At 45.9% G+C, this 72,089-nt stretch overlaps 1 protein-coding gene across 1 annotated transcript; it reads right to left on the minus strand.

Annotated features, from left to right (window-relative positions):
• Nucleotides 1-5,072: 5,072 nt before the first annotated feature.
• On the minus strand, nt 5,073-44,346 carry LOC119379454 (uncharacterized). Its single transcript, XM_049412109.1, has 10 exons — nt 44,337-44,346; nt 43,226-43,279; nt 42,785-43,018; nt 41,835-42,719; nt 39,272-39,384; nt 36,748-37,025; nt 21,797-22,105; nt 17,758-18,109; nt 13,316-13,719; nt 5,073-7,853 (listed from the first exon to the last, which is right to left on the minus strand). Exons 1-10 carry the CDS (start codon nt 44,344-44,346, stop codon nt 7,604-7,606), a joined length of 2,889 nt encoding a protein of 962 aa, XP_049268066.1. The 3' UTR covers nt 5,073-7,603.
• Between the last annotated feature and the right edge of the window lie 27,743 nt (nt 44,347-72,089).

The raw sequence follows: 72,089 nt of genomic DNA on the forward strand, positions 1-72,089 counted from the left end.
CAACGTGGGTATTACCAACACCAGAAGCGGTAAGATGAAGCGCTTATACTTTTCCCTTATGATGGAGAACGTACACACGTTTCACGAGCCCGTGTGCATGTGTGGAAGAGGTTCTTGACAGCTCTTGAAGAAGGTCGTCATCATCGTGATGAGTGAGCACCAGCAGCTGGTCACGACTGGTTATCGGATCTGGTCGCCATCGCAGTGACGAGGGGTCCATGTGTAGTGAAGTATGAGGTATAGCACAGCTGTTGGGAAATCGAGGATGCCTCGGTCACTTCGTCGGCAAAAAAAATATATATATAGAGCCGGCGACATGTCGGAACCTGAAGTAACCTTCGAATTGGTGAGGTATAGGCCGTCGAGGCTGTTGATAGTCCTGGATAGTGCTACGTAGACCAACGTCAGTGGATAGCGCTTGTCGTATTCGCCTACATAGCCTAGTCGACAAAGCGGCTGTGAATCAATCTGTCATCCTCGGTCAGCATGAGGCCATCGCCCAGCCTCGTAAGAAATGAAGAGGACACTGCGTCGTTCTGGCGGACTAAGTGCACTTTACGATGCGATGATGTGAATATCACACGTAACTTTCGTTAATATATTCCTCCGGGGTCGAGTAATGCTTCAATACAGCTTGCTGAATCATAGGAATACAAATGTAATGTTTATTAGACTGCTATAAAAGCGGAGCTAATGATACTCGATGTGTCGTGTGCCTGACTTTTAACGCCGATCAAAGCACACACTCATCAAAGGGTGTTTCTCTTGCGCCTGTAATAAAAATTACTCTTACCATCAATATACCGCATGACTTTTCCTTAACGCGAGAGAAAGTGAACGCGGGCGCGTAACGCGAGAGCAGCAACGCTGCTGCGTTTCTCAAAGTTAAACTGTGAGCCACATTTCTTCTTCCCGCTATTTTCTTTAAATTACTTGGCGATTCGGTGCACTCACTGCCTCTCTGTGGCCTTCCTTAAGCAAATTTCAATTCCCCATTGAGGTAGCATTTTTTTTTTCAGCTTTCTGTATGAAAACACGGTTGACAGATTTAAAAACCTCGATGTTGTGACAAGTTATGGGACTGTGAGTGGTCTATCCTACATTTAACAATCCTCTGGTGCCGCTGTATAAGTACACCTCATAGAGTACGTCACACCGTTTTTTTTTTTTTTCTCTCGCTTCGTATTAGAGACAGAGAGAGGGAATAAACTTTAATTCTGAGCACGTGCGAGCCCGAAGTGGGCCGCGTCATAATTCCAGGTAGCCGTGGGCCATGGTCATCTCTGGTGCCCTTTCAATGAGGGTAAGCTGATTCTTGGATATTGATTTGTATTTTAATTGAGCTAAAGTGCCACATTAACAACCAGGATATGTAGCAAACGAGAGCGCTAAGGCAAGACGAAGAACAAAGTAAGCGAAACTGCTTTTTTTCCTGCTTTATCGCACTAACGTTACGTATATTTATTAAAAGGGCCAAGCCAGATACGAGACTAGAGCCATCAGCAATTCAGAACATGACGATGATGATGATTAGTGGGTTTTTGTGGCGCAAGGGCCAGGGTTGGCCAAAGAGCGCTAAAGAGAGTCAGAACATGTAATTTGCTTAATTATGCACTATATTTGCCTGATGTAGGGATAACGGGAGTATCCTTAGGTCTACTTCTATCAGCTCTTTGCTTATTAAACCTACAAGTTTCAAGTTACCTGTCTATAGGTACATATATTGGTTGTATTGAGACAATATTAAAAGTACGAATACGGCGATATATTATAATGTTCTTAATAACTGGTAATGTACATCTCGTAGTTCGGGTTTTCGCCTCCGAGCACGTGGTAGTATAGGTTTCGTTTCCATCTCGCGGCGGCTGCAGTCCCAGCGAGCCGGGCCGAATTGCAACAGCACTCGCGTGCCGTGACTTATAGGTGCAACTTTAAGAACACCACACTGGTGTTCTCAAGGGCTGTTTTCGGCGTTTACCATTTAGCGTAACATTTCTTGCGTTCTTCTCAGACGCCTCAAAGTTCTTTAATGTTTTAAATATCTATTTATTTATTTATTAAAGCGGTGACATCTGTACGGATGCCATCAACTGTATGTTACCGGCAGCCTCCTGGATTCGGTAGACTCAAGACGTCACATTCCTTTGTATGTGACGCGCTAATAACCTTCGTTTATTTCATTTATCTCCTTATTTAAAGGGATGTACCCGCAACATCACCAGCAGTATTTTTTACAGTCGCCTGAACAACTTAAATGGACGCATTCTCTCTATAAGAAGTTCCCTCCCCTCCCCTCCCCCCACCCCCAAAAAAGAGAACAGAAATTTGTTCTAGAAGCTTCGCAGGAGCTTCTCTTAAGGGGGCCCTGCAGTACTTTTTCAACATGGCCCGAAAACGCCGCCGACCGGTAGTCAGGTTCCTGAGAACACGCGAGGCAAGCATTATAGCGCAGCGCGCGGCGTGGAATTTTCGAGTAATTCTCAAACTCAGCTAGAAATCATTCCCTCTTATCTCGACAAATGATGCCATATACCCAAATGACCGCGCCATATACCCAAATTCACGGCCATTCGCGATTTGAGCATCGTCAGCTCATACTAACCGCGACCGCTGCGGGAGGCCGCCACGTGGCCGCGCGCGCGCTCACGATCGCACTGAAAGTAAGCCACGCGTTCAAAAAAAAAAAAAAAAAAGAGAGAGAACGCCAGGCCTGCGCTGAAACCGCAGCACAGACACAGCGAAAGCTGGAAGAGCGGCGTTTCTAGAGCCCGTTGTAAGCTCTCTTGGGGCTACAATACAAGTACACTAGAAGGGTACCTACTACGCCATAAATCACAAGTTTTGTGAAGTTGGTAAGCACCTACTATGCCATTATTCGTCATTCTGCGGAGAAGCGAGGAACCAGCTACACGTCTCTAAGGGATTATGTGCACTTTGTTGACGCGGCCACTGGTGACGATGAAGAATTTATGGTTCATCCCTTTGTAATGGGTTGGAAGCTTTAAACGGCCCACCAGTTACGTAATTTGCACTAGGTGACGCCCGGTCGCTATGTCCCTCTCCCGTCATGCTGTATAACATACGTTGACATGGGAGAGAGAGAGAGGGGGGGGGGCGAAGAACATCACTGAGACCCCGAGGAAATGGATCATGCGCTTATGGGCTTCCTTGGCAACCAATACAAGTGCACTTGCGAGGAACGCACTACGCTATAAATCATTGTAATTTTTGAGAAGTAGGGCAGCAGGCACTGTGCCATTTTTCGTCATTCTACGGAGAGCCGTGGTACCTGCTAAACGCATGTAAGGCATTATGCGCACTTTGTTGATGCTGTGCCTGATGGCGATGAAGAATTATGGCAGATCCCTTTGTAATGGGTTGGAAGCATTCAACAACCTACTCGTTGCGCAATTCGCATTGTGTGACGCCTGGTTACAGAATTCGCGTTGTGCGACGCTTGATGCTTATTTTACTCTTCTACCACACTATATTGCATATGCTAATGTGGTTCCTTCCCGACATGAAGCCTGTATAGGACCTTTTTGCAAAGCAATTTCAAGCACAGGGATGGCTCAGAGGTTGAATACTGGGCTCCCACGCAGAGGGACCAGGTTCGAACCTCGTTCCATTCTCGGAATTTTTTTTTCTTATTTCGTTTTTTTTTTCTTATTTCGAGCGATACTGGTTACGGACACCGGCGGCGGCGGCGGCGGCGGCGGCGGCGGCGGACAACTACGGCGCCATAAACGGCCGGTGAAATGATCTCATAACAGCTTTTGCCGTAAAATTCACACCATATCCACGGGTGAATGATGAAGAGCTTGGGCGAAGCTCCTGAAGCAATCATGGTTACACCGTGAAATCTTCAGTGGTTTCGCCCAGCAGTAATCAAAGCGATAGCCCAATACATCATCAAAGACGTCACAAACACTGTATATATTTATACAAGAAATTTTAATAATCGTAAGTGGTAGCTTCCGTTACCCCTTCATTATAACGGCTTTATGGTCGGTGAAGTGATGGATCGGTGATGGGTCGTAGTGGGATGTTTGCAAAGACGAAGTAGTGGGCAGTTTGCAAAGGTGGCTTCCGTTCCCCCTTCATTATAACGGCTTTATGGTCGGTGAAGTAATGGATCGGTGATGGATCAAAGTGGGATGTTTGCAAAGACGAAGTAGTGAGGCAGTTTGCAAAGGATCGGTGATGGGAGATACTGTTCGGGAGATACTGCCGGTTACGCCTTACGCGGTTACGCCTTACGCGGGACAAGGTTAGACTAAGAGGAGCTTCGCCCCTAAAAAAAAAGGAGAAAAAAAGTGCTCAAGGTCATGACGCGCGCGTGACGTGACTTCTTTCCCCCGTGTCATCCCTCCCTGCTTAGCTTCCAGTGCATCTCGTCGGGACGATAGTAGAGAGAAAGCAGTTACAGCGTGCGACAAATCTCTGTAACTCCGCTCGTACTTGACGAATTCTAAAAAAATTGCGGCGGTCGATTCGTGAGGCAATAAACTCCTTTAGTGATGCCATTCGATGGTTGCTCGGAAAAGTGTTGCAGGGCTCCTTTAAACAATAACTTGACAGATTCCATATGGAATGCAGTTTATATGTATTTCAATAACCTTGTTTTTTTTTTCTTCTATTATTTTCTCGTGGTTCACGCACCTGCTGGTCCGCTGTTTTGCTATTTTGTATATTCATTATTTTTCCTTTCCTTCCTTTTGCTGTTTTACTAAGCCATAAATTTGGCATAGCTGCTGCTTGTGTGGCCGAATATTCCGTGTTCCACATCTAGTAAAGACGAAAACGAAACACTCAAACCATCGAGAAGCTGCCACAATGTGCCGCCCATTGCCAATTCATCATCATGCGCATTACCACAATTGATCATCAACGTCGTCGTCACCAATGACTACAGAGGGTCTTCCACAGAGCTGCTTTTGAAGATTCCGCATCCTGAATCACAGGTCGCAGCAAGAGTGGAAACCTCGGCGGAGACCCCGAAGCCCATCGCGATTTTGGCATGAGATATGAGAGCCACCATCATGCCAGCACAAACAGCACAGACAACTCACTTCTTGCGCATACGCTGAGTACTTCTTTATTAGCAACAGCATATACATATCCTTCTTTGTGTATGTGAACTGGTTTAAAAATGAAATACAACAATGCCTGCTACAGTCTTGCGATTAGCGACACGATCACATGAAAGAAGGACAGAGCGCCTATGGTACAACAATAAATAATGTGCAAACGCGAGCTTGCGACGTAGCAAAATCGATGGCAGTAGTGGCGAACCAGGAACTACTGTACAGAAAGGCACACAGCACGACTATTCACACAGCACAACACTCACGAAAAAAAAAAGTAAAGGAAAAGGGAAGGAGGAAAAAGGGCTTCGGAGTAAAAGCAACACCTCTGCGACGGCTTAGCGGAAAGCGTAGCATTCAACTTTTTTTTTTTTTGTTTGCAGCTCAGTGAATCATATAAAAAATCAAGCCTTCCAAGAACAAGGCAAATTAAATTCTTATTGATACTTGCTGCTCGCCGCTCTAAAATGCGTTGCTTACTCAAAAATGCCGTATACTTAGGGATCGCGAACACTCAGTGGTTAGTAAGCTTTGGTTTTGTGTATATCCTGCAATACCAACAGTACAAAAAAAAAAAAAGATGTTTCTTTTATAAGCACACAGAACAGTAGCACGAACCTTCGCCTTATATTTCGTAACCTATGCTTAACTTTGTTTCGCTCGACGGACTTCCACGTACAGTTTTCTGTTCAGCAACTATATTTCACTTTTCAAGAAAGAAGTCACTTGATTTTAGTACAAAGATACGTTAGGGTGTTAACACATATTGAGACAAAAATCTGTTGCAAGACAAAATAATGTTTCAAACATTTGTGTAGGCTTGCGGTGCATGTAAATTAAATCATTTTGGCCGGTATTCGCGCAAACACAAACACACACACACACAAAAGAAAGAAAACAAAACTCCTTGCGCCATAATTGCTCATAAGAGCAAACGCGAGCCAATCCTGCCGCATGGTTATAATATTAGACGACATTACCGGCCAACCCAAAGAGGACAAATAAAAGCTTTGTAATTTTGGATCCGTGGCCCATATTCAGAAAAACTGTTATCGTAAAATTATATGTAAGAAAAAAAATTGAGCCAATCACACTGCTGGGCGTTGCCGTAGCGTTCACCCGACTGGCCAATGGCAATCAGCGCTTACAAAAGAGAAACTTCGCAAAATTCGGTCCCTGGTTTTTACACAAGCCACGAACAAATAGTAACACCAGACATACAGAGACATCTAAACCTCTACTGAGAGGAAATACCGCGACTCGTTAGCTGGTCGCAAAGATATCGAACACAAGAAAATGCTTGCACTTGTGTACAGAACGACTTCACAGGCAACACACCCAGAGCCCGTGTTACCTTAAACCTCTTGCGCTCAATTTCTTGGCAAGAGAACATTCCGGCCATGCGTGATACTGCACATATCGTTAGCGAAGACGACCGGCCAAAGACAAAGGGCACTCGCGAACGAAGAGCATCGTTCATTCCGCCCCAAACTGGCTCTGGAAGACGTAGCATAGACAGCGAGCTTTCACGCCACATGGAGAGGGGAGTAATTGCAGTTGTAATGTTTGGTGAAAACAGCTATAATAATAACACAACTAGCACGTGAATGTTGGAAGCTTCGTCCTAAGAGGCAAGTATTACCTTGCTTATTCCCCAAGCATAGCGCCGCATGAAAAAGCTTGAATTAAACAATGCTTTACAATCTAAGTGCAACGTGAAATGTGTATCGTTGAGCCTACCTGGAGAAGGACATTTGAATTATTGGCAGGCCGAAGCGTTGACTACCTTTTCGGTTAGTCGAGCAGCCTTCTCCATAATAACCTTGAATACACAAATGCTTACATTGCATGATCAAATGCTTAGGTATGGTGAGAGGTTCCAGATTAGCAGCGTCGATTTTACCATTCTTCTTTTTTATCTTGTTTTGTCTCTTGTTTTTCCTCCTTGGAGCCCACACGTTTTTTGTAAATTACAGCAAGGGAACAGAGAAATAAAAAAAATGGAAACACCATTACTCTGAGAACCTCTCGTTAAACGTGGACTTACGAATTTATGGACGCCTTCGTGCATAGAAAGCCGGCGACGTATTTAACGAATAGGCGCCTTTCTGCAATCACATGGTTCACAGTTATTTTACTCCCGCACTGTGCTCAATTTTCCATCATGGAGCACGGTTTTGACCATTGTACAACGATTAGGCTTTTTTTTTTTCAGGCTGCTACTCTTATAAATTTTACTGGGCACTATTTATCTCGTACATTAACGCGAGCTTGACATAAGACAAACACCGGGGCGTCAGGTCGTATGAACTGGGTGGCTTTGAAGCAACCTGCGTCGTGGCCGGCCTTGAAGCGCTGTACGGCGGGTCCATTTCTTGGAGCCTTGCCGCTTCTGAGGAGGTCCACCTTGACTACAGTTACTGCGTCGATAAGCCGCATTCGTGTGAGCAAACACAGAGAAACAAAAGAGGCAAGCATGACATCGAAAGGGATGAAAAGGATTGCTCGCACGGCGGCTATCTTGTGATGTAGTCGATGATGGGATGGTAGGAGAAGTTTATCTTCTTCGCCACGTCTCTGGTCGTGGACGGCTCGGTGGTGGTGACGACTTGAAAGCGCTTGCCGTACGGCCTCTGGCGCACGGGCTCCACGAGCAGCACGTCGCCCCGCGGCGCCGCGGTCGGCCCGTGGGCCAGCCGCACGTCCGCCGAGCCCTGCGACGCCTGGCCGACGTGCGGGTGCCGCTCTCGCGCCGGTTCGTGGTACCTGCGCGACAGCGGCTCTATCTGCCTGAGCACGACGAACGTCGTGCCTCCGCTGCTTCTTCGGGGTTGAAGGTCGGTGTTAGAGGAAGAGCAGAGCGTGCCAGGAGAGAAGAGAAGACAGGAGTCAGTCAGGTCAGTGAGGAGTTATTGGGGGCTGAACTAAAAAAAAGGTCGGAAACATTTTGCCAAGTTGCATTAGGGGTTAGACTTATTTAGCGTGACCATTTCCTACGGGCAATTGACATTGTTGCGTGGAGTGGACAGAATCGAACCTAAAACGTTCCTGCGCGAGATAAATGCTCATGCTGTCCTTATGGAGCGAGATGAACAAACGGGCTAGCTGACTGCTATTAATCGTGAGAACTTTTAGAAGCAGAACGAAGAAAACAATGTGCGGTAATTTCTTTGTCTTCCAGTTTTCGCTCGGTGTGTTTCAGAAAGGTCTCTGTAGTGGCGTCACAGGTCCGCGAGATGAATCCGTGTTACGCCTGATTGTCAGTTGTGCTGACAGAATGGAAAAGTTGTTACTGGATCTTGAAGACTAACAAAAAGAAAAACAAAGTGCTTTACGTAGACACCGAAATCTTTAACAGGCAGCTGCCCAATGCGAGCTTAATATGCATTGTTACCTCACTGGTGGGAAGATATAGGTTAAACATGTGAAGGGTTAAGCTGTGGCCACTTGAGCTTTCCTTTGACAGACCTCACCCTCTGTATTTGCCTCACCATTTATTTTTCTTTCTACTCCAAAATGCATTCTTCCAGCAGCAGCAGGTCATGCTTGGGCAGTGCGGTCAGTCTTTGCAACTGTACTCTTCCCTTTTTCGTTCCTTTTTTTTCTTTTTTCTGAGAAAGTACTTTCCTTGTCACAGTAACGTGTGAACCATAGGTTGCGACGTGGTTGCACTTTCCCAAAGGTCACAGCTAAAAGTACTGATTAAAATATTTTGGTGGGTATCGGCGACGTCCCAAGAGATGAAAGTGAAACGATTAGTCTTTGTTCAAAGTTTTTTTGTTACTTCATTTTACAGTGAGTTAGAATAAGATAGATGGGTTGAAATGTGCAAAGGTGTAGGAAAAAAAGATACATGGAAATATTAGAAGTTGTGTTTGATAGTGCATTTTGTGAAGTAGACAAAAAAGTTTAAATTGAAGAGAGTTTAGAATAAGCTTGAGGATTTGGCTGAGAAACATCTGTCTTGAAAATGACGGTACATTTCAAAATGCGCTATCAATATAAAAGGGGTGAATTTCAGTTGACAAGTGAGTGTCATTGAAATCACATGCCTCGCTTTCTCTAACGTAAGTGTGAGCAGACCGTGTATATTTTGCGATGCGTGTCTGAAAGCTTCCATTTAAAGAAGAGCCTAAACTGTTTTCCGCTACAAAAGCTTTTGGTTTACATGACAATAATGCTACAGTACAATGCCAGATGCTAACAAAGCAATTCATAGCAAAGCATGGGCTAAAAACATTATCTATATGACACTAATGTTGAAGCAGCAGAGAATGACCTACAAACAAACGATCCTCATCTTTAGTTGCATTAGTCAACCCCATCACGTTCTGTTAATACTTAATATAACGAATCTCGAAACATTCAACTTATACACACACATTTTTGGCTCGTCATCGGCAAAATACACCTGAAGAAAAATCCAAATATTACGAATCATGATAAAGCGAATTATTTATCTCCCGTGCCTCACTTTTTTCATTGCAAATATATTCAAAGCATAAAGCAAAACATCTGTACCGGATCACTTCATTCTGCCCCTTCAGGAGACTTACTTAAATATAAGGGCATGCGAGTGCTTTCAGTAAGAACGCCACCGTTAATCCGACTTATTGGTAAAGTTTCTTTAATCTGCCGATTATGCATAATGGCTAAAAACAAACGCTATGCCGACAAACGTTTAAACATAAGTACGATACCTTTTGACGCTCCGCGTAAAGGCCTCATTCAGAAATACAAAACTACTCAAGTGGTTCGCCTAAATAGGCTAACACGCGATGCAGGCAGCATTAGATAGACTGTTCAGCGCGTGCAAAGCAGTCTAGAGTCAGCCACTTCAGAGAAATGCGCCGTCATAGTGGCAATAACACTTCTCTTCCCACTGTCGATATCATGTGCCTCTGGGATGCCGAATGCTTGGTAAAAGTGCTAGACTGCACATATTCTTTCCTTAATTATTCCTCATAGAAGACATTCAAATTTCGAAATTGAAGTGCTGCTGTAGAGGAGTCGCATATATTTGGCAACCGAAAATTTTACTAGTCAACTTCTTTGACTTCCTTATTGTCTTCCTCCACACCCTCTTAATCCCCGAAAGCACAAGTTGTTAAATGTAAGAACTAAGCCGGCTGCAAATACATTGGAGTTTCAAGAAATATATTCTAGTTCGCATTGTCCTTAGCTTGCGCCAAGAGGTATCCGCGGGGAAGACTTGTTTGATGTCACGGCAATCTGCGAATGCATGCGCGTATTTTTGCATGTTTCAAGGTGACGGTACGTGAATGTGGTTGTGCTTCCGAAAGTCACATGTGGTGATTGACGGCTTTTGTCGTGAACATTCTGCACCTGTAAAATTATATTAACGCTCTTAAGTAGTGTCACATTCAGGGGGCCCTATATTTGAGAATAGCGGAGGAACGATGGCGTGTTTGAACAGGCGTTTAATGCAACGATTGCCTTGAATGTTTATCACAGGAGCCAGGGCCCTCGTTCACGAAAAGCTCTTGCGCTAGAATTCTTAGTAAGATGAGATTTCAGCCAATCGCAATGCTGGACATAACATTGGAGAAGGCGACTGGCTGAGGAAAAATATAACTTACGAAAGAAAAGCTTCCTAAATTCGGTCCCATTGTCGCTGTTATACCGTCTTTGTGCATCACGACGAAAACGCATAATGGCTTCGCTAAATAAACTAAAGGTACTATAACCGGGTACAACCTATGAATAAATACAAGCTCCAGCCACTGCCATCAGTGTCCCACCCAGAGAGAATTTGCATAGACGTTCCATCCAATCACATTTGCTTATTTCCATGACGTCAAGCACTATAAACGTATTTCAGATAGTTGGTTTACCCATGAGACACATTTTCGTGTCGCTGGTTTTCGTCGAAAGCTTGACCAACCTGGCAAATTTCATCAAAGATCCTGGCATCACTGTTTAGCCAAAGGTCCTATTTTAGTAAGAAAGACAAACCTTTAGTTTCCTATATGCGTGGTATTTACATTAGGACAGAAAAAGTACCTACGGTTCGAAAGGAAACCACCTTGAACGGCTGTCTTAGGTAGGTGATTGACAAGCGCACCGCGGTTTTGCGGGTGGAGCTTGTATTTATTCGTAGGTTGTAACCTACTATAGATCTACGCAGTAACCTGTCGCCGTTCAGCGTATCGTCGTAGTACATCTTGACTATGTGTTGTTCCCTCTCGTGACACCGAGCCATTTCATCGCGATAGCAATTATATGGACACTCTCGGCGGGTTTTTGCCGTCGCCGTCGCCGTAATGTTTCGTATAAAGTCAAAATCGATAACAACGCTCAGCGCATCGTATGGTCTACCGGCGAGTAAAAGTGCGCGAGCGCTGGCGACGAACGCAGCTGAAGTAGACATGAAACGAGCCGGACATCTCCGCCGCACGGAAGGCACATGCGATAACATCAGTCCGCGTGCGAGGCCTGCCGTCGATTGCTCAAGCAGAGAGGAAACGCCCCGCCCGTCTTTCGCAAGGAGCATGAAGGGACTCCAGGGGAGGGGGTGGGGGAGCTGCAGCGTCGCTCGAGCAGCAACTGCGAACTTTGGTTATAAGGGCGCGGTCGCGAGCATTGGCGCGCGCGCTATCTCGGTAGACATCAGCAAAAGGCTCGTATGCGTATGCCCTCTACGTCCTGTGCTCTCACCGTTTCGCGTTGAGGCGACACACTGCACGAAAGCCACTTTATCACTAGAGCGACCGCATTCCCTTACACCAGCGTTTTGTAGAGTTAAGCGAGATCGGATCCAAAAGAGTTAGCTGCGAGCCTTACTTCGTATAACATTACATTTTGTTGCTGTCGCATTCATTGCTTCGCCCTTGCGGCAAAACTGTGATTTTTTCTTCACACCATCTTTATTGTGCTGGTGCTTGTTTATTTTTCTTATTTTTGTTAGTCAGCGCGTCTGCCTGATGTTACGATCAGCGACGCACAACGTTTCCACTATCCGCAAAACACCGCAAACAAGGCTGACCGAACGTGCTGCATGCAGCGTTGTTCCAAGAAAGCAGTGAGACAACACCTTGTAAATAACAGCCAGAGCCTCTGCATGCTGCCACTGCGACGTCATGTAAGTTATCCAATGCTTCCATTGTACAGACGGGTCCACTGTTAAAGGGAACACCTGCGTGCAGGGCATGTTTGGATTTCGCTCTCTTGTAAAAACATAGTGGCTTAGATTTGCATAAAACTACTGGTGGTGGACAGTTCTGCCTCTTTTTGACAGACTCGTGCAGTGCATGAACAATGTTTCCCTGTCCACTTGCTGTTAGAGGGCCGGCAATATGAAAGGTGCTCACTAGAGGGTTCCCTTTAACAATGGACCGTAGTGTACATCGTGCTTTGTAAAAAAATTACACCATCTCCAACTAAAGGGAACCATGTGGGGATGCGAAGCAGCGCATGGGTCAACTTAAAGTTCCGTTCATCACGGGCACCCTGCCCGATGTTAACGCGTCCTTGCAAGTGGAGCACACCATAATTCACTGTAGATGCTGTTGCTGTTACTCGTCCCGAACTCTTGTTGGAGTACGTCACGCGGGTTCATCGCCACGCCACGCTTGAGCACGTGGGTTCATCGAGCGTCTGCAGAATCTCGTTCCCCGACGCCATCTATCACGTGATTGCTGAGAGAGTGTAAGGGGGAGAGGCCACAGCGTCTTACCCAGCCCCTTACACAGGCCCGAACGCGCTAGCGCGTGCCAGCACACATGGTTCTAAGGGGGAGAGGCCACAGCGTCTTACCCAGCCCCTTACAAAGGCCCAAACGCGCTAGCGTGTGCCAGCACACATGGTTCTAAGGGGGAGAGGCCACAGCGTCTTACCCAGCCCCTTACACAGGCCCGAACGCGCTAGCGCGTGCCAGCACACATGGTTCCCGAGCGGACGGTCGCCAATGGAAGGACGGACACAGCCCCGAGAAAAAGCTGCTTCGCATCTAAAATAAATATTGTGGCGCTAGACGACGCCGGATCCCCTACTCCGATGAAGAGGTTGTTTGACTACGCCCTCTACGCGAAGCCTGCTAGCCTTGTGCTGCTGACTAGGAGGTATAAGCGTAATAGTGTCAGTAATGGCAGTAACAGCAGTGGGGTATGCTTGGTAATCCACATGATTAGTCAACACATGTTACTGCAGTGTAGAATAAACCCCGTGGAAGTCAACGTCACCACGACTTTCGGCGGCGGCGCCCTCACCTCGTAAAGAGAGCGTCCTCCTCGGACGCCTTAAATGGCTTCTGATAGTAGCGCGGCCTGGCCCCAGGTGGGAGGGCTTCCTCTGCCTCATAATCGGTGGGCGCCTGTGGCGGTGGCGGTGGCCTCCTGATGCGGTTGGGCTGCACGTATTTGAAGGGCTCGTTCGCCACGGGGCGCTGCGACCACCGAGGTGGCGCGGCGTTCAGCAACTGCGGCCTCTCCTCTCGCGTCTTGTGGGTGCTGCCGTAGTGGTGGACCCCGTAACCGGGCGTCCTCGTCGGCTCGGTCCGCGTGTACGGCCTCTGGTACTCGTCCGCCTCGTTCACTAGCTCGCGGACATTCTCTCCTTGAGGCAACTGCTCGGCCAGCTGCGGGTACTGCCTCAGCTGCTGCACTAGTCGAGCCTGCAGAACGTGGGCACGAGGCACAATGCATGTAGAATACATAAAGGCTGTACTTGCTTTCTGAACGCAAATTCCGCTTGTACGAGGCTTTGACCGTGCTCCTTTATTTCTAAACGAGGAAAGTGGCAGTACAATTAGGCAATTTATTTTGATTCCCTGTCATGCATCTGCACTTTGTTCGCTGTTAGTGACGACACTGTTGTTGCTGTCACTACATTTCCTCGTTTCTTTTTTTCTTTTTGGTTCGTTTTCATATACAATATGAACAGCGGTCGCCGCCATGGCCGCGACAGGCGCTGACTGACACTCGTAGGTTTAAATGTACATATATACCCCATAAAGTGGACGAGAGGATGACCGCCGCCGTAGCTCAGTGGTAGAGCATCGGACGCGTTATTCGAAGGTCGCAGGTTCGGTCCCTGCCGGCGGCAAGTGATCTTTTCGTCCACTTTACTTTCTTCACATTTATATTCTAATTAAAAGAAATAACACCCCCTATACTTTCCTTGACATTAGTGCCTGTTAGTTCTCATTAATATTATGTCTAACAAAGAAAAACGAGCCCTTAAAAGTCACCTTGTTTCCTTCATTAAGTTACTTTGACGTTCACAGTCGATTTCATTGTTCCTCCTATCGCTTCCGCCGTGGCGGGTTTTCACAGCTTTTCCCATTCGAAGTTGAGACAATTGAGACATTTGTAAGTTCCACCGACTGCTACCTATCGTATACGTCAGAAGGTTCTATTAAATAGCTACTGTTTTGAGAACACGACAACAAGAGCCGCGAAACTTGTTTTATTTTTTTCATTTAGAGCAGCCCCGCTAAACAATCCTTGGCAGGTCATCTGGCTTGTGCGTTCGATCCACTGAGACAGAACAGTGATTAATTTTTCGGCTATCAGTGACAGTGCTCGCCAATCGTTCAACTATATTACAACTTCGGGGTAAAGTTACCTCCAGGATGCGACAGGAATGGCGATTTATCGCAGTCACCTTTGACTGACTACTGCATTTGTGACTGCTGGCGTGGCGCTTGTTCCTACACGCGAATGTATAGATCGTCCTATGACTAGCTGCACTAACGAAGGTCGAGGTACTACTTCTATTGGCATAACGTTGTTCTGATAGGTTCCATCATGGACAGTTACGTGTATCGGGCAATGGGCTGCTAATGAAAGCCTGATTACTTCCCTCGGGCAGTGGAAGAAAAATTGAAATGACGCAGACTATCTAAAGCATACGAAGCCGCTCTTGGGACCGACAGGTGAGACAATTACGTGGCTCTAATTGAAAAACATCGCTGTTCATTAAATGGCACCAAATACTATCGTCAGCACTGGCGCTTAGCACTAAGAGCGAGGACATTACAAGAACCCTCCAGAACAGTATGCACTGCGCTTACTGTTATAGACAGTTTTACGTAAGACACATGGGCGACGCCACCTTGTGCTGTTAGACGAATGTTTTCTTATTAAGGTTATGAAGCGTCGAATGTACGAACCCAACCGTTTTCATGCCCATGCGTCTACCGTAGCACTGTTCGGTAAGTTGTTTAAGATGCAAACGCTTGAAAGACGCTTGAGCCTCCAAGAGCGGAATGCGATAGCGTAATCGGACCATGTTCGCATCGCTTTCTCAAACGCTAGCCTCGCTTCGCTTCTCGGTGGACACCTCAACCGTGCCGCAAGGAAAGGAACGTCTGCGCACCTGTAAATCAGCCCTTTCAAACCATCCTAGAATGCCTACTACAAGCACAGTTATACGCTTCTGTCAAGCAATATTACACGTGTTAATGACACTCTTCGCACAACATAACATTCATTTAGTGTTTTTTTTTTCTCTAAGCGCCCTCGAACACGGGCGCGGCGCTGTGGTAGAACACCTGCTTGCTGCGCAAAAGTCCTGGGTTCAATTCGCACTCGAACCAAAGATTTCTTTTACTATTTATTTATTTGCATCTATCTCGAATTTTCGCTCGCGGACAACGCTGATTTTTCGCTCACAAGCAACGACGCAGACACCGACACCGTAATTTCTGCGAGACTAGCTCTTTAACGCTGTCGCGTTAATAAGGGAGCACGGACGGAAGGTGGAAGGGAAGTGTAAGAAAAGAACGGAGGAGACGCCACCCACACGACCGAGCGCCAGGCCGGGATACCATTCTCCCCATTAGAAAAATCAGTCGGTGCCCGGCGGCATTGGGAATCGAACCAAGTGCATCTCGCATTGAAGACAGACGCTATAACCACACGACCACCGCTGTAGTGGCGAGGCGGTGAGCGCACCCGGGCAGGGGAGGGGAGAGGCGAGTGCGGCAGACGGGGGTTGGGTGTTAGATGGTTGCAGGTGAAGCGTGCATCTCTCCCTCCAGAAAGCGCAGCCTTAAGCGGTCACGCAGCGGCAATCTTCGTAAACCGCGGCACGAGTGCCATATATGGCAAGTAATGGCAATACATGGCAATGTATGGCATATATGGCAAGTTACAAAGGTTGAGAGAGCCGGTCGCTTTATGTAGCTGCCTCCGCTTGTATCCCCAGATCTCCGCGCGTCTGATCCTGCAGCTCACGTTATCTAAAAAAGGCGAGAAGCAACTCAACGCGTTTGATCGCTTGTGTTTGCTCTGTTCACCACGACAGCGTTGTGAAAGCCCGTGTTCGCGGCCTTCGAGCGAGATGTGTTAGCGTATTTCTGTGCGCGCAGGTCCCATGCTCGTCAATTTAATTAGCGTACGTGGATATTTCCTGCATAGTCTAAGGCTGATAGAACTAGAGAGCATTTCTATAGCGGCGATGCATTGCTAGTGTCGCTATCGGAGCTTCGCCTTTCGGATGAAACTGACTCTTTGATGCTCGCTTTTTCTGCAATAAAGGGCTGTACAAGCCTTTTCTGTGTTTTGAGCATGGGCGCATTTGTCAACTTGTGGTTCCACGTTCATAACACCCCCTTCAAACTCTTACGTAAGGTGAAGGAGTGGTCGACACAGGAGTTGCTTGAGAAACACTCCTTTGTTACAGTACTCTCAAGCGAACGCTTACAACATCTGGTAATCTAATCTAACCCCAGAAGTCTGACGTTTGAACCTTGAATAATCAACGTTTTTCTAATAATCCACTCCAATCTAAAAGCCTCAATAACGCGTTGAGCTACTTCTGGTTGTGATGACCGTGTATACACGCCGGCATTCCGGGATTATCTGCTTCCAAAGAAACACAGGGACGGAGACACATGAGTGTAGGGTTCTCGGTTGATTTTGTCCGCATAGGCGCCTCCAGCGTGCGCGCAAATCTGAGAACAGAAGCACTATTGCATTGCGTATCCGTTTGAACGCACCTGCCATAACCACCACTCGAACTCACGTCCGAGCACTTCGCATCCGAGAGCTAAAACCAACGGGGCCCATCGCGACAAATAGTGGCGCCCGACTGGTTACGATATGCGAAATCTGACTAAAATAAAAGCACTTTATCAGAACATGTTGTTGAGCTAGTTGGTTCACACTGTGGAATATGCTAACGACGCAAAGCAAGGCGAAGAACATGGAGGACTGGAAAGAGCCTGAACTTGCAGCTAGGTTTACTTGAAGAAGAAAAGTTCCCTTTTATACGTACAACAAGGTGCGCGACTACAATTGAGGACAACCGCATGTTGATGCGATCGTGTTCTCAAAAAAAAAAAAACTGTAATTCCGCTGTAGTCAGGGCCACTGACGTATCACTGATACAGAAATCACGTTTTGTATTGATGAAATAGGCCTCCATTGAATCTCTTGCCCGGTATTCTTATAACTTTTTCCGAGTATGCGGTTATTGCTAAGGTCCGCCCCACACATGCAGGATTCACAGTGTATGGGTAAATGCGCACTAATCTTATTTTTGTTCGAAAGCTCGTTTTTCCTCACCCTGTCATTAAGGCAGCGGCCAGTGTGGCCGATCATACACTTTGCCTCATCTGAGTAACGTTCTTTCCTGTCCCCCTTGTTCTTCGCCCTTGCGTTGCGTTCACATTTTACACAAGATAAAAGTATTTTGAGATCATCACCTTGGTTTCCGGATCGAGGTCTTTCCCGTTACCCAAGATTATCCACAGCGTATTGTTCGCCCTCCCGCCGCCATTGTCGGGCTCTTTGGCGGCTGCCAGGCTAGTCGCGCTGGTGTACGCGGTCCGGTCGTACTCGAACGGTGGCTGTTGGCGTATTGGTGTGGCAGGCTCGTCGTGGCGTTGGAACGGGCTGAAGCCCTTCACGTGGCAGGAGCAGCTTGACGGGACGCGGAATATGTCAATGTGCAGCCCTTTGCCTTTCTCGAAGGTGAGCAGACGCTGGTAGCTGTACACTTGGCTGCACGAACTCTGGTATTTCTCCAGCACGTACGAGCATGGCCGATTCGGTCTCCTGTGGTGCAAGACACCCCGAAAGAAAGGCGGCTTTGACACGAGGTGGCCCAGAGAGCAGATCAACTAATACTAACTAGATATACGTGATAAATACTGCACACTTCGCTTTAACACCCGCATAATTGAAGAGAAATACATTGAAACTAAAGTACCCAGAGAGATAGAGGCGAATATCACGTCGGAATTTAATCGTCACAAAAACAGAAGAAGCTTGTCCGCGAACGAAGCACGCGTCAAAACATTAGAATGCGTCGGGCAACAATAGTTCCTCTATTACAAATGCAGTTTTCTTAGCTCTCGTGTCATAATACAACGGAGTTCGTCACGACTTTGACATCCTTCGAAACGCGTCTGTAACTTGCATGTTGAGTTTTGGTGATGTTATTTGCCTCCTACAAGGCGCCTGTGTTTCATAAAATTTATTTTCACATTCTCCCGGAGTAGCCTTATTGACGTGCCGCCAAGAAAACCTATGCAGCTTTCGCTGAATTCTCTCTTTCTCAAAACTCTCGAAGGGGAACAATAAAGAACCATCACACCCGCGGTTGAACAGCACGGTAAATGACATTTCATGGCCAACGCCAGCACTGGGCGCTTTCATACTTACAATTTGGTCCCATTGCTTTGACTCTCAAGGTAGTGATTGTATACTAAATGGAACGTACGTGTCTTCTTAACTTACCATATGATAAAAATTACGGCTACAACATGGTACAAAACTTGCTGGTACAAGTTTTAAAATACACGCGCTTTTTGATTAGAGGCGAATACTCCTGCAAGATGTCTATTGCTGTCATTCTTAAGACATTGATCGGCAAGTGTAGTTTTTATATAAGCAGCAAATTGTTGTAAACAGCATATTACCGTTAGCCTTTAGTATATTCGTCCTCTTTTCGCGCTTGCTCTCCCACATCGTTAATAGAAGAAAAAAAAAAACCTGCCACATTTTCCGCTTGTCTGTCTGTAAACATGCGGGTAGCTATGTGGGCTTGTTGGCATGGCGTTTTCTACGTTGTTGTAGCGCAGCCAGAACGAGGATACGCAGGAAAGCTTATTAGGTACCATACAGCGCTAAAGAAACTTTTCACTACAGCGGTAAACACAAGTTTATATATATATATATATATATAGAGAGAGAGAGAGAGAGAGAGAGAGAGAGAGAGAGAGAGAGACAGAGAGATAAAAGTGAAGGAAAGGCAGGGAAGTTAACTAGGTTGTACCCGCACAAGTTTACTGTTCTTACTGCGGCAAGGAATACGACAGCGCTCTAACATCTTCAGAAAGGAAAGCTTTCAAATCCTGCTTTTCATGAGTTCAGAAAATTGAAAACCTGTTCCGAGTTTGTTCTGAGGAAAAGGTATTGGATTTCAAGTATAGTTACGTCATCTTTGTAAGTCTTCGCAATAGAAGATACTTGTGTGGACAGCGCCAATAAAGCGTATTGCCAGAGCTGTGTCTTCTCTAATGCGTTTATTCATGTGCCCCTCGTTATGCCAGCGTGCGCGACAACGAAGTAGTTGTAAACGTAGTACGTTACTTTATCCCAGTGGCTCTGAAATGAGAGTCCGCGGACCACAGGGGTCCGCGAAGCCATTTTTGGGGGTCCGTGAAACCTGTCCTCGAAAAACAAAGCAAAACAAAAAAGAACGCGTTTTTTGGAGGCACTCGGTGTCCCGTGACAGCGGCTCCTTTTGATTTTTGGTATGCTTCACCCCATAACATTTTTGCATTGCGGCGGAGCTGACTTAAGGTTACCCTTCTCCATGAAATTGCTGTAAAGCTTTTGTTGCAGTTTTCTACGATATATGCACGCGAGAATAATTTTTCTAGGCTAGCGTATTTGAAGAGCAAACATAGCCAGAAACAGGTTGAATGTGGCTGCAGAGCGCACAACTTACTGTCAAGCTGCTGAGATCGAATTGACGTGGCACTGTAGCTTCTTTGCCAGGGAGAAATCAAAGGCACCTGTTTCACACTGCAAGTTGTATTCATTTATGACCCCCCCCCCCCATTTTTTTTCTCACTGCAAGGGGTCCCTCATCACTACAACCGGTACATAAAGGGTCCCCAAAACATGCATGGCTGAGAGCCACCGCTCTAGCCTCAAAACAAAACGGAACAGGAACCTTTTCATCTCCTCCACAATATGGATATGACAGAATGCGTGAGTTCTGATGTAATGATAGGGGCTACGTAAGGGTTATTATCACACTTAGCTTTACCAAAAGTAAACACCGAAGCCACTTGACGTTGGACTACACCACCTACCTACGTCTGCACAACCGTGCCTTGTTTGTGTTGCAAGAGTTGGAGTCACACGACGAGATTTGACCGCTGACGAGCGTCATCCGCAGACGAGCATAAAGTATAGCTCAGCTGCGACGAATTACGCTGCGAGCTGAACCTCCTTTAGCTTTGTGACATGTGGCATGATTAGAGCAGAGGATGAAACAGCGTGATTTGAAAAGGACAACAAAGGAACGAAGACCGCGAGACAAGTGCTCATCCTCTGCTCTACTTATGAACCAACTAGCCCTTATCAAGTTGTTACTAATGGCATGATCCGGCGGTACCAAGTCTCGTCGTGCTCGCCCGCTAAACTTGGTCAATCGGGTGAATACAGGGGGGCTATTCCAGGAAACGCCATCTTAAGGTTTTTGGCCAATCAGAGAATTTGGCAATAGGGCAGAATACGAAATATATCCAAGGAAGAACCCTAGCAAATCGGGATTTCTGCTGTAAGAACAGATTGAAGCAGGGGCGTAAGGAGAAATTTTTTTCGGGGTGGGAGGGCACCTCCTTGATCTGAAGTGGGGGCCGGGAAGGTTGAGGTCTCTCATGACCACGATGCGCACTCTCCTCAACGGAATGACAACTCCGTCAGCTCAATGTGCTCTGCAAGTTCTGGATTCCTTGGAGCCAGTCCTTGCAAGCCTTTTTTAACGCCTACTTCTAGACAACCGCAGAGGAAGCGATGTCAAATATTTCTCGGTTGTGACTGTCTGTGTGTGTGCGGTGAACACTGTGCGCGTATTACTTGTTCCTTCTTTCCTCCTTGCTCTCTCTATTCTTTTTTCTCCCCTTCCCCCTCCCCCGTGTAGGGTAGCAAACCGGGTGCAACCTGGTTAACCTCCCTGCCTTTCCTTCGCTTTTATCTCTCTCTCTCTCGGGAAGGCAGATGTGGTCGAGTGTCATTTTTTTGAGCTCTGTATGCCATGGCAAAAAAAAAAAAGAAAATTGGGAGAGGGCACGGGCCCGATGTGCCACCCCCTGGCTACGCCACTGGACTGAAAAATGAATCTATAGAGCAACGGATGCGCATTGCTGAGGTAACTGGGAAGGACGCATACGTCTCGAATAACGCGCAATGCCACAGCGCAGAGCAATGGTAAAGATTTTAATCAAGGCAACTCGAACGTTCGAATTTGTATCGCAATTTTCCTCTGGTTATAGTTCCTGCCTTTCCTTTATTTCTCTGTTCGCTCGCTCTTGCTTGGCAGCAATGACTGAAAGGAGCGAAAGCATAGCCTATGCCGGGAAAGTTGGTATGGTTTAATATGTATAAAATGCTCCAGTTAACGGAGGGGACGGGCGCCAGAAGACCGAATCGCATTTGTCTGTCGCCTATAGGTCAGTGTCTATAAGTCTGTTGTCTACAATAATGAATGGGCAGTGGTCCTCTTACAGGCACTTCTCCAGGCGCATGGTCTGGCGGTACTCGCCAATGTTCACGATGACCTTCCAGACGCCCAGATGGTTGCGGGCCCGGCGCGGCCGCTCGTATAGGATCTCCGACGGGCACAGGAACCCGCCGTCGGGTGCGTAGTCCCGTGGACGGCTGTCACGCTCGGCGCCACCGAAGTAGTGGCGCAGCGTGTAGCGTTCTTCCTGCTTGCGCGTCACGCCGTCCACCTGGGGGCTCCGATCACGGACCTCCGCGTACATGGTGTCGAAGCGCGCTCGCTGCCGGCTGATCGTGTCCAGAATGGCCGCCCTGCAAGAAGCAGACATTGGTCAAGAAGGCCAAAGTCACTCAGAAATGCGAAAGTTACCCGAATGGGCTCTATGACGTTAACGCACCTTCAATACGACGTTCCACCCCCCCCCCCCTAGAAATCGGCCTGTGCCTGCTAAGTGTCTCCACGAATCCCAGTTATCGCTGCGCGTGCAGGCCGGTTGACCTGCATAATCTTCTGTAGAGTACAGCGTGCAACGGAGGCACCTTGCGTTGCATCTAATGCTGCGTAAAACACGGAGCATTATATAATCAGGACAAGTAAGGTTTGAAAGTTCTCATTCAGGTTTAAGAACGTGAAAACATGGTTTCACACGATTTCTGTATTGCGTGAATCTGGCAAATGAGTTCTGCGGAATCCCGCAAGGTGTGAGGAAGACTTATGAAAGTGAAAGTTGTCGTCCACCTGTTTTGTAGCCCAAAGGTACAAGGAAATCCATACAGATTTTTCAGAAAGGAAGTTTCTCAGTTAATAAAGAAATTCGTCGCGGTCCGGTCCTGGTCCAGGTCCGTCCAAGGCATGTGACTTTCACAAAATATCCGTACCGGGCTTTCAATTCCGGGACGGGCCTATAGATTCCCATTTGTTATTATTACGTCTGTTAATATTCTACAAACATGTCATCAGCTGATTCTTCGGCGTTATTTGCACAGTTATCAAGCACTAAAGACTGTTTACAGGAAGGAGCACTCACGACTGGCTGTCATTATAAAACTTTTTTCGACTTTTGCCATTAGTAAGTAACGGCTAGTTTTCCTCGTTAGACACAACACTGACGATAACCATTGTCATTAATGTTGTGTCTTACAGTTGTAGGACGGTCAAAGTTAATGCGGAGCCAGCATGCACTATTCTCCATCTGGTTGAAGAAGATAGATGAAATTCAATAATAATAAAAAACACTACTTTATCAACCACAGAAAATAACTGTAGTGGCGCTTTGTTTTCACAAGGGCATAGAAGTAGTTGTTCATTAAGCATAACGAGGGAAAAAGAAGTACATATAACGTTAGATCTCAGAAGTATGATAGATAATATTCATTGTGCGTATTTCTTAAAGTATGGTGCAGCTGAAGAGAGGTTCTTGTCTAGCAGAGCTGAAGGAGGACAAGGAAAAATAACTGGCAAGACTGGGAGGGTAGCCAGAGCTTAACGGCTGGCAACGCTTTGCTGGGGAACTAGGGTCAATGCAAGAAATAATAATAGGGAAAAAAAGCACTAAAGCACTAAAGCACTAGGGGGGGGGGGGGCAAGGAGAGAACAAAGAATAGAAACTAGTGTGTTAAAGATTCCTAAGAAAAAAAATAAGATCTTACGTGATGTGGGCATAACGGCCTTTTTGCGAAGTATTTCGCAGACAGCTGATTATGGACACCGTTTGGAACACTTCAAAGCGTTACAGTATGAATCACAGTCCTAGTTTACAGCAGTCACTTGTGTGACACACTACCTGTGCGTGCCTGAGGAACGAAACTGACGGAAACAAGTACAGTTTGACTGCAACAGTATGACGGCAATATTATTTTTTCGACCCACTGTTGTTGCTAAGCGCCTCTGGCGCTGCTGCAGAGGACGCACGTTTGAATCCCGGCCTTGGTGGCCCCATTTCGATGGGGGCGAAATGAAAAAAAAAAAAAAGCGCCAGGGTACTTAGATTTAGTGGCATGTTAAGGAACCCATTTTTTCCTTCAGGTGGTAAAATTTAAACAGGAGTCCTCCGCTACGGCATTCCTCATAAGCGTGTTGTAGTTTTGGCACGTATGAAACCAGAATTTCCTTTAAAAATTTTTGTCTTTACTGCGGTGACGAAACGTTACAGCGTATGTGTGACCCTGGCCGATCTCGAAGGCAATGTTGCACGGTGTCTTCGCCGCGTTACCTTCTATACGAAGAAATGAACGTGGGCCGATCTTGAAGTCGGTGTAGCCTAACACATCGTCTCAAAGCGGATCGACCTCGAGGCAAGAACAAACAAATAATAAAAAAAACTGGCTCGCGCCCGTGCTTCCGCTTTTTGTGCACGGGAAAGACACCCCGAATGGAAACTGGCACGCGCTCTATGTGACCTGTCGCACGCGCCAGTGGTCTCAAAAGCCAGTTGGTGTTGGCGCGAGAGGAGCGTGCGTGCGATTGTGGTTTGATGGTACCGAGCATCAGGACAATGTACTAGAATCAGCAGCGCAATACCACCCTCGGACGCGTGCTTCTTCTTCTTCTTTTTTAAATGTGTGAGCGTTTCTATGCCGACTCTATGAGAAACGTGCATAGCCGTCCCTCTGTCACATAAGATGAATCACTATCAACAATTAAATGTGCAAAACATTTTTTTTTGGCAGTGAGGAGTTTCGAACCTCGGTCCCGCGCTCAGAAGCCGGTTGTCCTACCCACTGGGCTGAACAGCCACGCTTGCAGAAGGTAAATATATCTGAACCATACGAATGCGTTGTACCGGTGATACAAAAGAAACGTAAAAGAACAACACTACCTATGAAGGTTTTTATGAAATATTTCGTGATGGTGAAAGAAAAGCGCTTTCCAGGACAGCGTGTAAAGCCGGCATGGAGCATTTGTAAACGTCACAAAAATTCCGACTTTCCGAAAAATTTAATGCAAACACGCGTTTCTGTAGTCGCGCCTACTTTGGGCCATTGCAGACACTGACGAGCGCTAGAAATGTGATGAAAGACGCCGTGCCGATGACACACGACAACGACGCTCCATGGAAGGCCGCAATGCAGAGTAAGCGTAGAAAATACGAGCGCGTTATATTGAACGTCTTGGGAGCGCGCTAACCAAATGTGCCCAATATCGTACGACGACGAGACAGCACGTAGTTAGTAACGAGCGCTTACGCATCTCTTAGACAACTCCCAAAGGAGATTCTGTGTGGAATTCCTTTTTTTTACGATGTCGAAATGACGCGAGACAGGAAACATGCTACCCATGCATGAGTCACAGAATCCTAGTCTCTCTGCCGATGTCTATAACGCGTGTGAGACGTGCGCTTACTAGATCAGCGCACCGTGGACATAGGGCCCAATGGATAAGACTTTTTTCTTGTACCTACTTTTTACCATTGGTTGTATGCCTTCTCTAATAATACGTCCAGCACCCGGACCGGGTGGCATTTACTCCTGTGAGCAATTCGATTGCAATGGTTCTTATGAATGCGAGCTTTGATTCGGTAATTTGATTTTTTTTGCTACCGTGTGCTTGTGCGAGTGCTTGTATTTGTGTGTTTGCATGTGTTTCCACACAGAAACACAAAGCCGTAGCCACGGCGTCATCGTGGTGTATACATAATCACCATGACGTTATGAGCTTTGCTTTCGGGACTGGACGTCTGTAGTTATTGCGTGAATCGATATTATGTCTATGCGTCCCGCATAGTTATCCTACGCTCATTGTCAAAACTTTGAGAAATTAGCCCCTATATAGAAGACCTTCGGTAAGAACGTCAGCCTACTAGTTGTGGTGATGTAATGCCCGCGACATTTGACAAAAAAAAATTCGGGAAGTTTGCAATAAGTCGCACAAAGCTTGGCACAGCGAAGCTTGTCGATCCTCAAGTCTTCTGGCTGACGCCGGTTACTTTCTTTCTATCTCTTTCTCTTCCTCTTTTTAGTTCTTTCTCTCTCTCTTTCTTTCTATTATTTACTCTCTGCCCTCCTCCTTTCCCTTCTACGCAGCCTCACTTCTCTTTCCCGCCTACTTGCTATACCGTATACTATACAAGGCTATGCTAAGCTCTGCTCGCGTGCCTGGATAGCCGAGTGGTTACGACGCTCGCCTTCCGATCGTGCATACGCCAATTTTCATTTTTTGTCGACTAGCGGTGAGTAGTGGGAGTTGACCAACTTCTGTGGCACATACCCATTCATGATACAGTTTTTCTGTGGTCATCCGTATTACCTCGAGCTTCAACAGCTTCGCTGTTAAAAAACAAATCCTGCACGATGACTCTCGGCGGAAACGAGATTTGCATTGAAGCAGTGTAGCAACGCAGTGAATTGCCAGCACCGAAACGCGTCACGTTCCCTCTGGACATGCTGAGACACATCGAAACGCTGTCAAAAAGTCCACGCGCGATGTCGAAAGGGCGCAACGGACCAGTGCACGGTAGAGTTACTGTATATGCTACCTTTAGGTAGCAGAGTTGCGCATCTGTCTTCCAACGCCGCTAGCAACCATGCATTGCGGAGAAGCTGCCGCTTGGGCGAATTTTTTTTATTTCTCGACGCCTCCGCTGCAGCGAACTTAACACTAGCCATCGACAGCCAATGTTTATCGCCGGTCTTCGACACGCCAGGCAGGTTAATCGGCGACACAGTAGGCATGTCGCCTGCAAAAACGAAGTGCGACTTCACAGCATAACTGTGGTTGCTAGCCGGACCTATGCGCTACTCTGCTACCTAAAGGTAGCATATACAGTGACTCTAGTGCACGGGAACGATGAGAGCTGTTCGCTCGCTGACCGCGCACCCAATGAAATAAACCCAGTGATCTAGCAGGTTGGCGTAAAAGAAGTTCATTGAAGAGTCCCGAATACTACGCGCATTCATGGCACAGCTCGCTAAAAAGGCGGTCTCCTGGGCTTGAAGAATCCACCTCCCGTGAGCTCGATAGCACCTTGCGCAGGAAAGCAGTTAGCGGCTTATCATTTTTATTGATAGGTCGGGCAAACGGTAAGGCACGCAGATGGTGGCCAAGAAAAAAAAATGTGCGTGAACTAACGGAACAATGTTAATCGCGTGCAGAACGATAACAAAGGTGGTCGACCGATCTCAATCTGATTTTTCAGCGCGGGAATGTATGAAATCCCTGCTCCAGATGGTGACCGCTTCAAATTTCGCCACCGCGCAAATACTTCGTTTGAGCTATTTCCTACTGGATCCGATCAATCGTTGATTTGACGGTGGAACCCCCCTCCCCCACTGCCATTTTTTGATCGACCAGCTCTTCTTATTCTTGTTTTTTTTTTTCAATCTTCCCCTTCTTATATATAACATTTCACCGTGCCCTTGCAGTTTCGATAGAGTCGTTTGTCTTTCATTTCTCGCCAGGTCGCTGAAATTCGCGGTCGATTCTATTTGTAGGCCTATACTTCTTTATTTTTTTCCCCGTTGCGGAAATGGGTCGAACCGAAGTCTGTCAATTCTGCCGTTATCAAGGTTCCTGTCAAAAACGAACAGTGCATTCACTGTCCGGGGTTATTTATGCTATTCGTGGAAATCTAAGAGGGAAGGAGCGACGCGCCAGACGGCCGCCGATATAATCACGCAAGAAGGCTGTCTTGCCTCTCTGATTTCCTGAGTCCCACGTTTCGTATTATTGGCGTCGGTTGCCATGGAAGCCCGTGGCGGCGGATGCGCCGCAGACACGACTTTTCAGATTGACCTTCGCGTCCAACCCTTTCCTGCCAATAACACGACATGCTGGCAAGATATTCCAGAGCCGCATTGGGTTGAAGACTGAAATAACATTTTATCTGCGAAGCATTTGTTTGCGAACCAAAGGCACTTCGCACTTCAACAGTCTCTATCTATCTATCTATCTATCTATCTATCTATCTATCTATCTATCTATCTATCTATCTATCTATCTATCTATCTATCTATCTATCTATCTATCTATCTATCTATCTATCTATCTATCTATCTATCTATCTATCTATCTATCTATCTATCTATCTATCTATCTATCATATCGCGTACGTCATAAGACACTGTCTGTATTAAACAAGAGAAAGACATACCGTTTGTTATAGCCGGTGATTTTAATGTACCACACAAATCTTACATATATACGCTTATGAATGAACAAGCGATAGTCTAGAGCTGTTCGTCCCCGCAGGAATACGCCCAACGAACGCGGCTTCTACTTCATCCCGATAAAAGTGACGCCTGCACTGCAACATGAGTACCGGCGTTACATCACACTGTGAGCTACCCTTTAGACGCGTGTGTAGTCGTCGTGCCTAGCCCACACGAGTTACACCGTGACATCGATCAACCTCGTAAGACTTGGCTCAAAGTGCGGCATAAGCAGCTACTGGCTGACAGCTTCACATGAAATCGATTTCCATCAATACGTGGGATCTGCGGGAGGAGGAGGAGGAGGAAGGAAATGAAGGAAAGGCAGGGAGGTTAACCAGACGCGCGTCCGGTTTGCTACCCTACGCTGGGGGGAAGGGATGAAGGGATTAAAAGAAAGAAAGAAGAGGGAAGAAGGCACTGTCAAGGTACATATGCACCTGTCCATTGAATGCCTACAAGCGGTCGTTTAAGCCGGTCGATTTTAAAAACAGCAGTAATGCTCGCGTCGCTTTGCTGGCCTGGAAGTTCCATCGCACCTCCCCCGCCGTGATGCAACTTTACTGTGCCGCCTGTGTTTAGGAGTAGCTTTCACGAAGGCGTACCCTTTTCGCATAGGAATGGCAGACACCTCAAAATGTGACTCGTGCAATAGCAACGAAACGATAGAACATCTACTGTGTTTCTGTGGACGTTTTGTGAACGAACGAAACGTGCTGCGCGATGCGCTGAACAAGTTAGACGACAGACCGTTTTCCGAAGATCCTCGGATCGTGGGATCTGCGGGAATCTTTAAAAAAACGTGGTCATTACAAAAATATATTACAGAGAGGTGTCTTTGTCTGCCATAAGAATCGTTTCACTGCGAAACACATGTTATACAGCCAAAGTTGCCCTAGTTTCTTCCACGTACTGTTTTACAGCGCACATGTCCGTGGCGCTTCACGTAGACACCGTCCAAAATATATAATATTGACAATATAACGGAGCTCTACATTTGCCTAGCTTTTGTTTTCCGAAGGCATGCACCGCGGGCGTTGTTTTTTTTCGTTTTTTTTCCCCCGCGAACTCGCGTAAGTCGAGGTTATTGTGTTGTTAAGTGACATCGAGTCGTTCGCGACTCCGTTTGACGCCATGAGTATGTGATCGTCATTCAGATCTATTAAGTACAAGATCTGTAAGCTCATTTAGACGCTTTTCTATAGCCTCGAGAATACCGCCTAATCATTTTGTGCACGGGCGATCTTGTTTTCTCTTGCATTCTACTTCGGCTAGCATTAATTTTTCGCTTCAACAAACCGGTAGCCTGCATGTCACGACCAATATAAAGTTTAGTTTTATGACCTTAGCTAGCGGTAACAGATTACAGTCGAGTCATGTGGGAATCAATATTTCCGAGACAATGTATAGTTCATCTCTAATAAGGTTTCTTGTTACGGATGCGTCGAAGTTCATCTTTCACAGAAGGCTGCAGTGAGGGAGAGAAGAGAGAAATAAATAAATAAATAGATACATATATAAATAAAGAAGTAAATAAATAAATAAAAAGAAAGAAAGAAAGAAAGAAAGAAAGAAAGAAAGAAAGAAAGAAAGAAAGAAAGAAAGAAAGAAAGAAAGAAAGAAAGAAAGAAAGAAAGAAAGAAAGAAAGAAAGAAAGAAAGAAAGAAAGGGAGTTGATCGATGTCGCGCCCTGTTTTGCCCATTTAACAACCCTGACCATGGGGGAGTGGAGAACTTCTATAACAAATTAAATAGTCACTGTACATACACACAGAGAGGAGAAGGTTTGTGAGAAATACATGAAAAGACGGGGAGATTAGCCAGTAAATAGACCATCGATTCCCGATTATTCAGACGTATGCTTTGTATAGACAACGCCGCATGTTTACCTTGAGTTTTCTGTTTTAAAGGCAGGAACACACTAGCGTGAAAACGCGCGCGGTGCGCCACCGGCGGCAGGACAAAAGCCTCTAAAGCTGCCGCGGCAGGATATTGCGTGCCGCAAAAGGAATGGGTCCGTGCGCCATTTTTCGCGGTGGCGCTTTCTGGGGAGACCAATCCGAGTGGCATAATCCGACATAATCATCTCCAGGTTGCTCTAAATTGGAGTGACCCTCCAAAAATGCACCTTGGAAGGTGCGCTCACCGCGAGCTTGTGTGACCGCCGCAGCAGCGTTTTGCCGCGGCCGGCGCGCCGCTTGCGTTTTTCCGCTAGTGTGTTCAGACCTTTGCAGTGAAGCTGTTAGGCGAGTCCGCAATAGTTTTCGTGCAGTAGCGGTGAAGGCCAACGGTAGCGTGAGGCGGCATAGTAGGTATCAAGTGTCCGTCACAGAACAGCCAGCAACGTAGTCTGTTTAGGGCCCCGAAGTGACCGTGTATGACAGGGATATCCTTCGCGAAATGTTGGGTATATTTCAAGGAATTGGCAAAAAATTGCTTAGGTACACTTGACTGTAGCGCAAAATACATTTTGTGAAAAAGGGGCGTAGATAAAAGAAAGTGAAGCGCCAACTCCCCCAAAAATGTAAGCACCAACTCGCCCCCCCCCCCCCCCCCCCCCCCCCCCCAAAAAAAAGACCTTTTGGAATTGGCACAAAAGAACTTTTCCGAAGGGTGTTAAAAATCCCACACAGAGATCACTTGCTGTCATTGTCATACGTATTGGTCGGAGTGGCATAAAACTACAAAGCGCCCCTTTGTCGGCACCCCGCCACGGTGGTCTAGGTGAAAATGTTTGAGGCCCGTGTACTTAGATTTAAGTGCACGTTAAATAAGCCCAGGTGGTCGAAATTTCCGGAGCCCTCCAATACGGCGTCTCTCATAATCATATCGTGGTTTTGGGACGTTAAACCCCAGATATTATTACTATTATCCTCCCCTTTGTCGGCGAATTTCAGTGTCTGTTTCAATGAATCTTGTCGTCCTATGTAACAGATGCACTGCTTGTGAAACTCAGCTATTCTGATTTGCTAGACCATACATATATCAAGTGTGCTGACGCGCTCGTTTTCAAGGAAACTGCCAGACACGGTTCCTATTACTATCCTTTCAGATGCATTATACGACAATAATAATGAAACTCGTCGTTTCTTTTGCATACATGGTTGATAAAGGTCCTCCGCTTGCTTTTTTTATTTTGTATTTCACGATAACCGTCAAATATTACAACGTGCCGTACAGATTAGTTCGATATCGTTACACATATAAGAAGAGAAGAATTGAACAGATCAAATAGGTTAACAGTATGTACGTTAAGGCACAGCTGCGAAACTGTTACATTGCGCAAGGCCGATATATAGGGACAAGGGGAACAGCGTGAATGAGAGAAACGCTCATGAGGAGACTCATCAGACTTTACACTCGGCGAGCGGCTCGGGTCTTTCTATTGAAAGCTGCCTATCGCATACCTCGAATGCCTTATTGCGCCAGCACAATCCCGGGCCAGAGTCTCAACATCTATCGCCTTCGAGAGCAGTCCAGGGCTTAATCAGGTTAACGCGGTCCGGAAATAAGGACGCCGGACTTCGTAGCGAGGACAACGGAGGCTCCCGGTCGATCGCGTTCTCACTTTCTCGATAGCCGAGACATCAGGCATCCGAGCAAAGAGTAGATAAGCGTTTCAAGGACCGGATATCACGCGGGACCGAGCAATACAGTGTACAGCATTTCGATTTAAGCGTCGTTGTCGTCGATTTCTAGTCAGATTCAGAAAAGGCCATTGGCAACAGTGTTTGAAGAAGGTGAGAGGAGGAGCGGAAGTGACGCGAATTCTTCCAAGCTAGCACGCCCAACAAACGAATGCTCCTCGCAGTTTTCATTGACAGCACGATCACATCACACTAGCACAACGATGAATGAGCGATCGGAAAGCATCATCTGCGAAATTTTCACCGGTGGTAGAGCAGCGATCTTAGTACCACAGTTGAAACTTCGCAGCGTCTTGACTCGTGTCAACAGCATGTTACACTTCCGTTCTTTGTACGTTTGACTTGAGTTTTTCTTAATTCCTTCTGAGGCTTAAGCGATTGAATGAACAGCAGTATCATCTCGCCGGCATTAAGTGCTCTGTAGGTTTTCTTCACTGCAGGCTTTATTCTAATGCAGTAAAGATAGCGTAAGGAGCAATAAGGAAGTTCGACCAAATGCCAGCTGCAAATATGCTTCCCTCGCTCCCTACTGACTTATATATATATATATAATATATATATATATATATATATATATATATATATATATATATATAATCTTAAGTATAACTGGTATAAATGCCGTGAAATGTGTCATCTCAAGCTTTTTTGTGAAAGCCTTCTATCATGAAATTCATAACTTTACTCATAATCGCAGGAAAACTACTACTAGGCAATCAACGTCCGTAGGAGTAAGTGACAGGGGAAATATCACTAGCTTTCGACGCAAGCGTGCATGCACGCAAGTTCTCAGACACAAAACAAAGATAATAAAAAGTTGAAGGGAAAAAGTCGAAAGGGAGAGTGGGGGTAGAGGAATGGAGTACGAGCTCGTTGCCAAGCTTGTTGTTTTGTGCATGCAGCTTCCACAAGAGCACTGAAGTTAGAAGCACTATTCAAATCCATTCAGCCTTGTCTGTCTAGTCATAAGAGCTCACTTCAATAATGCGGATGAAGTACTCAACAGCAGAAGCTGTTGCTACACGAAGAAATTTCTCATGCCGAGTAACCAGTCACTATCCTGTCGCGTGTGAAGAAAATCCAAGTGAGCTATTTAAGCAACACGCGCGTGAAGCACCGTGACGCAGTAAAAGGAAGCTGATGACAGCGTCCTGAATCAAGTACATAATAAAGTGTGTGCAACGTTGACATGGACGTTTCAAACTGGTCTTAAACGCCATGAAGCTTAAACAGGCATGGCTGGCATACGACACTGCACTCCAGTGAATGACAGCCTTTCGAGCAGTTTGCTTCCTTTTTGCATTTGCTGCTGAATTTGTTCCATTTCACTGCCCGAGCCGCCGAATTCTTTCCCTTATTGTTATTTGTTTATTAATCCTGCATACTTGAGATTCATGCAAGAATAAGTACTTTCTTTGCCGTTCCTGTTGCATTCTATCGCTTGGGTAACTACATATGGGTAATTTCTTTCGCTGAAATGCGGGTCACAGCCCAATCTTTGTGTGTATATAGAAGAACGTTGTCATCCTGTCACCAGGGCAGCAGGACAGTGATCATGCGTAAGCATAAAGTGGAAAACAAAAATCTTGCGTCACGGAGCAGGCTGCTTCACAGCTTAAGTTCTTACGCCATAAACGCCAACCTGCACCGCTCTCACCCTCACCCACACACCGCGACCTCGTCTTAATGCAGAAAAGATATCGTGAGAAAATAACAGCAGACCAGCTTTAAATCACGAAGAAAAATAAGATAACTGCCAACCAACTTTCAAGACAACTTTAATTCCTCCTTTACATGTGCTCCAAGAAAAGGTGGAAGAAAAAAGCGCACCTATGTACTGTGAACGGCTGGTCACGACCAGCTGCTACCACGATTGATCTTTCGAGCAGTTGACGCGCGTAACTTTTGCTTTGTTTTCTTTTCGCGTGGCGTACGCAGTACGTTCTTCCGAGCAGCGTAGATAGGCGGCAGAAAATCGAAGCCCCTCAAAGCGACGACAGTTGCAGCTGCCATATCGAGCGCTGCTCATGGGAACGATAAACATGCACCGTTTGCTCGAGGAATCTTTGAACGAAGCGCAGCTCGAAGAACGATCTCTCCTGTTCTTCCTTCCAAGCCGCTGTCATACGTGCGCGTAGAAGTAGTGACGTTCCGCGCGTGTTTTTTCGTGCTGTGTGGACGCCAATCAAGCCAGTTTTGCGTTGTTTCACATCTCAGATACTCCTGACACACTTTAGCGTCAACCTTGCGCTGTGTAAAGATTGTTCCGTTCCTCGCGATGACAAGTTTATCGGCATGCTTACGCTTTGAGAATTTAAATATAATAATAATAATAATAATAATAATAATAATAATAATAATAATAATAATAATAATAATAATAATATCTGGGGTTTAACGTCCCAAAACCAAGATATGATTATGAGAGACGCCGTAGTGAAGGACTCCGGAAATTTCGACCACCTGGGGTTCTTTAACGTGCACCTAAATCTAAAGAATTTAAATATGTAGAGCCATTTAATTAACGAGGTTAACCTTATTGCGTTCTCTGCAGAAGCTACGAGTATATAAAAGACTGGACTTGCAAACACGGACACAGGAGAGAAATCAAGGACACCACAAACGCCGACTAACTTGTGCTGTCTTGACTTCTCTCTTGTGCCCGTGTTTGCACGCCCAGTCTTTATAGCATGCATGCGTACCAACCAGCTCAGCTCTCTGTTACTCTACGAGTGCATTGGCAAAGAAATGCCGCAATGCTGACGAAATGATCACGCCCCATCCGCAAAAGCGGTGTTCTAATTTGGTGCCTCACATTTTCGTGATGATCTTCTCCTTCCGTCATCTGAATTGCGCTCGAACTTAAAACCCGCAGAGGTGACACGCACACTCGCACGCTTGGTTGCTGGCAGAAGTTTACCATAACCACCGGGTAATGCTTTATTCCATAGCGTTGTGTGTGTGCGTGTTGTGTGTTTTGAAAAAGGGCGACGGTCTTATTCTTTGACGAAAACAGCGCGCTGAGCTTCATGCCGGCTAATTATTCAGAATTTATCGCTTGATCTTTCGCGTTGACGAAAGGAACAAATAAGGCTAGGCCACTGAAAATAAATCACTGTAGTAATCCCCAGTGGTAAGTTCCTTCTTACTATGGAGTTAACCGATTCTACTTGCGTCATCAGTGGGCCTTCTTTCCAAACAAAGGATGTTTTCCCCTTCTTTGCTTCGTGAAATCTTTTCTTGTGCTTTAAAATACTACTTCGCAGAGATTTAAAATGCCTGTAGCTTCCTTTCATACGTGAGTCAATAAAAAACAAACATAACAATACGTGCCGTGCGTAATGCTCATTAGAAAACCACTACAGAAGTGTACTGATCGCGCGCAGGTAGAACGTATGAAAAAACCCCACGATTTCCGCATTGTGATGGAAGTAACTCACGCTTGATATATGGGCCTGAGCGCGTGCAATATAAAATCTTTCCAAGATTCTGGCAATTCTCGGTACTTTCAAAGGCACGGTAGAGGAATGTGCACTCTACTTGGGTGGTACATTGTATACTGCACTCTCCAGCGCATGCCGCAAACCTGAGGAGGGAAAAAAGTAAGACAAAAGAAGTAAAAGAAAGGCCCACAAAGCTGCTGGAAAACCGTGCCCATTTTGGGAAGTAAATCAAGTCTATGTGATTCCCTATGGTGGTTTTCTAACTGACAAAAGAAGTAAAAGAAACGCCCACAAAGCTGCTGGAAAACCGTGCCCATTTTGGGAAGTAAATCAAGTCTATGTGATTCCCTATGGTGGTTATCTAACTGACAGTCGTGAAATAGACGATAAAGAAAATGCGAACTGTTTATCGCCATAGGAACTATAGTTTTGTGGGCGTCACAGATCTACGCCGGAATTTAAAATGCCGCTTCGTAGAACAATTTCGAAATCGTAACTTCGCTGTTCGGATGTTCCGCGAAACCTCCATTATCCATCGTTTAGAACAAATGAAGTATAGAGAGGTTTTTAGTGTATCAATATCCGTGCAACACACGTGTGATCAGTTCTGTGTGCTGTCGTGTGGCACAACCTGCCGTTATTCAAGTAAGATAAGCAAAATTATGGCATCGCTTTGATAGAGGAGGGTTCACTGCTCTCCTTGCTTTCAGTTCCTCTCATAATTACCTCCAAGCTGTGGCAGCCGCACCAGCCGAGTTCAACACCACTGGTCTGTTGACAATTTCCGTGCGCATTAAAGAACCCCAAATGGTCCAGATTATTACGGAGCACGCTACTGCGTGATCTTTTACAACACCTGCGGACATTATTCAGTAAAATAATACTGAGGTTTTCCATGCCAATACTACGACGTGGTTGCGACACGCTTACTCGGGGGTCCCGAGATTAGTTTTGACCAACGTGCACCTAAACCCACGTGGTTGCGAGTTTTTCATTTCACTGTGCTGTAGTTCAAAATTTTTGGACGCCGAGTTCTGGCAAAGTAATACCGTTTGTATATCATGTTGTGTGTCTGGCCTGCCTTACTTCGCATTATCGCCCAAGGCACCCTTCCTCTATCGGAAAGTATTTCGCGCAAATGGCTCTTGCAGACCACTGGAAACATCGTGGACTGCATGGTTGAGAGCTATACTTTACGGGTTAGGAGTAACTAGAGCGCTTATGGTGATCCTTTGCGTTATACGTTTCAAACAAGTCTTACAAAATACTTCTAACATCTAATTTAGAGCAGAAATTGGCGTTCGTGTGTGTCGATGTTTGCACTTGTTACTTCGTATCATCTTGATCATTTCGAGTCACGTGACTAAGAGAAAATGGTCATCCGTGATCTAGTTAAGGAATGTGTCATGCTGGAGCCAATGTCCCGCCAGCGAGGTTTGCCATCGTCCAGGTCTGTTCAAGTACGTCAGCCCGAATAACCGTCCCAACACAGATAACACAGAGAATAACAACATGCACACAAACCGCACAAGCACTTGTACGCGTCATGTGCTTGGTCCCCTGGTCCAAATAGCGGTTACAGCCGGAGACATCGCCCTTCGTGATCACTTCTAGTTCTGACTTCCGCTGCATGACCTTCCGCTGCATTTGGTTTCCATGCAGAAGGGACGCTTCATAAAAAGGAAGCTGGCGCTCGCCAGCCTATCTGGGTCCTTACGTTGGGTACTCGAAGTCGTCGAGGCAGATGTCTTCGGAGAAGCGGTCGCAGCGTGGCTCCTCCGGCTTGGGACGGCTCACGCGACTGGGCAGGTTGGCACTACCCAGAGTCATGGGCGGCCGCGGCTGCGCGAACGCCGACTCGTGGACGGCGTTGCCTGTAGGCGGCACCGGCGCCACGGCTGCGCTAGCCTGGTGCCCCACAGCTCCCGGATACGTCGGCCGCACCACTCGCAGCGGCAGGGCAGGGGGCGGTTGCAGTGCTGGGAAGGCGCCACTCTGCGGAGGAAACAGCGGCCATGCAAGCGGTGAACTGAGGTGCGACAAGAAGACTGAGAGACAGAGTTGGAACATTTTTCACCGACGCTGATAGTCAAAAATGTCGATAGAAATGTAGCTGTCTTGTATTCGCCCGGCCATACAACGGTTCAGTAGCCTATTTAGTTGTCATGCAGATGGAGAAGTAACCTCCGATGTTTACGCGTTTTACACGGAATGACTTATAGAATCAGATTGAGGTATTTTTTTTTTTCAGGCTTTCAGTCATTAGGTAAGCGAGGATTCCTTCTGAACCACTGGTTCTCTATTTTGTTCTACTTCATTATTGGCATGATTGAGTGCGGAGGCGGAGACCAGTTCTTGACTCCTGAGGAAGGCGAACATATACCGTGAGGCTCCGAATATCACAAAAGTAGCAGAAACAAATAACAAAAGGCAATTATGCTTCCTTAAGTGCATTGAATGCGAAAGCAGTGCGGAGCCTACAGAGGACATGAAGCAAACAAAGTCTCGTTTTGTTTATGGCTTGGCGCAGCAGCAAAGCGCCTTGAACTATGCAGGTGCACATATTTCCGCGAGTGAACTTGCTTTACAGCAATAATTTAATTCTATTTAATGCGTAAAAAGCTTGAGGTGAGCAATTAAACACGTCAAACCGTTGGTGCTCTAGCTGAGTTATATCTTTTGTTCTCACAAGGTTTCCTGTTCCACTACACGGCTAAAGTAGAGCACTTATAATGAGAGGGCACAGGGAGATGTGACGTAAGCACGCACACGTATGTATACAGCATACCCGTGTCTGTGTCAGTATTGTGCCGTAAGGTATCGAATAAACTAAATCGTTTAATGGGACACGAAGACAGACAAAGTATACAGGCTTGCGATCGGAACGCCTGTCTCCTACTGTAAGCAGCCCGCCGCTATAGCCATTGAATACACGACAAAGCATACCATGAAAGACTGTTCCATTGCATACACGACACTGGCCTTGCAGCACACGTATAATACATACATACACAATTATTTTCATGCCTTAAGGCAACCCCGCATTGCAATAAAAAAAAATAGGTCTTTTGTCCCTTGCAGCCTAGTAGCACTTGCGCCCCGCTTTAGCTACAAGGTATGATGCATCTGGTTCCTCACAAAATCCTAAAATGCATCGGTCCCACCTCTCTTCAACATAGCTCCAAAGCTTAGGAGGAACATGTGACCAATGTATTACTGGAACTACAACGCGGTGTTGTTAATTCGTCAATGCTCAGATAAACCTTGTTAAGAGATGACTGCGGAGCCGACATCACTATGTGCTGTCGGCAAATTATGACATTAAAGGGACACTAAAGAGAAACAACGAATTGGTTTAGATTGATAAAGTGTGCTCGGAGAACTCTTGTGTAGTTTATTTCACCACCATAGGTTTATTATTAGAGGAGAAAACCAAGTTCAAAGTTTCATTTTTAAATTTCGCGCCGAACTTTGTAATTTGTGATGTAAAAGACTTCAAAGAGCATTTAACGTATCTTGGCGCCACTGGCTCGACGAAATTTCCACAAACTCGTTATGTCAAGACTCTGGCCCCCTCAGAGGACAATGTACTTCGATTTAACCGATTAGGAACTACGCAGGCCCAAGCAGGCGCCGTCAAAAATATGTGACGTCACGGCAAATGGTGCGGGAATTCCAAGGTGGCGTCGCCGCCTGTATTTTTTTTTTTTGCGCGATTTCTCGCTTATTAAGCGTTTTCGCGCAGAAAGCGTGGTGTTTTTGGTATCGTGGAAGACTACTTTACTAATGCGAGAAAAATCGTTTTGCTGTTTAGTGTCCCTTTAAAGTGTTAGACTGCAAGTATAGCTTTTATGAATGAATTCAGTTTCGAGGCTGCCAACGATTACCAAACTAGACTAAAAAGCTGAAGCGCCGTTGAGGGGGATTGCCTAATGTTTTTGAATGCACAGTATATTCGTGATAAAATGAGATAAAACACAGGGCATACATCACATTTCTCGAGCTTTGTTGCGTATAGATGGCGACTCGTTCCCGCGTCACTCAACTTAAGTGGCCTTTGTGCACCCATGTAGCATCTTATCTATGGTTTAATTGTATGTATGTGCATGGAAATGCTCACGGAGGAGACTAGGGACACCACCGTCGACGGAGCGCAGCGCTGCCTGCGACCGTGGCGGCCTATGTCGTATCTTTCACGACTAAAGACTCCACGTATAACTGCGGAGTGGCTGATCACTTACCTCTGGCCTCTGCACCGGAATGCGGATAACCTCTTCGTCCTGGCTGCTGCTGTCTTCAATGGAGGACAGGGAGGGCGGGAACACGGCCACGGGCCCGGCGTAAGGGAACCTTCCTGCAAGGGTGACAGGCATGACGCCGTGAGTCAGTCAAGCATAAGAGAATGAAAGCAGAAAAAGAGGAATCATTCTAAAAAGTTGTAACACAGTTAAAAAAGAATGCTTTGCTTGTTCTGTCACAAACGATCAATCTGAGTCAAAAGGAAGCTTTACGTGAACATCTTCAATCTAAATACATGTCAATATATAAGTCTTGCTAAGCTTCCACTGCGCCAAATTTAATAAATGAAAGAATAATAATATCTGCCGACAGTAAGTTTAAATCCAGGCCCTGAATAATTTTACACAGACTGTTGTAAATAACAACAACTTTAAGAAGGTTGGAGCGACTGCGGGATAACGTTTATAACTTCATATCTCAGCACCGAAAAATATTTACAGAATTCTGCTAATGGGCACGTATTGAAGAACTTAGGGCGTACATAAGTGGTGCACTATGCACCACTGTGACATATCGCATTTCGGCAAGTAGGACTTTTTCCGAACTAATGTGACGGTAAGCCGTAGCTTTAAAGTTAGTTCATCAACTATGTCCCCTTCAATGTTTTGACAGGTTGAATTTACAGAAGAACAATTTATGTTTCTGTTGCCGAGCTACGTATCATCTCACGTCGTGTCATCTCAAATTTCGCTGACTCGTTGAATCCTCCCTGCCTCCACTGATAATCACGCCATAGCTCTACGTCCTCGAGTGCACTTGGAGTTCGGCTGAACACTGATCATATTTGCCTGTGCACGCATGACACAATGCTTGAAACTTTGATTACCTGAAGAGTGTTTACAGCAACTGATGGGACCAATAAAGTTGCCAACCTGACCCACTTCGTGTGATAACCAAATAAATATAGTCCAGAGAGGTCACTGTAAAGATTCGTGGCGACGCGGGACGCTGCTGCGGGAAACTTAAAAGGGACACTCTTCTTCTCTTAACCTTATTCGTAGCTTGAAGTCGACACTATTTGTCCCTACTTACTCCTTGTTATACGATCCAAATAACCTTCGCTTCGTCCTTTGAAACAAGTGCAAATTTTATCCTGGCCTTTTAGACTTTCCAAAAACGTTATTTACCCTTACATCTTAACGTCAAAATCTGTATTTGGTATCCCTTTAAATTGGCCCAACACCGCTACTGGTGTTCAGCCTATATTAAGATTTTTACTGGACTTTCATCACATGAATATATTGTGAAGGTGTGCCAGAGAAATTGGGAACCAGCCTTGGCTGTTTAGTGCTGTTTTTTTTACCTGCAGAGCACACAGCATTCATAAGCATATATTGTAAAAGTATAGGTGATTGCGTGTTTTGGTGCTGTGTTGGGAATCATTGATCGCGTTATCATTGACAGCATGAATTGGTTAGGCAACGGTTAGAAAATTAGCAGACGTAGAATTTGAAGTTCTGTCCGCAATAACTTTTTCATCGGCCGTCCGCCATCTCTATTATTGCGTTCTTTGTGCCGATCGGGCTGCGCCTGTCCTTTTCAAACTGCCTTATTACGAACTGCTTTGTCAGGGCCGACCCATCTGTTGAATGAGCATGAAAAGCATTTGTGTTCGTTATGGCGGAGGTATGGGTAAAACGTTCTTGTTTTCTTATTTTTCTTATGCGGCAGTACGCCAAATGAGATACCTCAATAAATCATTCGCGATCGAGGTCATCCACTCAGACGGCTCATGAAAATATCCGCGGGCTCGGGAAAACGATATTGAAACCAATTTTACGTTGCGAAATAAGAAGAGCTTCAGCTAAGCCAAATTGAGTAATAAGAAAGGTTAATTAGCTAGCGGCATGAATTTCTTGTTGAAGGAACATCTTGTGCGAACATGTTACACATACAGATGTGCCCTGTCCCCTCTGCGACTATTCGTTCTTTCATGCTCATTGCTCTTCCAAGTTTCATAGACTCCCTCTTAGTACTTGCTGATGATTTCGTATTGTGTGCATGAAAATCTCTGTGATGACACATAATATGTTCTGAGCAAACGAAGAAACAATGAGATGCTCTTGAGGGTCATCTCCAACAGAAATATGACCTGTTATTAATTAGTCACCTAATTTTGCGTGATATCATCGACCATTAAGCTAGATCCCAAGATGGTACATTTGACATATGTGTAGCTGTAAAATATTTTTGTGTTTTATCAAAACTGCACCCATAACCACTGCTTCTCGAAGTTTTGTCAGCCCAGCAACAAACATCGAAAAGTGCAGTTTTAACGTGTTCCCACAGAGAAATGTAACGCGGAAAGGAATGATGACAGATTAAGGGAACTAGCAGCGAAGGGAACTAGCAGCAATTAAGGGAACTAGCAACGCACAAGACATATTGCAAGAGTTATGGTGAAGGTGTATTCATATTAAGTTGCTGGTTGCCATGCTGTTTCATAGATTCTGACTTTGCGGACGAACATTGTACAAACAGAAAGTACAAAACCATCGTACTTACTTCTTACTGGAACCACAAAAGGATTTCTGAAGATCCTTCTGAAAGGAACCCTCGAACTTTCCTTGAAATCGGCCCTCCTCGACGGGGTGTTTCCTTCCACGAAATGTGGTATTGCCACAAACCGTACAACTTCGCCGCCTTCATCGGAGCCTCCTTGCCTGCCTTCATACTTAATGGTCTCTGTCTCGTTGTGCGCTATTTGTGGCGTTGGTAGATCGGGTAGCTGACCCTTCACTAAATGTACCCTTGCGGGAACGTCATTGACCAGGCGCCTTCGCCCATTTGGCGTTTGAACCGACTGAGATAGCTCCAACTCGTCCTTCTCGACTGTTTGAGGCACGGCGTCCCTAATCACTGACGGCAGAGGACGCAGGGACAACCTTGGTCGAGGCCCGAACCCTGGCGACAAGTCGTCGGGCTTGTAGCGCAGACCCGGTGGCCTACGACCCAGTCTGGCGAGCGGTGTTGACAGCAGCGGGCGGGTAGTTGACGTCGTGGTTGTGCTCGTGCTCGTCTGGCCATACCAGGAGGGAACCTTGCGCTCACCGAAGACGAAAGGCCGCCTCGTCGAGGTTGTAGTCGTTGTCGACGAACTACTTGTAGAGGAAGACGTGGTGCTGGTGGACGTCGCCAGCACAGGTCGACGTGGAATCGCTGGAGTGTACTTTCTCCCAGATAACGCGGGTCTCACGTAAGCCCTCCTCGGTGGCGTGGTCGTAGGCGGCGTGCTCTTGGTCGGTTTGCTCCTATAGCCGCGAACGAGGGGTGGAAGCTGACGACGGGTCACGCCAAACTTTCTCGTAGGATGGGCAGTAGTTGATGCCTCTGTTGCCTGCTCGGTGGTGAACAGCGTGTGCTCTTTGAGCCGCAGTTTCCTGCTTCGGCCTCAGCTTTCGTCGTCTCTTTGCCTGCAACCTGGACCTTTTGGGAAATGGAGGGCTCTCTGGCACAGCCTTCCAGGCACTGGGGCTTAACGGGTCGACCTCTGGTGGTTGGCCTCGCTTGATGTAGGCGGAGCTCGTAGGCGCCGGCGCGGTTGTCGATGGAGTAGGAGGAGGAGGCGGTGGAGGAGGAGGGGTCGTAGTAGTTGTGGTCGTCGTTGTCGTAGAGGTTGTCAGAACAACTGCTCGTGGCCCTGCGGGTGTGGTTGTTTCCCAGTCCGGAGAGCTGACGGAATTGATGACCTTAATGAATGACGGCGGTAATAGAGAATCAGAGAGGCGAGGTCTCGGCTTAGTGGCCTCCTGTGGCCTGTTTTGATTTAGCCCGAGAGCGCTGGATGCGGTGCTGTGCTGGTACACGGGCCAAGGAATACGATTTGCGCTGTCATTCGGCTCTCTGTTTGACCTGTCAATCTGTGCGGCCGTTCTGACGATGGAACTGAGGCTGACCAACGCCACTATCGCGGCCACCGGGTATTTCTCGTAGCACCTTCTTCGTCGCAACTGAAACATACAAAATGAGAAAAACAAAGAGATAAACACTTATTAAAGATGAAATGCTCTATCGGGTCTAAAAATGGAAAGTTGCTTTGAAATATTTAACCCTGTTAACGAGGTAGTATCAAGAAAACAGCAAAAAAAGAATAGAAAATTTTACAGGAAACACAGAAAGTAAAAAAAAAAAATGAAGCTCGGGTTCCACTGTATACGCATCATTCCATATGTGTATGCATCATCTGCTCAATAATAATTGTTGGGGTTTTACGTCCCAAAACCACGATATGATTATGAGGGACGCCGTAGTGGAGGGCTCCGGAAAGTTTGACCATCAGGTTTGCTTTAAAGTGTGCCTAAATCTAAGTACACGGGCTCCATGCATGTCGCCTCCATCGAAACACGGCCGCCACGGCCGGGATTCGAACTCGCGACGTTCGGGACGGCAGCCGAGCACCATACTCACTAGACCACCGCGGCGGGTCGCATGTTGTGCTCAATAGGAATTGAGTGACGGACAGTGTCTGTGAAGTGTTAGCCAGATACGAACGCTTATTTGTTTAATTAAAATGCAAGTAACGGAGCTGCATCGAAACGCCGCCGTTACAGCTGCATGTGAAAGTGCACCGCTACGATTATTTCACTGAATCAATAACTGCGACAGATTATTTCACTACGTCATTACCGACAAGGCTTTCAGCTATATCATATATTAGCGACCTTAAACAGAGGGAGTGAGTTTTCATAATAGTTGGCTGCAAAGGGAATGACACCTGAATACAAGAGAAGAGAGAGAGATAAACATTTTAATGAAGCGGGAGATGTTTGCCTGGCTGTTCGCCTGACATGCTACTCCAGGTGCTGGGTGACGATTATGATATATACAGTGATAACCACATAACACATTCATAACACATACAAGAGAAGAGGAATTAGCTACTACTCATTAGATGCTTCGTAACGAAGCACATGAGCGCTCTTGCTCTAAACATCAAACAATTATGCATGCGAAGGAGCTTGCGGAGTGTTTTACGCGCTTCTATGCGAACTCAACGTTGTCACGCACCATCAAGCATTCATCCGTCCAAGTTACTGCATTGTAACAGTAAACGGGGAGGTTGAATGATGGGGCCTGGCTTCGGTTAGTTTTCATTGTGTCTCGGGTTTACAAGATTGTCACCGAGGAAGGCATTGGGTAATTTATTTTTTTTATGTCTCCAGCTATACAAATAAACTAAAGGGAAATGAAAGAATACGTTTAGGGTTTTGCGCTTGCTACTACCTGAAGACCCCGTGCTGACGATTTGGTCACTTAACTGGTACTGTATGCAGGCGTTATAAATCACGTGAGTGAACTAAGGGCGCGTATAGCCCAGAGTATGACGTCATTGTTTGCCCTGACGCTAAGCTCGAGGGCGCGTGTGCGATTCCCAGTCACGATGGCCGCATTTCGACGGGGGCAAAATTCAAAGAAAGCCGGTGTGCGTAGATTTAGGTGCACGTTAAGGAACCCCAGGTGGCCGAAATTAATCCGGAGTCCCCCACTACGGCACGCCTCAAATCACACCTTGGTTTGGCCACGTAAAGCCCCGGCAATTATTATTGTTTGCACTGAAGGTGTCGCTTTTCTCGGAGGTACACATCGAAACTTAACTTGATCATCCAGGCCTGTCAAGCGACGAGATAGTAACTGACGTGATCAAACAACTATCACCTTGAGAAGTGACGAGGCGCTAACGCATTTTCTCGCAGTGACTACGGAAAGTATTTTTCAAGAGCAATGACACGATAAAAGGCCTTAATTCAAACCCAACAGGGGTGGTATATCAGTCTTAAAAACAAGTAACGTGGTAGAGTGCTGCCGCCTCTCCACCCGGTACCAAGACATGGTGAGTGGCTGCGCTTAAAAGGCTTCGAGCACCTATATACTCGCGTTTGTCCGCTCGACAGAGCGCCCTTTCTACATAACGAGTCGGGCAGTGGGGCGGTGTCGTCCTCTTTGTGACAGCCTGTTCCGCTCCGGATGCTGACGCAGCTTCGGCTTCGCTCGACTTCTCTAAGCAGTCAAGCTCGGCAGTGACTGCCGCTGTCGACGTAGAGCATCGCAGGGCGCAGGGTGCCGTTTTGTTGGGAGGTTTATTCGAGGCTTCGCTTCGCTTGTGTGGCAGTTCGATAAAACTGTAGTAAATGTATAAGGGGCAGGGCTCAAGTTTTGATGAATGGTTGAACGCACACATTCGTTGTTATCGCGTCGTTCTATGTCGCAGCAATCTCTCTCTTTTTTTTTAACAGTGCCCTCAGTCTTTTCTTCAGCAGAAAACCTCGACGGCACGTGGCTTCGGGTTTAAGTGGCCACGGATGAAATTTTGCGTCCTTCCGTGGCACCGAGAGTTAGAAAAGAAACTACGAACAAGGAATCGTGATTATGATATACGTCAGTCGGGAAAGAGCAATGCGAACAAATAAACGTGAATAATGAAAAGATAAACGTTAAAAATACCCACTGGACTCGCTTAGCGTATACGTCATCCAAATAATTATTCAGAGATGACCTTTCCTCGTCCAGCGCAAGATTAAAGTAGTCTTCTAATATTCAGTAGTTTTTTTCTCTCTGATGTCCGGCATGATGGATTTGAAGGGCCCGTTTACAATTTCGGTCTCCGGCACAGTTATATGTCTTTTCTCTCCACATCTTTTGGCAACTGCCATTCAGTTATTGCTATTGACTTCCTAACGCAACAAAAAAAGGTAACAGCGCCATGGCACGTATGAGTCATTAACGCGACAGCGTTAAAGAGCTCGTTTCGCAGAAATTGCGGTGTCGGTGTCGGTGGGGTCGGCAGCGGCGGTGGCGTCTTCGGTTGTGAGCGAAAAATCAGCGTTGTCCGTGAGCGTAAATTCGAGGTAGATGCAAATAAAGAAATAAAAAAAACATTCGGCTCAAGTGGCACCGGGGATTCGAACCTGCGACCCCTTGCTCCGTGGTGCGATGTGTTTCGTTTTTTTTTTTGACAGTTCTTTGAGTTTTCTTTGAAAGGGAACCGTACTGTGAGCATCGTGAAGTGGTTTTGCGGCTTTTAGTCCGTGGCTCTTAACATCCTATTTTTTAATTTGTTTTCAATTTCTGATTCTTTAAAATAGCTGGTAGCTCTGCACTGTACAGAACCATCACACGAAGCCAAGAGGTAATGGGGCCGACAAAAAATAGGTTGAATTATTTGCACTTTTAAACTGAATGGCAGACAATATAGAATAAAGCGAAATAAAAAAAACTGGTCATCGATGGTTAATTAATGGACTCACAACCTTCGCAGTACAATTTCTTTGCACTATCAATTCACCCCACTCCACTTTTCTTTAGATTCTTTTTTTTTAATTCGTAGCTATGGGAGTGCTATCCAACTCCACTCGTAGCTATGGCGGCAAATGTAGAACATTCTTCTTGCCACATGGCTTCATGTTGCACGTGATCTAGGAGCGTCATTCTACCCCAAGTAGAGGACTCGAAGCCAGTGTCAAATCGAGATAACCGGAAGAAGAGTGCACTTGATTTTGGACTTAGAAGAAGACTGCATTTGAACGTTACAAAAAAAAAATATATCGCACGTTCTTTTTCATATGGAAGTGGATACTGTTCTTTTGCCTTTATACTGTGCACAGCGACGTGAAAAGTTGGTTACTGCGACAATCAAAACGCGATTAGGCCTTCACGCATTTGGTATAGTCTGCGTGAAAGGAAGCGTCGTCGACAAAGAAAACCCGTTACGGAGGACTTTTCCGCTTCGTAGATGCATGAAAAAAAAAACAGAAACAAAAAAAACAATAGGAGGTTCGCAAGGACCAGGGGGTCTGCTGCGCACAACGAGCGCCTTACCGGTCAGTAACGTGCAGTTTGGATATTTTTTCCTTCTTCGCGCGTGGCCTTAAATGAAATGTAATAGCAGGAAGTAGGTTGGATTTCAACCGCTACGTCCGTTTGGAGCCTGACGAGCGCTATCAGAGGAAGTGTGCATTTACGCTTTTGTATCCCCGCAATGGAGAAAATATCAGAGCTGTTTTTTTTTTTCGTCATCCGAGCTGACATTCTCTAGGAGACGAGGGCTTTGAGTAAATTTGTGTGATGGTTGACAGTTAAGATCAGGCACCGAAAAGTTCGCGGACACACCAATCAGCGCTGCACCGTTACGTTATAGCAGGCAAAAAAAAGGAGATAAAATATAAGAAAGAAAGAAAGAAAGAAAGAAAGAAAGAAAGAAAGAAAGAAAGAAAGAAAGAAAGAAAGAAAGAAAGAAAGAAAGAAAGAAAGAAAGAAAGAAAGAAAGAAAGAAAGAAAGAAAGAAAGAAAGAAAGAAAGAAAGAAAGAAATCTAGCCATGCCGTAAGCCACGACCTCGTGAATGTGGTGCAGGTGCACTCACGTATACGTTGTCACCTCCAGAAAACATTTAGAACGCGCAAACAGAGGATCTGGTCATTTACGCTTGCAAATTGTTCCCCACTAGGCGACAGAAATCACATGACCTAGAATGTGTCTGCGCTAAAGGGAACACCTTCTCCTTGTTTTAACGCTTTTGTTCCTTACGTGATAAGTGTAAAGTTGTGGTACGCATTGTCAACTTCCCCAAGTGAATGAGACGTAATTTGATTCTAGCTGCAACTGTTTGGAGTGGCATTTCGAGGCAGTTCATGCTTAAACACAGATATACCTATCCACGCTGCATGACCTCAGATTCGTTGCGTCGCTATGATTATACGAGGCTTAAATATGTCGTCCAGTTCGATAAGCTTTTGTCTGCTTTTCCGGTACAAAATTGTTTGTGCCATGATTGAGACAAATATTTTGTGCACGTTATGGTTGGGTGTCGCATTTACCTACGCGTACGCGTTCCGCATAGGAATGGCCGACACCGCAGCTTGCGACCACTGCGGAAGTGATGAAACGATTCAACATATTCTGTGCGACCGTCCACGGTACTTCTCGCAAAGACGGTCGCTTTGCAACGCGCTTGATAAATTGGACGACCGAACTCTTTCGGGAGAAAGAATCCTGCGCCACCGACAGGATTTCACGTCACAGAAGAAGGCTGTGCAGGCGCTACTGCGCTTTCTGCGTTCAACCGGTCTATCAATACGGCTCTGATAGGAACATCCTGCATGAGTGTGCATGTGTGCATTGTCTTGTTTTGTTTTTATTTATCTCTCTCTGTCCTCTTTCCGACCCCTATTTCCCCAACCCTATGCAGGGTAGCAAACTGGTTGTTACTACCAGGTTAAGCTCCCTGTCTTTTCCTTTTCATCTATTTCTCTCTCTTGTGCAGGGCGGTACGGTTTCATTCTACAGCACCCCTGGATGCCTCGGTGGTGCTCTCAGGAATGGCCTCCTTCGTTTTGAATAACTTGGACACCGCGTCTAAATAGCTACGTTGCTTTCACGCGTCCTAAAAATTACGCTGCAGTCACGTTCGCGGCTGTTTAGCGATAACACAACTCTGTCATATTTGTTTATTTGTTATGATGCCCTAAATAAGCGATGCAAACGCTAACGTGACAGTGACGTGTGTAAAGGAACAGCGCTGCGATTGTTAGTTATTGAATATTTCTGTGTAATCACGTTTTAGACGTGATCAGATGGTTCCACAAATGTTCGTTTCAACGTTTTCTCGTGCGTGCAACAGCTGACGTGTATACACTGATTTTACAATTCCGAATGGTCTGGTGCCGCAGCTGGTTTGTGTCACAAGGAAAGTCATGGCCAAGTCATAGGCTAGTCCACCTGCTATGTTTGAGGAGAAACGAGCATGTTCAGCCGCTAATTCAGAACAGACTTAATCAACTAGATCAATGGGCCACACTGCTCCTTTTTTTCTTGGTTTTGTGCAGAACGAACGCTGTCAGAATCGCGCGGAAGGTTTTGACGCCAACTGGCAAAACAACGTTTAAAGGAAATTAATATTTTGTACGTTAATTGCGCCGAAGGTCTTTCCTTAATGAATTGGAGCGAATGTTTGCTGTTATACTTTCTATTCCATACCACTTATTTCTGCGTCTTTTGCGAAGTAATAAAGTACACGTTTACAACACGTATGTTGGAATCCATGTGAAGCGAAGCCTTCGCGAAGCAAAACAGCGCGATATGCGCCGTAGTGGTTATTTCAACCTAATCCATTATGCAATCCATTATGGAATCCATTATGTGGGGCATTATGCAATGCTTGTGCCATGCTTGCGGGTGGTTCACACAAGATAAAAAAATACAATGAAGGTTTCTCTCTCTCTCCCTCTCTCTTACTTTTTTTTTTTTTTTTTGCTGCACAGTACTGGTTCAACTTGCTAAATTGCCCAGACAGGAAGAATAACCGAGAATACTGAGGCCGTTCGTGCTATGCACGACACAAACATGAACCTGTTGAGGTATTGTGGGAGCATTGTTACCATCTTATCATATTATATTTGTCATCTCTCTCACTGAGTGGCGAATAATGACAATACTGGGGGCGCGGGTTCATGCGAACGAATGAATAAAAGGGGGAACAGCATTAAAAAAAAACCGGTGTCGAAATGCGTTAAATGGGTCGAAAGCTATACTAAAGTAACTAAAGTAGGAGCCAATGATCGCGCTTTTCTTCGCGCACGTACATACTCCCAACCGCAGAACTGGCTCTCAGCCACTTCTATGTAGGCGACATGCAAGAAAACCCGCGTGCTTAGATATAGGTGCACGTTAAAGAACCCGAGGTGGTCAAACTGAATCCGAAGCCGCCAACTACGGCGTCCGTGATAATCATATCAAGGTTTTGGCTCGTGAAAAGCCCAGCATTTAAAAGTACTCTGTCAGTGATCTCAGCCTCGCTTTCACTATCTGTATAACGAATCTAAATTGCTTCGACAGCTGTTCAAATCAGTGCAACTACTTAACCTAACGCTGGAGAAAGATAAAAATAGAGACTAATATTCTCTATTTATGAATAGAGAAAAATATTCTGACCTGGGTTGCTTCACTATGTATTAGGGTAGACACCGAAAGAAAGTAACGAGCTAAATGACTCCTGATTGGCTGCGAATGATTGAAACAGTTGTGTGCTAGCGCAGCTTCAGTATTGCTGTAATAGTCTGCACGTGAAATGAGTGCGTTGGACTCGTGCTGAGGACCTATACGCTTGAACGGGCCTTTTTTTTTTCTCTGGTTCCAGAACATCTTGAAATGACTTCCTTCTCTTTAAAACGTGGTTATATGCGATGGCATTATTCCGGACCAAAATTGTGACAACTAATAGCTAAAAGGCGCACATCAAGGAAGACTAGTGCGATCAGCTCTGCGTGTCAGGGGTGTCGCGACGTCACGGGAAAATTTGCTTCAGCTGCGACCAGGGCTGGAATGATTTTTTTCGGAAGAGCGTAGGGGTGTGATACTGCTGCACCTACGTGACCGAATACACACACACGTATGCGCATACTATGAAGAAAAATAACAATCTCGATAATCACCAGGCCAACGTGTCTGCCGGTTCACATGTCAAGGCTGGCCGGCGTCGTCTAGCTCATTTAGTAGTTAGTAAGAAGAAAACAGGCGCATTTACAGCTCCAGGCTACGTCTACGTCGGCATACCGAGCCTATGACATGAATGCAGCAATGTCCAGTAGCTGTGCGTAGCGAGAAAAAAAAACGACATCGATGGTTATCGGAGCTAGGGGCAAGTGGTATAGCAATGTCGGCACGCACAGGTCGACTGAAACAGCGCAATGCAAGCGAGCAGAACAACTTGCAGCATTAGTGGCTCTCAGCTAAAATACTGAAGCTTTAAAAATCCCCGTGGGGGGGAGTGGTGTGGGAACATAACCGACATTCAAACATCCGAACGAAAGGTTAATATATAGGCTGAAGGTGTTATTTTTATATATGAGCATGCACAACCAGGTCAGTGCTAAAGATCAAGCAGACAGGTACCTTCGACCTACCACGCATTTGATATTCCTTTCATAAGTAAAGCGATTATAGTAAACCGCCGCTCTCAGTGGTAAACGAACGAAGGCACGTTACCGAGCAGGATTTCTTGATTACCTGTTTCGATGGAAGGTGGCACTTTTCGGTTGCCATTTCTCATGTGCGCTGCGTATATTGCATTAAGTGCGAATTATTAAGTCGAAAGCCTTAGATGCCTCATTAAACGAGAAAATTGACCGTCCGCGTCGGGGGCAATAGAGTGATGCAAAAAAAAAAATCATTACGTGATGACGTCACAATACGAACACACGAACTGGCAAAATTTGTGACGTAATCTTGACGTCACTGTGACTTCACGTGAAATAACGCCACATGATGACGTCATCACAAGACATCGTAGCTTGGTCAAAGGTGGGCCAATCACGGAGGCAGTGCAAAACCAGGTGAGGTGCCTCCGATCTTGGAGGCAGTGCAAAACAATGTTAGGTGCAGAAAGCTTTCGGGTGGGAGGTGGGGGGGGGGGGGGCAGAAGAAGAAGATGGCTCTCGCCTTCAAGTCGTCTTAGGTGAATACATAAGGGACCCTGTGAATCTGTTTTGCTAAACGTCTACGCATTTCAAAAGACTTAGTGTATTTAATAAGCCCCTCTCCTCTGGCTCACGTTCCAATTTGTTCCTAAATTCACCTGGCCTTTCCGTAAGACAAATACAATTTGTGTTCGTCCTCTGAACCGGCTCTTCGTCGTTTAGTATCCCATATGGGGCAATCCATGACAAATTATTGCAATTATGCTGATCGCAATATTGCCACGCGCGTTTATTCCTTTATATTTATGTGATCTGGCTTCATCCACAAAAACAAATAGTTACTACCGTTCGGCGCAGGCCGCGCCGCAATGTTTGGGAATCTTCGCGATGGTTTTAGAGAGTTCTGTTGAGATTGCGTGCGCGACGCCATTAGACCAGTGTTTTTCTGGAGCTAACGCTAGCTCGAGCGATAACCCTGGAATATTTTTTTCACTCGTGTGTAAACGACAACGAGTTCCGCCGGCGATCAGTTTATTGACGACCATGTTCGCCGCTATCATCTTACTACGAGTGCCACTTGCTTGTACTGTGAGTATTCTTTTGCTGGGCACAAGTTCGCCTAATAAATAACTCAGTCCTTACCATTTTGACCACGTGACTGTTCACCGTCACAACCACGTGACAATATGGCACCTCGCCTTTGTTAAAACTGTCTTTCTTTGATAGTTTGTCATTGTGATGCAAACAGCCAGTTTGCGAACTCGTAGGATTCTTTCTTTTGTTGTGCAATGCTTTTTCTCCCAATAATGAAACAAAACTAATCTGTCGAAATCATGAGCAATGAACTTCGCGTTATCTGTGGCGCCCTTTGTGATGATGTACTCTGATGACAACGGGTATGAGCTCCACCAAACCTTTTCACATATCGCTTATATAGTAGTGGCAACTTTCAGGCCAGTTTTGATCGTCAAGAACCTGTTTGTCTAGAAGTTTTATTATATCAGATTTAGTACGTTCGAGTACGTGAAACCAATTATGTCGTTCTGTAGCCTGTAGTTGTGGTGTGATTTCAAGTGAACGCACAGTGGTGCAATACATACACTACAAAACTCAATGGGATGGGCAGACAATGAACGTAGTCATCGAAAATTCCGAGACACTCACTTTGATAGCAACTTCTGCGGTGGATGGCCCCGCGCGGTTTGCGCAACAAATTTCCTTTTAACCGGCTCACCCGGAGAACGAACGACGCCCGTCGCGCAACCGGAAGATACCAACCGGAGTTTGCAACGATAAGGATATGACTGTTTTATTGAGAAACCCAGGTCTTTCATAAACTATCGCTGCAGTCACGCACGCTTCTTGTTTTGCTTTCTATGTTACACGTCATTTGTAGGTTGCAGTTTCAGAAGCGCCGTCAAATTTGCAGCTTATTCTTCCTTTGGTTTCCAAGGCTTCTAAGAAGGAAAAAATAACTTCGCGATAGTATCTACAACCTTTCCGTTAAGCGGAAGCTGTCGTTTCGGAAGAACTTCTATTATTTTTTTTTGTAGGCCTGTATGTGAGATGCAGTAAAGATCCCAAATCTAAACTGCCAAATAGAGTTCATTGACCATTGGCTCGAAAAAAAAAAAAAAGGAACTTAAACTTAATATTCCTGACTGAGTGGGTCCGAGATTTCTGGGCGCTTTAGTTTCTTTGTTTCAGTGTTTTTCGAAAACTTACCGAACCGTGGCGCCTGCGACGTTCTACAGTCTATCTGCAGATAGACCTCCTTTGATACACAACGGTTCACACGCATGCGCATTACGTGCTAGAAGAGATTTTTGCGCGTTTCTTCGTTAGCGGAATAGGTGTCTCTCAGGCAACCGTGATAGACGATGAGATGTCCTGTGTGGCGCCATGGTAAATGAAAGGAATAACTATAAAGAAAACCAAGTTGAACAAGCGGTTCGTTGGTCATCACGTATTCGCGCAATATTTTAAATTGACTTTCTTCTTCTTTCTCAAGACATTGTCCATTTAGGAAAATCGCACTAGTCAACCGGAGTTAGTGCGCTTTGAACCTGCTAATAATCTGCTCTGGGGAAAAGGAAAGCAGAACGAAAGAGCAATGTACTGTACGTAGGACACAGTAACTTCTGAAGGGCACGTACGCTGATGGTCAATTAACAAATCAACATTTTCAAGCCATTGATAAAATCTGCTGCCAGCCACGAACACAGACAGAGGAAGAAAGGCATGCAGGTTAATCATATGCAAACTGCCGGTTTGCTACCCCCCATGGAGGATATGAAATCGGTGTCGGAAAGAGGGCATCGATAGAGTAAAAGTTGCCCCTATTAATAAAAATTTAGAATCCCTTGCTCTATCAGGAAAATGGGAGCAAGCGAAGCTTGGCGTGTGTGTGCCTGACAAACTACATTTTCTTTTCTTTTCTTTCTTTCTTTCTTTCTTTCTATCGCCGCAGTTGATCAGTGGCTACTGTGCTCGGGTGCTGACCCGAAGGTCGCGGGTTCGATCCCGGCCGCGGCGGTCGCATTTCGGTGGAGGCGAAATGGTAGAGGCCCGTGTGTTGTGCGATGTCAATGCACGTTACAGAACACCAGAACGTCAGAATTTCCGGAGCCCTCCTCTACGGCGTCTCTCATAATCATACCGTGGTTTTGGGACGCAACGGCCCAGAAAATTATTATACTTCTTTCTTTCTTTCGTATTGCGCAATAGACGTCAGACTCTGCCCAGGCGGCGCTGCGAAAAACACCGCCACCAGCGCCCTCATCGTAGCCCTGGCCCTAACTGGGTAGTGCAAAGAGAGCCGCCCGCAAGCGCATGTGCATAGGCCGCAATATAACCCTCCTCTTTCGTTGGTGTTGAGGCGCGGTTTCCTAAAAATCAAGGACCTGGAAAGCTTCTTCCGCCAATCCACGCTTCAGAAACAAAGGAAGCTGATCAAAGCGAACTGCGAGTACAACAAAATAAGTTTTAGTTATTCCCGCGCGCTGCAACTCGCAAGTACAAGCGAGCATCACACGACACCTAGTTCGAGGCAAGCCCTCCGACATCCGTTCTCTAGAGCCTAAATGCGTTAAAATCGGGTATATACGTATGCCACAGCGATAAAGTACCTACATACACGATCAATTTACTTAGCTATGCATCTTACGATCAGTGGTACAAAACTCGGTTCATCAGGGGCGAATGGCCCCGGCGATTTTCGCCTTTTCAGTTGCATTCTCCCTTAATTCATCTCTCGCTTCCTGTGCATTGGAGTGTTTTATTACGCATCCTCAAATGGTCTCTTGATGGTCGTCTTCCGTTTGTATGTACTGCAAATGGGGATACGTGCGTGTCCACTTTCGCGGGGTACAACCAAAGGCAAAACCGTGGCCTCCGAGATAGCTACGGCAGTCGCGGAGGACACGGGCGAAACAAACCTGAACGACCAACATTCTGCGATTTACTTGTATGACGCACGTGGTGTTAGCTAGTTAGAACCAGAACTCTGAGCCTTCAAAACGTAGTACATATGTCTGCGATGCTGTGTTGTGGCGACCAACTCGTCGCGGTGTGCGTATCACGCGTCTCCAGTCTGCCTCTAGCTGCTCACTTCGTGTTACACGACAAGCACCGCGGTCAGAGCCTCTGCTGAGCTTCATAGTCAAGGTTACCACGGTTTTGCATCAGGGCTACGCAAAACAACAGCAGAGCCACACATTCATGCCACTGGCTGTGGAGAACGCGGGTACTTCGGTTACCGAACACGCTCGCAACGGCTCGTATCCAGCGCTCTCGCCTTTCTTCTTCGTACGACAACTATGGAAATCGGTAAAACTAACGTTGTTATTCAGTCTTTTACGTCCGTGGCAACTCACAACGCAACAGTGCGTCTCTTGCGGAGTTTCTTCGTAGCGTGCGGAGGGCTCTCGTCTGCTGCTGTTTTCGCCGTCGTTCAGGCGAGTGATCCAGCAAGCACTTCACGACGGTTTGGTGGCGCGTCCGACTAGCGGAGAGCAATTCACAGCTCTCGTTCTGAGTGCTAAATGCGCAAACACACGCGATATTAAGCTCAATCGTTGTTTCGCACTCGCTAGTTGCACCTGGTCCCATAGCAAACTATGCGAGAGAGTCGGTCTATGCACTACTCAATACTTCTCCGACAGGTGGCGCCACACATCTTGGAAACTCCAGAGTCTGACGTCTATGCCCCCCTACCCTAACTGTTTCCTTCCACCATTTAGAGAATTGAACCTTCATTCACGTGCTCAGCAGCGCAGCACTTCAGTTGCTACAGGCAACAACGACTGTCATGCGTTCATATCCATCAAAATGGTCAGTTGTTGACTAGTTGGTTCGACATGTTGCATAGGGGAGAGCGGATTTGGTTAGGAAGAAAGAACACACCACGTCTTTTCTGCCGTGTGTTCTTCCTAACCAAATCCGCGCTCCCCTATGCAAGACGTTCATATGCAGGCAACAATGAAATGTGGAAACGTGAAATAACAGTCACCTCGATAAAATAACAGAGTCCCATATCAGAAACGACCGATCGCTGACGAGCCCATGATCGACAGAGCATCAACTATTGGAAAACGGCGCATACGAATACGCATGCGCACCTTCGAGGGCTGCGTGGCGTTTCTTCGCGCTCGCGGACTCCGGGTTTTCTAAAGAGGCTAACGTCAATTGTTGGATACGCCGGCCAAGGGCAAAGTATGCGCTCTTGCGTTTTTCTGTGCCAGATGACAGTCACAAGCCGATTTATTCTCACTGTCGATGAAATAAATGCGTAGTACGTGTAGAATTTCACGGCAGGACACATCCTATGCACCAAGCATCTGTCTCTAAGCCGTGTCATTTTCAGTGCAAATGCCTCTGTTTTAATAAACTTTTTCTCCTCCGCTGCCGAAACTGTGGTGCGCGATAAACACTCCGAGCGCCTGCAGCTTTGGTAAACTTCAAAAGCGGCACAATCGCAAGCTTCTACTGCATCGAATAACGACTGGCGAGAGTGACGCTGAGGTATACTATATGTAACTACGTGCGAATAGCAGTACGAGAGACCTTCTTTTGGAAGAAACAAACATGGCAAGAAAATCCGGATGGCGGCTGCCGGTGCAGTGGTGCCTCGCCTCTCGTCTCATTAAACGACTCGATGTTGCGTTTTTGATTGATTCTTCTTAACATTTATGTCATAGAAAAGAGCGGCCGCGATTGGACGTGCATTTTACGCGTGCATAGTGGTACATTTTTTCTTTCTAGCCTTAGGGTGTCGTCGACTATAGTTCACAGCCTCGTATAAAACCGAAAATGGTGCAAGGCTTACTGCGCATTATGTTTTGCCAGCTGCTGTGTCACTAGTTCGCGTTACAAACGAAAGTGGGCTTCTTTCTTTAACGTGCGACCTTTAAAAGAAAGAGTGTTTCCAGGACTCGAAGCAGTTCTAATAAGGGCAATTTTAATCGAAAGATCTCCACTCCTCTCCTTGCTTTATCTCTCTCTCAAAGGAACTTTACTTTCCATCATTCCGTCTTGAGCGATCGCTTTCAAGTACACTTCACGAAGCGGCATTCTTTTCTCAACGCTTTGTCCTCTGCCACCAGACAGATGGCTAGCCGCAATATCAATCTGGTTTGCCAGCTTTAACATCGCTTGACAAGACAGACCGGTAAAATTTCGCATCTGGTTTGAACTCATGACTCTTTGACGGTACTGAACAGCGCTCCCATTAAATATTCTGTTTTTCGTAATATTCAACACGGAATGTGAATTTACTGAGCTTGAACCATCTCGAGCGGCATGTTCCTTTCTTTCTTTCTTTCTTTCTTTCTTTCTTTCTTTCTTTCTTTCTTTCTTTCTTTCTTTCTTTCTTTCTTTCTTTCTTTCTTTCTTTCTTTCTTTCTTTCTTTCTTTCTTTCTTTCCATATCTCCAACAGTTCCTGAGTTTGAACACCCGTTGCTCTAATCATTCAGTCTTACGGCTGGGATAAGTGGACTTAAAAAGGGGTAAACCAACAGATGTCACTAGCAATAGTGTGTGTGCGGCGTTAGACTGCGGAGGACGCGAAGTGATTGTTCAAGTTGGCTAACGTCAGCGCCAACAGACAGTCAATTGAACGAGGTGACCACTATAGACCAGCGCGCGGGCGGAGGCCTCGTAATTATCTTTTTTTTTTAACTGGGGCCGAATTCGCGAAGCTTTTATTTCGTAAGAGCTCCTTGCAATTCATCGGCCGCTTTCGCTAATGATATGCGCAGTTTCAGGCTTGGCTGAAAATTTCTCTTACCAACAACTTTCAGCGTGAAAAAAAAAAGAATGTTTTAGCGACTTGGAACCCATTTACTATGTCACTCGTATACGATTTATGAATTGCGCGTGCTGCTTTGTCATACTGACGCAGGCCATTATTGTCTGCGTCTCCCGCCAATATCAAATCGCGCCGAACAAAAGAAGGCGGCGGCGTACAGAAGAAAAGCTGCTAAGAGGAACGCACCTGCGTCTTTTAAATCTCCGTGTGGGCGTTCGTATATCTTGCGTGCTTCATGTAAAATATCTGCGCCTTTTCTATGTGCTTGGGCATACTTCGCACTCTCATTATATTGTTTAGGTCACAGCCAGTTTTCAGAATTTCACGTGACCTTAATTATTGCAGAAAGCCTAATGGAAAATTTAATTAGGGCACTCGTTATTAGATTCCGTCTTGAACAGAGAGAGAGAGAGAAAGAAGGCGTTGGAGAGCGCCGCTTTTCGTGAATTTGTTGTCGCTTATCGTTTCGGCGAGACACGCATTCAGGCTGGTTGCTGGCATTTTTCAGTCGGAAAGACAGCACCGGGCTGCGCTTCGGGACAAGGGGCAAAGCCCGTCGGCAAGCGTCTGAAAGCACTCGGCTTTTATTATTTAATGTGTTTACGAAACCTTATTCGCGATCTGAGCTCCCTAAAATGCTTTTAAACCTTTCTCGGTCCCTCGAAACGCCGCCAGTGGTGGCGCAAGATGTCTCCCAGTGTCGCGCCGATGTAATTGGATGTCGCTGGAAAATTCCCGCTCAAAAAAGCATCTTAAGCCTAACCCTCCCACTAGATTAAGCAAGTACCAGCACGCAAGAAGAAAGCGCGTTCGGAACGCATTCCTACATTCTAAAAAGACAGGGCGTGCAAACAAGGACACAAGAAAGAAGTCAGGACATCACAAACGCCGACTAACAACTGGACAGACGCACAACGGCTGACAAGAAAGAAGGCACGAAAACTTATCTGCGCATGCCCATGCAACAGGCGAACCTATCAATGCGGCACGCGTGGCGGTCTACGTGGAAGATAACTGTTAAGGCGTTTGATTTCATCTGTATGCAAGTTAATCGACGGTTGGCTCACGCATGCGCTACCACTACTCTCGATATGCCATGCTTCAATCATCAGGCGCGTTTCTTCATTTCTATGACGGTACAACACTGCGCAATCATCTAATTTTGGCGTGCACTTACAATCTAGACAATGTAAAGATAAATTAGAAGGTGAGCCTCCTGTTAGCGATCTCTTATGTTCCAACAATCTCTGGTTAATGCATCGGCCCGTTTGTCCTACGTAGAAGCGGCCGCAGCTGAAAGGCACCTTATACACCACACTCGTACGGCAGTCAGTGAATTTGTTGGTGTGTTTTACGAAACAAATATCGGTCCGTTTCTTGTCTTTTACTCGCTCATTCTTCCTCTGCACAGTGGCGCAAATCTTACCTAGCTTATTGGCAGCCGTGAAAACAACATTAACGCCGTATCTACTTCCTACTTTCTTTAGCCTGTGAGATACGCAATGAATGTACGATATACCTACGACACGTTTTTTCCTATCGCTCTCTGCAACCATGCTCGGATTTAACACAATAGACTTCTTTAAACGTTCAGCGACCATGGCCACTGCATCACGAGGATACCCTACATCTAAAAGACGCGTAACCTGTGCGTTAAAGCTATCACTCATTTTGTGCCCACACGACTTGGTAAGGGCTGATTTAAGGCAAGACATGGTGATGCCGTTTTTTTACAACCTTCGAGTGCTTCGACGAAAAATTTAACAGCGGTTTTGAAGATCTAGGAGAATACTGCCAGCACACGTGGTTCTTCTGGAACGTTAAGGAAATGTCTAGAGATTGTATTCCATTATTCTGAGGCACCTCTTTAGTAAAGCTCAGCCCACCTCCATTTAATTCAAATTTTTCGCTCACGGAAGTTACCACCTTTTCAAAGTCCTCACCACAACAAAAGATGGTGTATAAGGTGCCTTTCAGCTGCGGCCGCTTCTACGTAGGACAAACGGGCCGATGCATTAACCAGAGATTGTTGGAACATAAGAGATCGCTAACAGGAGGCTCACCTTCTAATCTATCTTTACATTGTCGAGATTGTAAGTGCACGCCAAAATTCGATGATTGCGCAGTGTTGTACCGTCATAGAAATGAAGAAACGCGCCTGATGATTGAAGCATGGCATATCGAGAATAGTGGTAGCGCATGCGTGAGCCAATCGTCGATTAACTTGCACAAAGATGAAATCAAACGCCTTAACAATTATCTTCCACGTAGACCGCCACGCGTGCCGGATTGATAGGTTCGCCTGTTGCATGGGCATGCGCAGATAAGTTTTAGTGCGTTCTTTCTTTTCAGCCGTTGTGCGTCTCTTCAGTTGTTAGTCGGCGTTGACTTCTTTCTTGTGTCCTTGTTTGCACGCCCTGTCTTTTTAGAATGAATACTTACCAACTAGCTCAGCTCTCTGTTATTCTAAGCATTCCTACAAGTTCAAGCAACTTTTCAACCAGCCGAACAATATGTCATAGGCCCTGTCGGATCAGATACTGAGACGGGAATCTGCGTCTGTATGAGTGACCTTAAAGGCGAAAAAATAAATCCATAGAATAACAAGGTTGCTTAGGTGCTCAGTAAGGGACGAAACTACAAAACTAACTGCAGTGCAAGTGCGTTTTTTCTTTTCTTTTTCATACGATTAGCACCCTTAGCAAGCTTCTGAATCTTGGCGTGGTTCTGTTTGCTATCTAGGTCCTAAAACGTCGCTCACGCTCTTAATAACATATCGTACGTTCTCAAGCTCACCAAATCCACAACACAAACAGCCACACGTTGGCAACGCGATGACTAGAAGAGCCAACGTGGGGGCTAACTGGTTGTGCATAGCTAAGGAATGCAGCGCGCTACTGAATTACCTGTGTTTTCTACCTGTGTGCCTCAGTAGCCCGCTGCATTCCTTAGACTTGCAATGACGTTAATCACATTCACAACTACAAATAAACCGGGTTGCAGAGCCTATACACTGCAGTTTGGACCTGTCACCTAAGAATGCCTTACTAGCTGCATCACTATACTAATGAGAGCGGCGTCACGCTGAAGCCGATCTGGCTCTCGAATTTGTGCTTTAGAGGCACCGGGGTTGATCTATCAAACTATTAACGCAGTGCCCTGAATTTGTGTGCAGTTTATTACATGACCTTTTATAGAGAGAGAAACGGTGCGATTGCTGACTGGGTTTGTAAACTCGGTATTGAAATATTTACGGCTTTGTTTGAAGAATACTAGTCCATACATTTGTGTTTACTCGCTGCCCCATTAAAAATCATGAAGTCGTTAAAATTGAAGTTGTCCGTTTTAGTGTCCTAATCTCCAGAACGGAAGTGTTCGTTCTGGCCATCTCACCCTCTGCTACTTCTAGAATTCCTCGATGCGTACTCCTTCCTAACGTTTCAAGGGCCTCTCCCGAGGGCCTTGTTTTGTCGGGCCTTTCTGTCGAAACTGGCAACCTCAGTTCCTGAGCTTCCCGAAGGCTTTGATCCAGGAATGTCATGACAAGAGACCGGATTTTAGGCAAATGCCTATTTTGTTCCTTGTGCTCCTATCGCCCCACTTTGATATATGAGGATGGATTAGAGGCTAAGAAGCGCTTTTAGTGTTCCTATAGTGCCTATAAAGCACCATTTTGGCGTTTATGCCTAAATCCTACAAATGCCTATAAATGTCTATTTTCAACATCGGCGCCTATATGAACACTATTTAGCCTGAAGTTTCGCTTTCGGGTGCAGTTTGAGACCATTATTTATGTTTTCGGGCAACATTGACTGTTCGGAACTCTATGGGGCTCAGCCTGGTCGTAGAGTTCAACCGACCCCCGGAAAATAACCACTAGCAGCAGTGAAGTGTGACGCGCCTGCCAGCATTTGCCGCCGCCACGACATGGCGCGAGCGGTTGGCGAATGCGAAACCGCGGAGAGTCGTCAGGGGAAAGGAGAGTGAGGAGCTAAAGAAGAATGAAAATTGCGATGTGCGCGTGGCTTTTGTTTTGTTTGAAGGAAAGCTATGATTTTTCAAGGGCTCGTTTATCTTTGTTAGACACAATATTAATGAGAACTAACAGACAATAACGCCAAGGAAAGTACAGGGGGTGTTATCTGTAGTATTTAGAATGTAAATGTGAAGAAAGTAAAGTGGACGAAAAGATGACTTGCCGCCGGCAGGGACCGAACCTGCGACCTTCGAATAACGCGTCCGATGCTCTACCACTGAGCTACGGCGGCGGTCATCCTCCCGGCCACTTTCTGGGGTATATATGTTGATTAAACCTAGGAGTGTAATTTACATTTTAAGGTGTTCGCCATCAGGGGAGAAATTGGCTCTTCGTGATTTGACCCGGCGAGTAGGAGGCATCCCTCCCTTGCGGTCTTTCGGCAATCTGGCTATCTGCTCCTTCTCTGCCCTTCTCAGTCATGCCGAAAAGAAAGGCACTCAGGAGTGTGTTGATTCGACAGTGGACACTTGACTCACCATGGAAAATCACAAACGGAGAGACTGTGTTACGGGAACCGTGCGGGACAAGGGACTCTTTCACGGCTATGTTCAACTCTTGGCGCCTTCGTCATCATAAACAATAACATTTCTTGTTTTCCTGTCGTAGATACAGAGGTCCCGCAAGTCTTCGTTTGACGTTAGTTGCATTTGTGTAAACATTTATTGGGCCTTTATTTACGACGTTGGAGGCCTAAAACATTGTTTTGCCTGCCTATTTGTGGCGCCTAAAGCGCGTTTTCGTGCCTAAATATCCGGCCTTTAGTCATGACGCACAGTGCTACTTGATACAGCTCCGAGCATTTTACCAGCAGGAGGTGAGTTGCCTTCAGGCCTGTGGTATTTTTTTTTCATTCGGCCGCATAGCTTTTCTCCCTTCGTTCACACTCATGATGTTTTCATGGCATGAGTAAGTGAGCATACTTCGTTGCTTATGCTTTTTCTCTGCAGCTGTGTTCGACCGATGTAAACCATCTTGACTTTACGCCAGTACTCACTCCACCGCTGGCTGCAGTTAGTATATCCCAGTCAATCTGGTCCTTTCCTTAGGTTCTGTCCAACAAGGATGGCCCTGCCAGTAGGTGTATTGGAATTTTCATGGCTACTAAGAGCTCGTGAAAGCCATTCGTGAAAGCAGTAGGGATATCGGCAGAAGGGCCCCAATCGTTATGAGCTTGTAGCAGCCAAATACTGCACCACGTAAGCGAATTTCTGACCTCGTGAAGGAATATTAACAATTTCTGCAGTTTCACGCGCCAAAACCACGAAAGGATTGTAAGGCACGCCGCAATGGGGCACTCCGTGTCAATTTCGACCGATTGGGGTTCTTCAACGTGCCCCTAAATCTAAGCGAACGGGTGTTGTTCGCACTTCGCCCCCATCGTGGCCGAGAATCGAACCCGTGAGCTTAGCAATGCGACACCTCACGTGCTAAGCTGCCACTGCGGGTATCGGGTGAAGTGTCTTGTTCAGCTAAGTGGGCCTTTCTATTTTGACTGAACTTGGGCAAACGTTTCGGCTTTCGGCAAGCTTTCGGCAATTTAACTTGGAGCTGCAAGTGCCACCCAATGTCTGAAACCGTAGTGGTGTGATCGAGCGAGAACTTAAACCTCAGACCTTGAGGACAAGGATCTCCGGCTTTTGCCGCACAAAACGAATCGCGGGCGTGAAATGCCTTGAATTTACACTTGCACTATTTTTTTTTTTTTTTGTCGCGCCGCCATCACCAGACGGCAGCCTGCAGCACTGCACGTGTCCTCTGAACTGTCGACGTAGCTGGTCAGGGCGTTCAGTAATCGAGAGACATCGTGAGTAAAAACTGAGCGCATCCAGTATCGGCTTTATCCGACGTGGGGTCCACGCAGGTAAGCGTGGTCGCGTGTCATTTTGTGCTCTGTATCCCATGGCAAAAAAAAAAAAGAACATTTGTATGGGGGGGGGGGGGGGGGGGGGGGACGCGCCCGGTGTGCCACTCCCTGGCTACGCCACTGCGCCGGTGTGCTGAGCGTGCCTGGTGAGCCCATGATATGCGCACAACTACTTAATTTACACAAAGACGTCAATACGCCTCGAAACGCTGGGCTCAAAGCAAAAAGTGCGTGGGGATCTGCCGGATTTTTATTATAACCATGTCATGCGGGGTACATGTTCAATGGAGCGAAAGTTAATTCTACCCAAACCAGATCGTAGGAGAAAAAGACGTCGGCCGTGGTCGCATTCCTCAGGCGACAGGAAAACATCTCGGCGAGCTTAGAGTATACTGTCGCTGCGTTTATGTATTCATGGTGTCAGCAGGAGCCGTCAGCTACTCGATAGTATTTAACGCAACAGCGACAAGTGTCCTTCGCATTGTACGTCATTTGTAGTCGGCATACATCTCCAGATGGGGTCAGTAAATGAGCTGGTATTACGCACGTTCGTGCACACAATTGGAAAAAACCCGAAGCAGCGTAAATCTCAGAATGACCACTAAGGAGTGTAAATAAAGGTTTCTTGAAAATTGGGCTATACGGTTTACAGGAAACATGGGTTGCAGTAGCGCTACTTAAGACCATGCTTATTTGATGTGCCCTTCGATAATAGGGTGTGTTTGCATATTAAACGAAATGATGTAGACAGTATCCATCGATCGAGAGAATGGTACTGTCGGAATTCCTTCCTTACTTGGTGACATCAGTTAAAAGAGTCGTGCTAGCTCTGTTTGCCTGTGCCGGTCTTTTCCGCTGCGCCGACGAAATCAGCTTTCGTTGTCATGACTCACCTACCTATAAAAGTGCGCGTTTGTGAACCGGACGTGCTAAACATGCGCACTGCACAGGCGCACAATATTCCCGCGCGGCAATTTTTTTGAAATATTTTGAAGTGAACAACATAGCTTGCGCAATTTTGTTTGCCCCCGTGAACGAATTTCAGGATCCACAATAAGCATTAATGTAGCGAACAAGTACGACGATATGTGAGCATCGGTATGCCGTGGTAGCTTCGCAGGTGACGTACCGCGCTGCTAAGCACGAGGATATGCCTTCCATTCCCTGGCCAAGGCATGAAGCCGCGTTTCGATGGGAACAATATGCAAAATGACTCGTGTACTTAGACTTATAAGTGAACGTTAAAGGAATTCATGGAGTCAAAATGAATTCGTAGTCCCACACTGAGTTGTGACTCGTAATCGTATCGTGGTATTGGCACGTAAAACACGAGAACGTAATGTGAAGTAGGGTAATTTCCTACAGGACACTTACGCGTTCTTCGAGCCACACGCTATCGTTATGACGGTCTCTCATTCTCCTCTTTATCGTGCTTCACTCTTCAGTGCACCGCGCGCGTGCGTTATCACAGCAGTCAACTGGTTTTGACCGTTGAATGGTAAGACCTTAGGATCTGGGGAAAACAGCTATACGCTGTATCTGTCCTTGATGCTTATACCTCTGGCAGTATTACGCGTCGGGTATATTAAATTTGGCACTCTATTTCATCCACCTATCCCACTTCTTTTTTTTTTTCTTCAGGCGTTCACTTCGATATATGTAGCAATCCACATATTTCATAAGCGTCGCTGCCCTTATGAAAATGAGTCTTGAGTGTCTATTGTCGACTAGGTGCGCTCCTAATGAGTCACTAGACAGACATTAGACACGCAAAAGCCTAATGTCGTTTAACATTAAGTGTACATCGGAGAGTCAAATGACCATGTGCACTTTAATTTCTGGTGACTGAAGTGTTCAGACTTTCAGTTGCCGTTCCTAATGTCAAAAACGCGCATCACAACAAAGAAGTTAAATAGCCTTAATCGCCACCGTAAAATCAGTTTATCACAATAGACAAGTTCGTCTTTCAGAGACTACAAGCAATAAACAATTTGTGTTGCAATGTACACAAATATCGTGTTTCAGTAGAATGCGTAAATATTTTACATATATCGCCCATGCACCGGCGATCGAAGAATTGCTGACGACCGCAGCAATGTTCATTATATTACCTGCCGTATAATAGGAGTAAGCATTTCCTTATTTTTAAAAGGCATGAGTCGATCACATATGCAAATATGAACAGATATGATCAAGTGACACTGCGAACACTCGCTCAGGGGCCCGTGTTGCCCATTTGTCCAGTAGAAATTAACGGAGGAGAGTGGGGATTACCCGCACGCCGTCGCGAAGGATTTTGGGGGGCGGAGAAGAATTGGAACTGTGGACAATGGGTGACGTACAGAAAAAAAGTTCGTTATTGTTGTGATAAAAATTAGGGACTGTTCTTATGCATGGTGCACTTACATATATGTCCAAAACAGAATGTTGTTGGTTGCAAAGATACGCGGACAAGCGTTTTTCCCAACCTCAAACTACTGTCTCTATCTCTCCTCGCTGTTGCAACGCTGGTCAGAAGCAGCCGACAACCAAAGTTCGATTTGGCCCAACGTCGCGTACATCCTTCTCCCGCCCCGCCTCCTCGTAATGTCGTCTCCACGCGACTCTCTTCCGTTCTCCACGGCGTCAACTCCTCTCTCCCTTCACTCCTTCCTTGTCCCATTCACCTCCTCTGTGTGCAACGTTGGGTGTCGCCTATCACACCCTACCCATTCCCTCCTCCTATCATAATCCCTACCTCTTTCTATCCACGGGAGAGGGCAGTAACTTGAAACAAAAAAGCGTTTCTTTTGACAAAACAAAATGTATAGTTGTATAACAAAATCGAACAGCCATAACACATTCCCAACATGCACACACGGGTGTAAAAAAAGCCATAAATACACTTTTTTGTATGTACAGTGACAAATAAAACAACATTGCTTTATTTTCTACGGAGCGCTGTTTGAAGAGAGGGTCAGCACGCACCAAGGAGATATTTATATTTGTTGTGATTTAAGCAGCGTCATTTCGCGTTTTTGCACTTGTGAAAACGTCGCACCTTTTACGTGCACCTCACAGTCAAAATAGCGCCTTCGTCTTCAAGTGAGCGCTCGTCACCCTCCAGCTTTCCCGACGACTCGCCGAGGGAGCTTCTGACGAATTTCACTAGCAAATGGCTGTATAAGCCTGAGACGGCCGCTCGAACAGCGAAATGGCCGTCACATGAGGTACGGAAGGTTCACAAACCAAAACTAAATTCGAAACGCGCGCCGAACCGGACTATTTCGCGGAGCAGTACATGTGCAGTAGCTCCGCCCCCGTAGCCTTCCCTTCATTGCCAAGAAAAGTTGTCCTTGGGGGCGCTTTAGTTGTTTGACGGGTGCACGATGCGCGCGGTTTGTGTGTGTGTGTGCCATGCTGTGTTCTGCAATGCTTCGTTACCACGTTTATCGATTATGCACGTTGGTTACTTGATTCAATGTCAAGTGTACCTTCCAAGACGATCTAGGTCCTAGTCTCGTGACTGAAGGCGAGTGCGGACGTACAGCAGCCTTTTGACAAGACTGTCGCCGAGTGTACGGTACATTGTGGACTGTAAAGCTGAAGAGTGCACAGTGGATGCTTATTTTGGTAAGTTCTAGAATATTTCTGAATTACACAGCTAGGTTACTTCATTACATAACGTCTTTTACGCAGGAAACGAGTGTGATCGTCTGGGCGGTGTGTTCACTCTGCGGGGATGATGGCCAGAGGAAGGATGATAGACAGGTATGTTTTACGCTATGCTCAATGCTTTCTGTGCACTTTATACGGTTGTATGAAGCACTCACCATGTGCGTTCACTACCTACAACTGCAACGGGTGGATGAAGGCGCGTTGCTTTGCGCGATACTCCGCTCGCTTCTGTAACGCAAGCGTTTCTTGTCATGGCGCTCTTCTTCCTTGGCTGTTTTTCGATTCCAAGAATGCCTGTCGCTCGGCCCGCCCGCTTCCCGCTGCTGCTTCTCTACTCGGGAACTGGTTGACCTTGGGGACGCCTGCGCGATGTATGTGTCGCAGGGAGGGCAACACTCGCCCTTTTGGGCGTAGGGGACCGGAGGGGGGAGGTGAGGTAGGAGGGAAGGACTGAGAGCATGGCTCTTTCCCGGAGAGGGGACGGGTCGCGACCGAGGAGAGAGAGAAAGTGGCCCATTCCGCCGCTCAGAAGCGATCGTAAACCGAAGGAAGAATAATTTGCAAGATTTTTTGTATCCGAGTTGTGATTCTGTAAATAAACCTCTTAGCGTCGTCGAAAGTTATTGAAATCGACTACAGCTGTATACTGCACGAGATCATCGCCTGAAGCTACTTGTACGATGGCTTATCACTTCGGAAATAGAACTGCTTTAAACATAACGTTCATCGCCTAGCCTTCTCATGATGCAGGTACAAATGAAGTAACTTTTCAGGAAACTCAGTAATAATTGGCATGTAGTACGCGGGGAGGAAGATATAAAAACACGCTGCGGCTGCACATGCGCGCGCGGTGCTCTTCAGTGGCGTGTGTTTGTGGCTTTCTCCGCGACTACTGCACCGCGCTGTTTTTGTTAGAAGTTAGTTGCACTATGGTTAGGATTTTAATCTGACTGTGCAAGGTGGTTGCTACGAGAAACGAACTTGCGTTGGGTGAACCCACTTGAAGATAATACAAGTCAGTGAATTACGTTATATTCAGGTACTAACACCATGTGTACAGTAATTTGAAAGAGCACAAGATGTATATAATTATCAATTCTAGACAAATATGCCAGTTGCGTTTGGCAAGGTGCCGTTTGTTGCAATATTTGTGTTTGAGAAAAATGATGTGAAATATTTTTCCCGTCGTTATATTGTTTCCTGAAGCATACTGGTTTATATTAACAGAAGTTGTAATGGTTAAGCAGCACTGTTCCAAGAGCTTTTTATCCACTCTGCTGGGGTGGCAAAAGCACACTTCAATTATGTGCTTATCTAAAGTTCATGTTTCTTTTGTGAGCTTTTCTTAAGGCAGCATGAAACTGAAAAAGCGCTCTTATTTGCAGGTTGTGCGACTAAGACGTAGCATTCATTGTGAGAGTGCTACTTTAATTTTATGAAGTAATTATTATGGGAAACAAATCTAAATTCTCATATGTAACTATGTGTGCAGAAGTTTAGAGAAGGCTGACAAAAGTGGTTAACGGGTTTTTTTTTTATGGCTTGCAGCACTACAAATTCAAACCGATATTCCAGGCATTGATTGGCTTTAACACGACTAGAATTACTTTCCTAAACGGCTCAAATTCATCATATATTACAATATGTAAAGCTCGGCATTATGGAGTGTGCACATGGGCCACACATACTCTTATTTTATCAATTTATGCATTTTATATTGTGTAGCAGAGCTGATGTAATTTTCGTCATTTAAATGACCTATATCGTAATCTGCGTTCTCCAACCACATAGTGTTTACTAAGTACATAAGTTTCTGAAAGTTCGGCTTGCAATGGCACCATTACAGTTGTCTGCCATGAGCCGTTGCTCAGGTTATACTTGTTCTTATAGCGCAATCTGAGTCCATCATTCAAGGCCCTTGCTGGTATATAAACATAGACTTGCCTGAATACATTGTATGCATTGTGTGTGAGCTGTAAGGTCTGTGTGGTGCGCCAACTCATGAATGTTTTCTGGTATCCTTAACATATGTACCCGGTGATCTCACCTGTTCGTGGAACTGAAGCAGACGACAGCTTGCAGACGAAGATGGGAGCGTTCTACCTGTGAGCCTGGTCGAGCTTATATTTTATGGTAGGCATTTGTTTCAATCTTTACAAAGAGCTTCGACATGTTGCGCCTGCTCATGAACCTATTGCAACTTTTTTGAGGGAATTCTAAGATCAAAGAAACAAGACCCTAGACGTAACTCCATTAATGTATACTTGATGCTGGACTTGACCTTCTGTGTTGTTTTCCTGTTTTCTTACAGGATTTGCTGAAAGTTTCTATTGGAAATGCGATATAAGATGCAATTTTGACTAACTCTAACTTCACAAAAGTGCTTTTTGTCAACTACCTGCACGGGGCCTTGGCAGTACATCTAAGTGTTCTAAGGTGCACGATATGTTGGATAAAGTTTTCTTTGCAACTCTTATATATTTACTGCGATCTTTCGTGCAGGATACACATGCATGGATACACATACATGGATTCCCTACAAGGACCCTGCGCATCAAAAGCAATCTGTCATCAATGTTAAGTAGACAGATTAAACGAAACGAAGATATGACAGGTGTACACCATATTTTTCTTTCATTTAACCTCTGCATGTTTCCCAGTCAATAAATGTTTTTATCCATTTTCTTTTGTTGAGAAATGTCTTTGTACAGCACAAGTGTCGTAGAAGGTGCATACATGCACTTTGTATGATGCTTGGCTGCATGTGTATCAACCAGCAAACACATTGTCAGGCACAACTAATATGTGATTCCGTACTATCATCCGGACATATCATAAATCTTATCATGCACTGTAATAGTTCTGTTTCAGGAATGTTATGAATGTCATTGGCCACGAAGCACAAGCTTGGCCGAGGGTCATTGCAAACAGGATGTTTCATACTCACAAGAAAGTCACTCATAAGGACACATTAGAATGACGGTGGCCAATATGTTTTTGAATGACATTATGAGTACATTAAAACAATTCTGAAGAAATACATTAGAGAATCAAATGAGTGTTGATGTCAAAGGTCGTTTCATGCTCACTAGACTATCACATGTTAATACGCATCGGACTATCACATGTTAATCCGCATCAGACTATCACATGTTAATACGCATCAGAATGATCGGCCAATATGTTTTTGAATGGCATTTCAAATACATTACAAAATTCTAAAAGGGACACATTAGAGCGTCAAATGACTGAAATGTCAGAAGTCATTAGACTTTCTTTTTGAACTCGTCTCACATTTTCATAAGGGTGTAAGCAAAAAAAAGAAATAAACGCTCGAACGCTGGACAAGATAGGCAGCAATCGACGACCAGAAAGTCAGCTTCGACGTTCTTGAGGTCGCCAACACGGAGTCTTCCATATTCAGTGTACAGCGATCGGCCTCTTTCGTACGCAAGGTGTTTCCAATGCGTTTGCACTCATTCAGCCACGCCGTGCAACTGGTATGACATTCTCGGCGTTCCGTTCCACGGCTACAGGCACCCGCATTCTATTAAGTTATGCTCTGTTCTTGTTTGTTGCTGATGTTCGCCCTGCTGCGCTTCTGGCTCGCTTCCCGCCTCGCCGCCGCCAAGGTTGCGCGGGTGGGCCATACGGGAAGTGCTTAATTGCTCCGCAGCAAAGAAAGCGCAAGAAAAGGACACTCTGGTATACAGGCCTGCGTCCGTGCGCGCGTACTGTGCGCCGGGGGTGACGAGTAATCACTTTCGGCCCTTCTGGGCAGCGTCCACGAGCGTCGCAGGAGCAGGCGAGGCATACCAGGCTTATACAGTGGGACGTCGACGCGTGGCCGTCCAAGTGTATACGCCGCGTTCGGCCTTTTTTTTTTCTGTGTCGCCAGCTAGCTCCTGCGAGCCATTGGCAGGGCTATTGCGTTATCGATATAATTGCGCCCGAACCTATGAGGCCGGATATCGATATACTCTCGCGGCGAATAACAACTGGGATTTTGTTGTTACTCGGCCTCATTGTTAATTCATGAACCCATTATTGCGATGAAGTCGATCTGCGCAGGTGGAATGTCATCCGTCTAGGTGTTTGTCTTTCTCTTCTCTTTTTTTTTTCTTTATCGCTTTATAAATTGAAGTTACGGTTCCCAATCACTTAGAGCATATACTCAGCGTTGCTTTTATCATGAAATTTAGTCTACCGCGCCTCCAATGCTGCGGCGACAAACCTTCTCTTTATTTAGGTCTTATCTCATCATTATATCGAGTGCAGTATTATGTAAAGAGTAAATTAGCATTACGAGACGCAATTTAAGGAGAAACTCAATAAAGAATTCGTTTGGTGGTTACATTGTATTATTTCCATATATATATATATATATATATATATATATATATATATATATATATATATATATATATATATATATATATATATATATATAAAGGAAAGCAGATGATTTTTCAAGGGCTCGTTT

The sequence above is a fragment of the Rhipicephalus sanguineus genome, chromosome 1 (genome assembly GCF_013339695.2).
Source record: "Rhipicephalus sanguineus isolate Rsan-2018 chromosome 1, BIME_Rsan_1.4, whole genome shotgun sequence".
Taxonomy (NCBI): Eukaryota; Metazoa; Arthropoda; class Arachnida; order Ixodida; family Ixodidae; genus Rhipicephalus; species Rhipicephalus sanguineus.

Coding starts and splice junctions, on each gene's coding strand:
- LOC119379454 (XM_049412109.1), bottom strand. Junction 43,019..43,225: donor TGGCCGCGATAGTGGCGTTG/GTCAGCCTCAGT, acceptor TCATTCATTAAG/GTCATCAATTCCGTCAGCTC. Junction 39,385..41,834: donor TTTTGTGGTTCCAGTAAGAA/GTAAGTACGATG, acceptor TCACCCTTGCAG/GAAGGTTCCCTTACGCCGGG.